The sequence below is a fragment of the Trichosurus vulpecula genome, chromosome 5 (assembly GCF_011100635.1).
Source record: "Trichosurus vulpecula isolate mTriVul1 chromosome 5, mTriVul1.pri, whole genome shotgun sequence".
NCBI classification, from domain to species: domain Eukaryota; kingdom Metazoa; phylum Chordata; class Mammalia; order Diprotodontia; family Phalangeridae; genus Trichosurus; species Trichosurus vulpecula.
Window position 1 is genome coordinate 196,264,926 of NC_050577.1, and position 72,089 is coordinate 196,337,014.

Here is a 72,089-nt window from a genome sequence, read left to right on the forward strand (position 1 = left end):
GAGAGAGAATATTTGCTTCATCATTATTCTTTCCTTGTCTTGTGCCTGAGTCCCCAGAGCACAGCTGCATTTTACTCACACGTTGACTGGTTAACAAGTTCAGAGAAATAGCTAGTATGAAATGGACTGGATCTCAGACTATCAGGGCAGAGACGGCAAGATGCTGGGAAAAACAAGGATGGCATTCCACCTATGCACAGTACACACATGTGTGCATATAAGCATGTGTACATCCATGTGTACCCCTGATTTGCCCCCATGAGGCAAGTGTATAAAACGGCCTGAATTCATTGTGATTATGCACTTAGAAGGCTGGTTATGAAATGACTCATGCTTATGCATCTGGTTAGATTTCCTAATTTCCTGACAATGGGCTGGAGGTTGAGCTTCCAACCCTCTCTCTTCTGTGACTCCCAATGTGCCTTCATGCCTCAAACAAAAGGACACCTGGGACCATAAAGACAGGGCTGACTACAGGTGTTCTGATGAATAATATTAAATCTAGCAAATGTATTCTTTGGGCAGCTAGATGGTGCAGCGGATAGAGCACTGGGCCTGGAATCAGGAAGACCTGAGTTCAAATCTGATCTCAGGAACTTAGTAGATGTGTGACCTTGGGCAAGTCACTCAACCCTGTTTGCCTCAGTTTCCTCATCTGTAAAATGAGCTGGAGAAGAAAATGGCAAACCACTCCAGTATCTTTGCAAAGAAAACTCCATATGGGCTCTTGAAGCAATCATTGTCCATGACTGGAAACAATTCAACAAATGTATTCTTTAACAGAATAAATTTAAGGAAAACACCAATAGAACTAAAGCTGGAACAGCAAACAACCAATCTAGCTGGCTCGTTTCTCAGGTTAGCACCAGGATAAAACACATAATCACATAGATCTCCCAGCTGTTCCTTTAGATAGATGTCATCTCTCCTAGTCTTAAAGAGATGTAGCAGACACTGTCTCCTGCTGCTTTAGTCTTATTGCTGTTATGAGATGATCGCCCCCTCTCCCTTCTCTCCTCATTCTCCTTGAGAGTCTCCCAACTTCTAGCCATAGCCAGCCAATCAGTGGGCCAGTAAACATTTATTAAGCAGGAACTATGTGCCAGGTACTGTGTTAAATGCTTTGGATACAAAGAAAGGCAAAAGACAGTCCTTGTTCTCAAGGAGATCATGGTCTCGCGGTGGAGATGACATTCAAATAACTATATATAAACAGGATACTGATAGGATAAATAAGAAAAAAAATCACCAGGGGAGAAGGGAATAGAATTAAGGGGGATTCAGAAAAACTTTCTGGATTTTATCTGGAACCTAAAGGAAGCTAGAGACTTCAGAAGAAATAGATGAGGAAGGAGGGAATTCTAGGCAAGTGGAATAGCCAATGAGTATGCTCAGAGACAGGAGAGGGAGTGTCTTATGAAAGGAACAGCATGGAGGACAGTGGCACTAGATAATGGAGTATATGGGAGAGAGTAAGGTGTAGAAAGACTGAAAAGGTAGAAGATGGGGCATGTTACAAAGGGCTTACAAAGGATTTTATATTTAATATTAGAGGTGATAGGGAATCACTGGAGCTAATTGGAATGGAAGAGGGAGTGACATGGTCAAAACCATGCTTTAGGAAGATCAGTTTGACAGATGAGTGGTGGTTGGACTGGAGTGGGAAGAAAATCTAGTCAAGGAAACCAACCAAAAAGCTATTGCAATAGACATGAGGTGATAGAAGCCTGTACCAGAGTGGTAGCATCAGAAGGTAGGAGAGGGTGAATAAAAGAAATAATATGAAGGTAGAATTGATAGAACTCAGAAACTGGATGAATAGGGAGGGAGGTAAGGATGAGGGAGAAGCTGAGGTGGACACCAATGTTGTGAGCCTTGGTATCTCGAGGATAGAGGGACTCTCCTTCAACACTAACAGGGAAGTTAGAAAAAGGGGAAAAGATAGTGATTTCTGTTTCAGACATGTTGAGGTGTTTTATGTCCAATATCTGTTTTGTATATTGAATACTATTTCTAGAAAGCACAATGAAAAGTGAAAAAAAAATATGCAGAAGAATAAGTGTTTTTCCTCCATGGTTCACTATCATATTTTTGATCCACCCAAATAACAGCTCTGTACTGTCAGTGATCTTGCTATCTGTCAAGGACAAGTTGATTTTCCCACCAGCACAGTTGATGAAATCAGAAAGACCACATAGTATTAATGTATCTAATGAAGTAAAAAAGAAGTATTTTTACTTTTGTGCCCCTTTATGAGGCGTTAAGAAATTCTCTTTGATATAATTAGAGGAACAACTAGATGGTAATGGGTTACAGGATAGACTTGAAGTCAGGAAGACCCAAGTTGAAATTCTGCCTCAGATATTTACTAGTAACATGACCCTGGGTAAGTTACTTAATCTCTGTCTGCCTCAGTTTCCAAAACTATAAAATGGGGAACAGCTTCACAGGGCTGTTGTGAAGACCCAGTGAGATAACTGAGGTATAGCACTTTGAAAACATCACAGCACTGTTGCTAGTTGTCATCACCAATGTCATTTCATCACTGTTGCTGCTGCTTTGTTATCATTGTTGGTGTTATTCAGCATGCCATTGGTTGACTGAAGATCAACCACGAAGTCTTGCCAGTTCTGGGATGCAGTCAGTGAATGGAAACAACTCCAAGAAGTATTGACCCCTTGGAGAAGGGTGAAGAGAGGTAGCTATAAACCCAGGAGCAAATTGACCCTGGCAATTAGCAGTCGAGCTGTGGAATGTAGGAGGCCAGGGAGCCCAGGGGAGTGATCTACCCAGCAGATACTTTGGATCAAGAGAAAACAAGCAATGTGGCAACATTCCAACCAGAGGACCCTGAAGTATTAGAGGCATGAACTACTTAGCCACATATATTCCCTCCATATACTCCACGACCAATGTACTCTGTATTGGCCCACTTCTCCCACTGACATTATATGTATTTGTGGAACAGTGTGCCCCAGATTTATGGAGTGAATGTTTTTTGGCCACTGTTCTCAATATGCCATTTTAATAAATGCCTTTGCTTTTAGCTAATGTCTAACTATTAAACGTAAGCACGATGATTGGAACATGTGAGCTATAGTTTTAGGAATGAGAACACAGAATTCCTTGAACTTAAAATCCCTCCGGGGATCAAATCTTCCTGCCAATGCTGAGTTGGGGATGTGTAAGAATGATTCAGAGATGGTGCTACACAGCTAAAACCTTTGTTGTTCTTTGCCAGCCTCAGACCATTCTGACATTATTCTTTTTCATTCCTGAGATTGTTCTTACAGGAATTATGATTTTTAAAATCAATATGTAATAAAGGCAATAGTATATTCCCTTCATTCTCTGTCCCCAAAGATGAGGTCCAGTTTGTCTCCAAATATCTGCCTATTTTATGTTCATATTTTCATCCATACAATCCCAATCCCACATCTAATCATAATAGTCTATACCATATAGTATTTTATGGTTTACATCGTCATCACAGCATTCCTGTGCCTCCTCAGATAAGGAAATTTAGGTTCCCAAAAAGTTGGCAGACTCATAGAGTTAGAGCCAAGTCTTCGTACTCAAAGACCTGCCCTGTGCTCTTTCCTCTACATCTCATTCCTTTTTCTGGGTCTCACCAGGGTCAACTTCAGTAGCATCCTACTTTGTGTCTTAGGTCAGGATGGCTGTCATACCCCGAACCTAGATTTTGTAGCAATTAGAATTTGATAATTTACCTTGATTTTTTTTGTGAAGGGGGAAGATTTCATATCAGAATCACAATGGGAGACAAAATATGCCTTTGTTCTTCCTTTCACCATTATTAATGATTTAGGAGACACTAAAACTCAATAAAAATTACATCAAAGGCCCATAAGAATACTTCAAATCCCTTTTATCTTCATTTTGTAAGAACTGGCATTTCTGTTTAAATAATAGTAATTCGACAAATAGATTCAACAAATAGTTGTTAAGCACCCACTGTGTGTTAGGTACTGGGATACCAAAACACAAATTAAACAATCCCTACATCAAAGCTCTTACATTCAATTATATGTTAATGGAATTTGGTCAGATTATATTAGAGGAGAAGTAAACTATATTTATTAACTCATTTTTTCTATAGTCAGCCAGTCCCCACATTTTGTTCTCCAAATCCTTTGGTTCTTCTCTATCTGGTGAAGCAACAACTCTTTTTTTTAAACCTCTACTCTTAGGTTTTTCAGTTCAGCGCTTCCCCATTTCAGTCCTTATTGGCTCTCCATTTTCCTCCCCTTCCACTGTACCTCTGGAAGCAACCAACTTCTCTTTATCCTAGATTTCTTCCTCTCACATTTTCCCCATAGCCTTGCATTCATGGAAACCAGGCTTTCTCTCAAATATTTCCTGTTTCTTGCCCTCCTCACTGACTCTAGGAGAAAAGAGAGTTAACTCTGGAATCCTCAGGCCTCCTTTAAGCCCCACCTCCTAAACAAGACCATCAGAGACCATGTGTGAGAGGAACTAGGCCACTCAGCCCTGTACTTTTGGGATCAACAGGCTCATCTGCACTCAGGTCATTTTCTTCCCTGTTATCATCCTTGTGTCTTCTCCCCTTGCTCTGAAAACTGTAATCAAATCAAAACTATCAGTGCCTCTGGAGAGGGCATATGAGTTGACTGTCCTGTTGTTCCAATCATTATCTTTGTCACTTTGGAGACCAAAACTCCCTTCCATGACCATCATTTTCTAATGTGAATTTTCTATGCATACTGAAATGTTAGCTCCATGAAAGCAAGGGCTTTCTAGCTTTTAAAATTTGTGTTCCCAGAGCTTAGCCCAGTGATCAGTGATTTATAGTATAAGTCAAGATCTGATAATCCTACATCTCCTTTCCACCTTTTTTCATTACTGCCCTTGAGATTCTTGACCTTTTGTCCTTACAGATAAATTTGTTATTTTTTCTAGCTCTGTAAAGTAACCCTTTGCTCAATCGATTGATATGTCATTGAATAAGTAAGTTAACTTACGGAGTATTGCCATTTTTATTATGTTGTCATGTCCTAACTGTGAGCACATATAATCTTTCCAATTATTTAGGTCTGCCTTCATTTCTATAAAGAGCATTTTATTCCTGTGTTTATATAGTTCCTGTGGGTCTCTTGGTAGGTGGACTTACTAATATTTTATGCATTCCATAATTTTATTGAATAGAATTTCTCTTTTTTTCTCCTGTTGCCTTTTGTTGTTATTTAGAATGACTGATGATATGAGTGAATTTATTATATATCCTGATACTTTGCTCAAGTACTTATTTAAATTAATTTTAATTGAATATCTAAGAACACTAAGCAATCATATAATCTTGAAAAAGTGATAATTTTATTTCCTTCTTGCCTGTTGCTTCCAATTTCTTTTTATTTACTTTCTGCTTTGTCTAGTATTTTATCAAATAACAATGATGATAGCTGACATCCTCATTTTTCCCTTTTCCCTTTAGGAGTTCTTTTATGGATCATTTACTTTCTTTTTCTGCAACTGGCTTATTTCAGTTCTCTGTGTCTTATTCAGTTAATATTGGTATTTTACATTTTTGTAAATATTCATTCATTTTATCTGTTAGAAATTTTATTGGCATATAAATGGGCAAAATTTCCAATAATTTCCTTTACTTTCTTTTTATTTATTGCTAATTCTCCTTTTGTATTTTGATATTGTTTGGTTTTCCTCTGTCTCCTAAATCAGATTAGATTATGTTTTCTTCTATTTTATTGGGTTCTCTCTGTCTCTGTCTCTTTGTCTGTCTCTGTCCTTCTGTCTTTCTCTCTATCTCTGTCTCTTTCTAGCTTGTAGTTTCAGGCCTTCTTTCTCCCTCCCTTCCTTCCTTCCCTCCCCTTTCCCCTGCTGAAGCTTCTGGCCTATTCACCCAAGCTCCTGCTGACTTTCCTTTTCCTAATAGGAAAAGGAAAGCATTCTCAGATTTTGACTTTCTTTTTGCTTCGTCCTGGGCTAGATGAAAAGGTTTACTGATGTTTCTCTTTAGATTTCTTGATCATTATTTCATCTGGTACCATTTTTTAGATCATTGCTAGAATGAGTGTGGGAGAGCAGGGCTCCTCTGTGACCTTTCATGTGACCATCTTAGCTGATATCCAGGATTCTTCCAATTTAAGCGTGTATCACAAGGTATTTCAGCAACTCATAGAGAAAGACAATATTAACTACTTAGAGGTGTTAGAGGTCATCCATTACTGGATGACTTCATTCTGTTTGTCAGACCTTAAAAGACCAAGAGGCAGACTACTGAAGGTGTTAAATGATCCAGAGGCTGCTGTGCTAAGGTTATTGATTGACAAAGTGAACATCTGTTGAATATATGCTTCACATAGTATCTTAGGAGGAATTGAGTGCTGACCCTGAAAAAAAATAGAACCCTCATTAGTTATCCACACCTCAAGAATTACCATAAGCAGAGCTGGTAGTTATTACCGGGGATTTGTGTGAAAATCATGACATTACTTCAAAATTCATTAATGAACTCACTTGTGGATTTCTTGTTGTAAGGAACCACAAGCGGAAGGACAGAATTGATGTTCAGAAGGTGCCCCTATCGGGAGGGAGGGCATGGACGTTAGGACCTTTTGATACCAAGTATGTTCATTCCTCTCCAGACTGCACCCCTATTTCTTCATAGGATTTTTTCTACAATGCCACAGAAACTGCTTCACACTAGAAGCTCCTTCTACCTCTAGGCTCACACTGAAGTTCTCTTCTCCTTCTGATTGGATGGTTCCTCTTAAAAATGAAATTTAGGCTCTGAGAAGTTGGCTGACTTGTAGAGTTAGCGTTCAGTCTTTATGCTCAAAGACCTGCCCTATGCTCTCTCTATTACATCTCACTGCCATTTCTGGGTCTCTCACCCAGGTCAGCTCCAGCAGCATGCTATTTTGAGTGCTAGGTCAGAGTGACTGTCATTTTTGGAATGTTATTTCATTCTAAGGAGGGTGCCCAGGACAGTTATATCTTTATTCCTGTCCAGTATTCACAGCTAAGTCTCTGTGGGATTTTCTCTACCAATCCCCCACGTGGGCACCTTCCTATTTGCAGCTTTCTTTTGTAAAATGTTTTCTTGTATTAGAATGTAAGATCCTTGAGGGCAGGGACCGCCTTCTGTCTCCTTATATTTATATTCTCAGCGCCTAACACAGTGCCTGGCATATAGTAAGTATTTAACGAATAATTGTTTACTTGGCTTTGAAAAAAGCTCAGATGAGAAAAGTGACCAAACCTTAGAGGACCTACTCAATTGAGTCATACAGGAATCAGGACTGGCTTTCACCAATCCAAATTAACCCTTTGTTTTACAAACTGATACTAACTTGGATGATTTTTAAGGCAGTCTTGCACTTGGGGAACAGAAGCTGCCAGAAACCTATTGTGTTTAGCGGCTAGGAATTCACTGGTAGTGAACTCCATTATCCCAACTTCATTCTGTAGTGCTTATTTAAAGTGAGATCTCACAGAAAAGTTTTCAGTCTATGTATGGAAAACTCAGTTTCAGTAAGGGGTGGAAAATAGATCGTGAGCCAAGACACAAAATATATGTGTATGTACAAAAGTATATGTATGTGCATGTATATATATATGCATGTATATATATGTATGTGTGTATGTATATGCATATACACACACACATATATACATATGTATACACTTATGTATTTTTAAAATATACAAAAGTAGAAATACTGGAATAAAAAAAGAGAGAATTAAACTAATATACAAATCACATTAAAACCCAACAAATAAGAGTCAAAACAAGTTGAAAACAGCAAATTTTGAAAACTCCAGTGAAATTTCCCAAGAATCTGTGCTCGATCCATTCCTAGCAAACATTTTCATTAAAGAAAATATAGGACATCTTTATCAAATTAATAGATGAGGCAAGTAGATTGTGTAGGAGACCTGGAATCAGGAAGATTTGAGTTAGAATTTAGCTTCCGTCACTAACTAACTGGGTGACCCTGGGTAAGTGCTTTAATCTTTTCTGCCTCAGTTTTCCTCTCTGTAAAATGGGGTTAACAATAGCTGCTACCACTCAAGGTTGTTGTGAGGATTAAATGAGATAATATTTCTAAAGTTCTTTGCAAACCTCAAACCACTATATAAATTCTAGTTATTATTATTAATTATTATATGACATAGAGCTTAAAGAAATAGCTAGTACATTGGAAGACAGAATTAGGATCCAAAAAAAATCTTTACAGTTTAGAACGTTGTGCCAAATTGATATAAATGAAATTTAATAGAGATAAATGTATAGTTTCATACTTGGGTTTAAAAAATTGCACTTCACAAGTATAATACAGGAAAGTATGGCTAGGTGGCGGTTTACTTGAAAGAGACCTTAGATTTTGAGTTTACGTCAAGTTCAGCATTCATCAGTTATGTGAAATGACTGACAATCAAGCTCAAGAAATCTTAGTAGAAGATGGGCCTTGGACTCAGAAAGATTTAGTTTAAAGTCGTCCCTCCATGTAACCTGTGTGACTGTGGGCAATTCTCTTAAATTCTCAGCATCCCTAAATTTCTCCATAGCAATTCTACAAGTCACTAACCTTCACTTGTAGGGTGAGCTGTCTCTCTACACCAATGAAATCAAAGGTCAAATCAGACAAAAATGTAAATGTCTAAACAAGGGAAATGATAGTTCTTCCATTTGCATTATTCTTTGGTGCAACTGCTCTGTAGTATGGTGTTCAATTCTAGACACCACATTTTAGGAAGTACACTGATAAGCTGGTGAGAATTTAGATAAGTCTATAAAGAGAGAAAAGAGCCTTGAGATTAGGCCATATGACGCTTGGTTGAAGGAACTGCAAAGGCTTAGACCAGAGAACAAAAAAATTATAGCCATCTCTAAGCAAATTAAGGTCTTTCATGTGAAAGAGGAATTATATCAGTTGTATTAGCAGAACTAGGCAGAGTTAGGAGCAGAGGCAGAGTAACAAAGAAATATTTAGGCTTGATGTAAAGAAAAAATTTCCTAAGGGTGAAAGCTATTCAAAATTAGAATGGGCTACCTTGGGAAATAGTAGGTTCTCTCTTGCTGTAAGTCTTTGAGCAAAGGCCAGATGACCATTTGTTGGATATATCATAGAGAAGATTCTTATTAATTTATGACTTTGGCTAGATAACCTCTGAGGTCTCTTCCAACTCTGACATCCTGCAATTCTTGACCCAGTCAGCACAATTTTGTGCTGTGTGCAGCAGCTCAGAAGTAGAAGCAGTGAAAATGGCAGGGAGGATGATAGTGGTCCAGCAAAGAAACCCAACACAAGGTTAAAGATTACCGCTTTTTGGGGACAGCTAGGTGGTGCAGTGAGTAGAGCACCAGCCCTGGAGTCAGGAGGACCTGAATTCAAACCCGGCCTCAGACACTTGACACATTTACCAGCTGTGTGACCTTGGGCAAGTCACTTAACCCCAATTGCCCTGCCTTCCCCCCACTTTTTGAAAGGTGGAAAATCAAGTGAGCAAGGGGTTCAAGGGTGGAGGGTGTTAAACTGGCCAGTTACTATAACAAGTTGATGATGAGAGAAAAATGAGGCCAGAGCAGGATTGCTGCACTGGGAAAATAGGGATAGATGATGTGATGGAGGTCATTGTGAGGACAAATAATAGATTTGGGAGGGTTAATCTATTGGAAATTAAATGTTCTCTCCATTCACATACACTTCTCAATTTTCATTCACACCTCAAGTTCTAGGGATAAGCTTGTGGATCTGCAATTCAACATTATAGCTTATGATGGGTCCCCACCAGTGTACTTCCCATTAACAGTCAGCCAGTAGAAACAAAGAGGGCATCTTAAAACTGGTAGCCACAAAATGCTCCTCATATGAATGGTGAGAGGGGAACACTATTTTACAAATACACGCAGAGTCCACAGGAGGAATAGACTCAAACTTAGAGTACAATTATAGTGACATACATATAGGATGAATGTGTGACAGAAGTCAGTCACTACTGCTGATATCTCCAAGGCTTAGAAGTTCTTTCTCTTTGTAGAGTCCTCATGTCACTCTCTTAGGTATCTTTGGTGGACAGGCTTCTCAACTGGTTTCTCATAATTGATTTTAATCTTTTCTACCACTAATCTGAATTCTTGAAGCTGTTTCCTCCCCTAAGTGACTGGCTTTCTTGTATCTGTGTCAGCCTGGGAGAAGGGGTATCTCTGCTTCCTCATCTGTGCCTCAAACTCTTTCTGACCAAGTTTTCAACTGCTGTTTAGAGTTCCCTATAGGAAGGATGCTTCTAGACTCCATGACTGGTGGGTGAAAGAGATATAGGTCCCCTCCTCCATGCCCTCAGACTCAAAAAGCTCCCATGTCCGAACTTAATTGAACTCCTCAGAGCCTAGTTATTTAAAGCTCCTAGAGTACAGTAATTTATTTGCTTAACCAATGAGGTTGCTCCCTTTAATTCATTCAAGTGTTCTGTTTGTATCTCATAAAGTTTGTAACTTGTAAAGAAATTACTGAGAATTAACATCTTGATAACACATTAATACCATTACTTCTGTTCTTACAGCAACTGTGTTACAATGACATAGAAGATCGGGGGTAATCAAATCCTCTTCTCCTTATGTCTGAAAGTATAGAAGATTTCTGTCACAGAGGACAATTTCACGGTTGAAGATCATGGAGGAAAAAATATTTTGAATAATAGTGACATATAAGCAATGACAAGCCCTATGGATGGTAAAAATTGAGTAGAAATGGAGGTCATGAGTATTGTGCAGTGAGAGACTAGAAGGTGAGAGTGTTCAAAGGGCCATCAATGTGAATACCAGGGCTACCAGGGCTGATGACAGAAGATGGGGTAAAGACATAGTCTGTGATCCAGGTATTAAATTTATTCAGAAAAAGATCTGGACAGGATGATAAAGATAGCTAGAGTGAACATCAAAGGAAGAAAAATTACCGAGTGACAGTGTCAAAGGAAAGGTCTGGATGTAGCAGTAAGGGAAAGAAGTATACTTATTCTTCCTCTTGTACAATATGTAAAGGGGCTTGAGAAGTGAACAAGACTGGAGAGGGTGGCAAGAAGCTATGTGTCTTCAGGAGAAAGCAGTTTTTGCGAGTGCTGAAACCTGGAAAGAATGAAACGGGGAAAAGTCCAGGATGAAAAGGAGTTTGTTGATAACAGAGAGTGAGTTCCAGAGGCACAGTGGAAAGAGAAGGCAGAGGGAGGGCACAACTGCTAGAGATGAGAATGAGAGGAGAATATCAAGGAAAGTAGTTTTTGCTTCACCAGATAGGGATGATTCACAGGGATTTGGGGAGTAGAAGGTGCGAATATACAAGCCATAGGAGAAGTGAATTATGAAGTATAGTTTACTTTTCCTGGAATATAATTTAAATAATAATTTAAATACAATATAAATATTAGTTCTTTGGGGGTAGTAAATTTGTGTCTTAGGTGCTTAACAAATGACTGTTGAATTAAATTTAACTAATGTTATTTAAGCAAATATCTTTTTTTTTACAAAAACTAAAGCAAAGATTTAAATCATATTTATGAACCTTCTATATAATTTTTGTTGAGTTTTAAGGACTCATAATTCATTAATATAAGAGAAAGGAAGAACAAGATAGAATTTTGTAATTTACCTCAAGAGAAAAAAAAAACAGGGAGGGGAAATTCATTGAATCATATTTTAAATAACAATGGGAGGTACAATATGCCTTTGTTCTTCATATCACACCCTTTCCATGTCTTGGACTACCAGAAATCTGGCTCTCTACAAAAGGCATTACACATATCCCTTTCTACCCTCTTCAGTCTTGGGAATTCCTTCTACCATTCTTCCTATCACAATTGCATAGGAGAAAGAGGAAATGCATTCCTTGCTCTTCACTCTCACTTCCAAACTATTCCTTAGAATTACATTTGGTAATGGAAGATTTCAATGATTTCAGAATAATAGAATTTTAGAGTTGTAATGGACATTGGCAGCCATATAGTACAAATCAGAAGCAAAAAGAAATGCTCACTACATCAGTTTCTCCTTAAGGAGAAGTGTTCTGTTGGGAAGTGTTTCCTTATATTAAACCTAAATTCACATCTTTGCACTTCACTCCTTACTCTCTGACCACATCCTCAAACCCATATTGAAAAGCTTGCTATTTATGTCTTTATTCTAGGCATTGATAAAAAATGTTTACTAGCCAGTGCCAAGAACAGATCTCTAAGGAATTCCACTACAGACTTCCTGCCAAGTTGACCCTGAGTCATTAAAAATTACTCTTTGACTCCTACCATTTAACCAGGTCAAATCCATTTAAATGTACTATCATCCTGGGGCTGTGGGGAAACTGGCACCACTATTGGGAGATGAGATTGGCCCAAACACTTTAGAAATGTGACAATATGAGACGAGCCACGAACCAATCCTATCTTTCAACCCAGCAGTTCCATTGCTAGAATACTATCCCCAAAAATATCATGAAAAGGAAAAAGGAACCCATATGTACAAAAATTTTTGTAGTCTCCCTTTCTGTTATGATGAAAGTTCAGAAATATCTTATATGTCAAACAGTTGGAAAAAGGCTTAGCCTTTCCATCTTCCCAATGCTGTCCCAGCAGTGTCCCCAGAACAGCTGCCTTTACTTAGAGCAAGGGAAAAACTGAACATAGACAAACAGCTCTACAATGAAGCAAGCAGAAAGAGGAACCTCTTAAGGGCTCCAACAGAAGGACTTCTAGGAGTTATGAGCTCACATGTGCTAAAAGATTGAGCCCACTCTTGGCTGGACTCTATGTATTGATGAAAGGAGTCATAGATTTTTGTGGGAATGATTTGCTTCATGTTCATACTCTAATACCTTAGTAAGGTACTCTTTTCTAAAAGCTAATTACATCAGGCTGAATAATTGACAGAGATGCATAATCATGGCAGAAAGTGCACCAACCAGGGCATTCAAAAGATAGACTCAACCTCTCCTGGCTTCCCCGGGAGCTGTGAAAGAATAAGTAATTCCATTTCAATGGGGACCTAACCTGCCAGTAGAATTGGGATTGGGATAGAAGCTCCAGAGCCCTCACCAATAAGTAGACAGATAGATCGATAGATAGATAGATAGATAGATAGATAGATAGATAGATAGATAGATAGATAGATAGATAGATAGATGGATGGATGGATAGATGGATGGATAGATAAACAAACAAATAAATGAATGAATAAATGAATGAATGAATAGATAGATAAGCAGATAAGTAATAAATAAATGAATAAATGAACAGATGGATAAATAAATAACTAGATAGATAAATAAAAAACTAAATCTTACTCTTAAAATAAAATTATACCTAATACAAGTAGAGGATGGGAGAGAAATAGCCAGAAGTTTTGGTTTTGTTTAGTTCTGGTTTTTTAAGAGACAGGATTTTAGCAGTGAGATGGCTTAGTGGATAGAATGATGGGCCTAGAATCATGAAGATTTGAGTTCAAACATGGCTTCAAACATGGGCAAGTCACTTAACTTCTGTTTGCCTCAGTTTTCTCACCTGTAAAATGAGGATAATAATAACACTTTCCTCCCAGGATGGTTGTAAGGATCAGATGAGATAATAATTGTAAATTACTTAGCACAGTGCCTGACACATAGAAGGCACTATATAAATCTTAGCTATTATCATCATAACTATCATTACCTCCCAGGGTTGTTATGAATATCAGATGAGATAATATTTATAAAGAGCTTAGCACAGTGCCTGGTATATGGCAGCCACTATATAAATGCTATCATCATCATCATTATTATTATTCATTATCAATTGTAATAATAATGAGTTAACACATTTTAATGTTAATGCAACAGGAAGATCTTTCTCACCCATTATGTGACCTGCTTTGAGCCTGAGTCACCTGGAAGCCTGAGTCACATAAGCCCGAGTCACATGGTGCCTGTAATGAGAGGAGCTTGCTGAAGGGGTGGAGCAGGAAGAGAGAGTGAGGCAGAGCTGGGAGAGAGAGCAGGCAGAACAGCTATGGTGAATGAGAGAGAGGGGCATTTTGTCTAAGGGAGCTTCTTTGTGGAGAAGCCTGACAGAGGAAAGGCTTGGAGATGGCAGTACTCCCTGCATTGGTAATGTGTGCAAACTTCTTTGTTACCATGGTGAATTTGGCTTTCTGGTATATGAATAAATATCCTGGTTTCCTCCTTGAGGAAGAGAATCTGTTATATTTTGCAATTCAAACCTGGAAATACGCCTGCATATACATAGCAGCCTCTGTAGGTATCGCATTGGCAATATACACATCAGTCAAAGCATATAATGGAATCTTAGGCTTCTGCCATCAGTATATAGTATACAAAATGATGCTAGTAATAGAGCTATTCTGCTCTGGTCAGACCACATCTAAAGTAAAGCTTCCATTTCTGGAGACCATATTTTAGGGAGGACAGTCAAAAATTGGAGCTTATCCAGAGGAGAATGACTAAGTTAGTGATGAGATTCATATGAAGATTAGACGAAGAAGCTGGAAATATTTTATCTAAAGGAGAAAAAATATGTAGGGGGAAGATGTCATATGGAAACAAAATTAGATTCATTCTGGCTTGGTTCTAGAGGGCAGAATTATGAGCAGTCATTAGAAGTTAGCAAGAATTAGACTTCAGGTTTATATTAAGGAAACTAATTATTATTTACCTACCAAAACGGGAATAGACTGCCTCAGGAGTAATTTCCTTATCACTAGAGGTCTTTAAGAAGGGACTAGGTAACCAATTGTAAAGGACGCTTTAGAAGGAATTTCTTTTCAGATGTGGGTTGAACTAGATGCCCTCTGGGGTCTCTTCCAGGTTCAGAGATTTAATGATTTTATCTACTGCTTTGAAGAGATTTCCCAAAATACTGGGCCAATGTAATAAAAATTAGAAGTCCATAAGAAAAAAAAAGTTGCTTTAGTTGATTCTGTACTTTCCTACTTCGAAGAGTTGGTACTTTTTCCTGACCACAAAGCTAAATAATGGAAAGAGAACTTTCTTACTGTTTGTGGAGGTTGGAGGGAGGGAGGAGTGCCCTATGACACCAATACTAACTGCCTTAAAAGTCCCCAAATAGGGGACTTTTGATTGCCTTAATCAGATCCTACTCTTATGACTAACATTCTTTGAGTCATTGGTTTCTCTTTGCCCTACCCCAACATGAGAAGATGGTATTTTCTTGTCAATAATTGAAAGTAACCACATTTCCTACCCAGTGAAGGTCCCCTTGCTACCATTTTGCTCTTCCTGACACCTTCATTATTTTTACCCCTAGTCTGGAATAGGTGCTACTGAAATGTCATATGATCCCTTTTGTGGCAATTTGACCAGCAAGAATTCTCCCATCCATTAGAGGACCCAATGAAAGAAATGAATTAATGCCATACCCTGGAAGATGAAATTCAACATTACAATGTGGAGGCGCCTGCTGAACCTTTCCTTTTTGTTTTGTCCTGGAAGAGTGCTAAGTTCTGCAGCAAAACCATGACTGTGCTAAATACTATGTCACAAAACAGAGGTATCAGCCACACAACCCACAGGCTGTATGTGGCCCTCAACATTCCCCAGTATGGCCCAAATAAGATTAAAATGTAATTGAGAAATAGTTAACAAATTAAATGAAAATACAATAAAAGTAGGTAACATTACATTATAAAGCCATCAATATATGGCCTGCAGGGATCTTTATGTATTGCTTAGTGGCCCCCATTCTATTTGAATTTGACACCACTGTTACAAAAGACTAACTTTAATTCTTGAAAGACTTTACTTCTCATTTCTAATTCTTAGGAGGCAATAGAAAAAGGAGAGGGGATGGGGTGGCTACCCACATCAGAAATTGGATCAACACAAACTACATGGATACAACATACACGGAGGGTGTGCTGTCAATATTTCAAAAGAAAAAAGATTTGTATTAAATTTAATTGTGCATTCACTCTTTTTATTTTTATGTTTGGATTTAAAAGCACTTAACAGCATGATATAAATATTGTAGAAATATATAGAAATCCCAAGTTGTCACAGTAGGTATCCCTATTCTTGTTGTGTCACATTCTCTCTTCTCCTCCTCTTTCCCTTTGACTACTATTCTAGAAAATTCTTTGACATAAACAGGTAGTCACTTCAGTTGTACCCATCATGGTATAGTGTTTCTAATCTTTCTTGCTGAGACTATAGTGAAATAGTATAATAAGTCCATGGTGTTTTGCACTTTAATTAGATCATATGATGCTCCTCTTTTAAAATTAAAATATGGATTCTCTTTTGTTGCTAAGATAAGAAAGAGTCAGCAAACTGAATTCTAATGAATGTGCTGATAGCAATGCAAATTCCTTGGTCTTCTCATCTAAGAACTTATGTGAAATAATGCTGTCACCATTTACAGTGTCTGCAATAAACTGAGTAATGACCAACACCAATAAACTTGGTCTCCTTAGTTCAGGTCAAGGTAGTTTCTGTTCAAAGCTATTAAATATTCTATCTGATAGCCTGATCTGTAATATTCCCACAAATAGACCACAGTGCTAGTTTTGATTATCCAAAGGTACTTATCAAGATGGATGGATCTTGTTTCCCAGGAGTAGAGTAGGGGGAAAAAATCACTGAAAGGTTTAGTCAAATTGATATAAAAATTATATGTCATTAGAATATAGCCCATTAAAAGGATGTAGCTTTTTGTTTTACTGTCATTTTTTCCTCTAATATTGAAGTAAACAAAGGTCCCATGAATACAGCTTTTATTGTTAAGCTATTGAGAAAGTAACATAGCTAATTAATGTTTTATTTTTAATTTAATTTAATTTTTATATTATTTTATTTTTCCCCCAGTTACATGGGAAGAAAATTTTTGGCATTCAATTTTACAAGATTTTGAATTCCAAATTTTTCTTCCTTCCTCCCTCTCCTCCCCTCTTCTGAAAATAGTGGGCAGTCTGATATAGTTTATACATGTGCTATTATGTAAAAAATATTTCTATATTAGTCATAGTTGTGAAAGAAGAAACAGAAAAAAAAACATGAGAAAGACTAAAGTAAGTGAAAAAAATATGCTTTGATCTGCATACAGAATCCATCAGTTCTTTATCTGGATATGGATAGCATTTTTCTTCTGGAGTCCTTTGTACTTGTGTTGCTGAGAAAAGCTGAGTCATTTGTGGCTGATCATCACACAATGTTGTTCATACAATATACAATGTTTTCCTGTTTCTGCTCATTTCACTTTGCATGAGTTTGTAAAAATGTTTCCAGGATTTTCTGAAATCTGCCTGTTCATCATTTCTTATTGCACAATAGTATTCCATTATATTCATATACCAGAACTTGTTCAGCCATCCCCCAAGTCATGGATATCCCCTCAATTTCCAATATTTTGCCACCATGAAAAGGGATGCTATGAATATTGTTGCCCATGTAGGTCTTTTTCCTTTTTTTAATCACCTCTGTGGGATATAGACCTAGTAGTGGTATTGCTGGATGAAAGGGTATGCACAGTTCGGTTTCCCTTTGGGCATAGTCACAAATTGCTCTCCAGATTGGTTGGATCAGTTCACAACTCCACCAACAGTATATCAGTGTCTCAATTTTCCCACATCCTCTCCAATGTTTATCATTTTCCCTTTTTTGTCATATTAACCAATCTGATAGGTATAAGGTGGTACCTCAGAGTTGATTTAATTTGCATTTCTCTAATCAAAAATTATTTAGAGTATGTCTTCTTATGCCTATAGATAGTTTTGATTTTTTTCATCTAAAAATTGCCTATTTATATCCTTTGATCATTTATCTATTGGAGAATAGCTTGTATTCTTATAAATTTGACTCAGTTCTCTATATATTTGAGAAATGAGGCCTTTATCTGAGACATTTACTGTAAAGATTGTTTTCCATCTTTCTGTTTTCCTTTTAATCTTGGTTGCATTGGTTCAGTTTGTACAAAAGCTTTTTATTTTAATATAATCAAAATTATCTATTTTACATTTTGTAATGTTCTCTGTCTCTTGTTTGGTTGTGAATTCTTTCCCTCCTCTTAGAACGGACAGGTAGACTATTCTTCACTCTTCTAATTTGCTTATGGTATCACCCTTTATAGCTAAATCATGCACCGATTTTCACCTTGTCTTGGTATATGGCATGATATGTTGATCTATCCCTAATTTGGTACCTATTGCTTTCCAGTTTTCCCACCAGTTTTAGAAGCAGAAGGACTTCAGAGGGAGAGATGAATATCCCAGGGTGGGAGGATTTATCTTATTCCTCCCTAGCAAAGGAATGGGCTAAAAGAGCTAGACTCTGTAAAACCTGGGAACCAAGGTTACAGAGGGGACACCCCAGGTATTTGGAAAAATGTTTGCAAGAGATTAAAATTGAGCCAGGGGAAGAATAGTCAACAGCACAATCTGGGCAAAGCTGGATAGTGTTATCAGCCTACTGGCTGAAATATAAAAGACCGAAACTAAGAGAAAGGAATGGAGATACTCCTATGATACAGCAAGATGGGGAACCTCAGGTGGCAGGAGAACAAGTTATTGCTCAGGAATCTACTGACTCAAATGAAATTTTTGCCATTAATGTGGCTAGGAGAAACAGGAGGCCAAAGAGGTCAAGAGTGCATTTCAACTCAGCCCAGCTTGAGTCTGACTACCAGTTTCGTCCTTGCCATGGTGTCAGGGGAAGGAAATTGGGATGCTAGCTTGCTAAAGAGCTGACCTCTAGAATAGGACTCTTGACCTCTTGAGGCAGGAACAGCTCTATGTCCAATTTCATCAAGAAGAAGCTATGGAGGATGAGACCTTGGCCCTTTACCCCAAGATTTTGAGCCCCATTTGTTCAAGGGGAGGAATGATGATATTGTTCTGTGTACTTATTTTGTATTGTCCTTGTTGTATTATATTGTTACAGTATTATTGACACCAGTTTTCCATTGACCTATGTAATGGATACAAAGATTTAGGGGCCGCTGAGCGAGCCATGTGGCCACTCTGATGATGAGATATTATGTTAAGTATTTTGCAAATGTGATGTATTCATTTTGAGGGGATTCTGTTGTACTTGAAAAAACCATTTGTACCTATTCAGAGGCAAGTTGCCTATGTAATGGATGTGAAAGATCTTGGGGATGAATTTAAAGCCAACTACTAAGTGAAAGGTCTTTCCTGCTCACTGAACAGGCTTCAGGTGGGGCCAACAAAGGGAGGCTTGATTAGAGACAGGCCCACATCCTTTCCCTAATTTGATGTGAAGCCCCGGGCTAGTTAACAAACTAGTTTGCCAGTTTTCAAGAGGCCTGAAGTCCTCAGGGCCTTAAGGGGAGTTGCTAAGACCAGAGCCAATGGTACGTGCACTGAGTTCTAGCCAATCAGATGATGGCTAGGACTGTACAAAACTGGTAGCAACAGAGCAGAGATGAGCAGGATTCGGAAGCAAAGAGCCAGGATCAAGACAGAAAGGCCCTAGCAGTGGGGGGAAGTTAAAAGTGTGGCTTGGTTCCTTGCTATAATATTTTGTTATAATTTCCTTGTTACTACAGTGAGGTGCATTTACTGGCTTTGGAATATTATTGCTATTATATCAAACTGGGGGTATTGGTCCTTGGATTTGATTCTCTGGAGTCTAATGAAGTGTTATACTTCCTCTGCCTTCTACCTAGAGAGTTCTTATCCAAAAAGCTGGGGCTTTGGGATTTATCAAACATGAGGTTACTATGGTCATTGACTACTGTGTCTTGTGTACCTTACATATTCCACTGATCCATCATTCTATTTCTTAGTCAGTACCAAATAGTTTTGGTCATTACTGTTTTATAATATAGTTTGAGACCTGACATTGCTAGACCACTGTCCTTTGTATTTTTTTCTTTAACTCCCTTGATAATCTTGACCTTTTGTTATTCCAGATGAATTTTGTTATTATTTTTTCTAGCTTTATAAAAATAATTTTGGTAGTTTGATTGGTATGGCACTGACCAGGCACATCAGTTTAGTCAGAATTGTCATTTTAATTGTAATGGCTCAGTCTACCGATGAGCAATTGATATTCTTTTCCAATTGTTTAGATCTGACTTGTGTTAAAAGTGTTTTATAATTATGTTCATATAGTTCCTGCGTTTGTCTTGGTGGGTACACTCCTAAGTATTTTATTTTTTTACAGTTATTTTAAGTGGAATTTCTTTTTCTATCTCTTGCTCCTGGGCTTTATTGGTCATATAAAGAAATGCTGGGAATTTATGTGGATTTATCATATATCCTGAAACTTTGTTAAAGAAGTTAAATATTTCAAGTAAATTTTTAGTTGATGTTCTAGGGTTCTTTAAGTACATAATCACAACATTTACAACGAGTGATAGTTTGGTTTCCTCATTGCCTATTCCAATTCCTTCAATTTCTTTTTCTTCTCTATTGCTATAGCTAACATTGCTAGTACTATATTGAATACTAGTGGTGATAATGGTCAACCTTGCTTCACCCCTGATCTTATTGGGAAGGCTTCCAACTTATCTCCATTACAGATAGTGATTGCTGATGATTTTGGATAGATTAAGGAATGCTCCCTTCACTCCTATGCTCTCTAGTGTTTTTAATAGGAATGGATACTGTATTTTGTTAAAAAGATTTTTCAGCATCTATGGAGATAATCATGATTTCTCTTGGTTTTGTTATGATTTGGTGAATTATATTGATAGTTTTCCTAATATCCAACCAACCTTGCATTCCTGGTATAAATCCCACCTGGTCATAATGTATGATCTTTGTAATATATTGCTGTAATTGCCTTGCTAATATTTTGTTCAAATTTTTGTATCAATATTCATTAGGGAAATTGGTCTATACTATTATTTGTTTCAGGTCTTCCTAGATAAGCTATCAACACGATATTTGCATCATAAAATGTATTTGTCAGGACTCCTTGGTTTTTTTTTTTCAAATGGCTTACATAATGGTGGAATTAGTTGTTATTTAAATGTTTAGTAGAATTCATTTGTGGAACTATCTGATCCTGGTAATTTTTTCCTAAGGAGTTCATTACTGGCTTGTTTAATTTAGTTTTCTAAGATGGGGTTATTTAGGCATTATAACTCCTGATCTGTTAATGTAGATAATGTATATTTTTGTAAATATTCATCCATTTTACTCAAATTGTCAAATTTATGGGTATATAATTGGTCAAAAATTTGTATAGATTGCTTTGATTTCTTCATCAATGGTGGTGATTTCACCCTTTCCATTTTCGATACTGGATTTTTTTTCAATCAAATTAACCAATGGCTTATTTATCTTACTGCTTTTTTATAAAACCTGCTCCTAGATTTATTTATTGGCTCAATAGTTTTCTTACTTTAAATCTTATTAATCTCAACTTTCATTTTCAGAATTTCCAAATTTATGCTCAAATGAAGATTTTTAATTTGTTCTTTTCCTAGTTTGTTTAGCTACATACTCAATTCATTGATCAGTTCTTTGTCCATTTTCTTGATATAAGAATTTAGAGGAAAAAATTTTTCCCCTAAGCCTGCTTTGGCAGCATCCCATGAACTTTGGAATGTTATCACACTGTTGTAATTCTCTTTAATGAACTTATTGACTGTTTCTATGATTTTTTCTTTGACCTACTTATTCTTTAAGATATTATTTAGTTCCCAATTAATTTTTAATCTATATTCCTACTGTTCTTTGTTAAATGTAATTATTATTGCATTATGATCCAAAAAGAAAACATTCATTGTTTCTACCTTTTTTACATTCGAATTTAGGTTTTTATGCCCTAATACATGGTCAATTTTCATGTAGGTGCCATGTGCTGCTGAGAAAAAGGCATATTTCTTTCTGTTCCCACATTCAGTTTTCTCCAAAAGTCTGTTATATCTAACTTTTCTAATATTCTATTTACCTCTTCAGTTTCTTACTTGTTTATTTTTTGGTTAGAATTATCAAGTTCTGAGAGGTGAGTGTTGAGGTTCCCCGCCTCTATAGTTTTGCTATCTATTTCTTCCTAAAAGTCACTTAACTACTCCTTTAAGAATTTGAATGGGGGGAGGGAAGCAGAGCAGAGCCAAGATAGCAGCTGGAAAGCTCTCCCCCAGGTCCCTCCAAACACCTGTAAAAAATGGCTCTGAACAAATTGTAGAGTTACAGAACCCACGAAATAGCAGAGAGAAGCAAGGCTCCAGTGCAGGAAAGCATGGATGGTCACAGGGAAGGGTCTATTGCACAGAGCTGGGAGCAGAGCAGAGCACAGCCCAGCATGGGCTGTGACAGGACCAACCAGACAGGGAGCTAGGCAGAACAGGCCATAGGGCCCTGAATCATTGAGCTGTGGCAGTTACCAGACTTCTCAACCCACAAATGCCAAAGACAACAGAGCAGGTTAGTGGGAAAAACTGCTGGATCTGCTGGATCAGAGTGAAAGGAGTGCATGCTCAGCCCCAGCCTGGGGGGCATGGAAGTGGTGCAGCTCTGGGGCTGCTTCCAGAGCTCCACTTGCAGTTGCTTCAGGCCCCAGGCCCACCTGGTGGGAGGAATTAAGCAGTGTATCAGAGTGGGAGTGCAGAGCCTGCTTGGATCTGAGTTGCGGTCCAGGTTGGAGGTTCTTAGGGGAGGAAGAGCACTGGTGTGGCAGAGCATACTGTGTAGAAGTAGCTCTGAAAATAGCAGTGCAGCCCCTAAAGCTTGGGACAAAGTACTCTATAATCTATAAGCAGTCATACAGTGACAAAAAGCTCAAGGGTCAGGTAGTTGGCTGGGAACATGAACAGGCAGTGAAAACAGACTCAGATTCAGACTCAGACTTTGGAATCTTTTTTTGGTGACAAAGAAGACCAAAACATACAGCCAGAAGAAGTCAACAAAGTCAAAGAGCCTACATCAAAAGCCTCCAAGAAAAATATGAATTGGTCTCAGGCCATGGAAGAGCTCAAAAAGATTTGGAAAAGCAAATAAGAGAAGCAAAGGAAAAATTGGGAAGAGGAGTGAGAGTGATGCAAGAAAATCATGAAAAAAGTCAATGACTTGCTAAGGGAGACCCAAAAAAATACTGAAGAAAATAACACCTTAAAAACAGACTAACTCAAATGGCAAAAGAAATCCAAAAAGCCAGTGAGGAGAAGAATGCTTTGAAAGGCAGAATAAGCCAAATGGAAAAGGAAGTCCAAAAGACCACTGAAGAAAATACTACCTTAAAAATTAGATTGGAGCAAGTGGGATCTAGTAATTTTATTAGAAATCAAGATATTATAAAACAGAACCAAAGGAATGAAAAAATGGAAGACAATGTGAAATATCTCATTGGAAAAACCACTGACCTGGACAGTAGATCCAGGAGAGAGAATTTAAAAATTATTGGACTACCTGAAAGCCATGATCAAAAAAGAGCATAGACATCATCTTTAAAGAAATTATCAAGGAAAATTGCCCTGATATTCTAGAACCAGAGGGTAAAATAGAAATTGAAAGAATCCACCAATTGCCTCTTGAAAAAGATCCCAAAAAGAAAACTCCGAGGAATCTTGTCACCAAATTCCAGAGCAACCAGATCAAGGAGAATATACTGCAAGCAGCCAGAAAGAAACAATTTGAGTATTGTGGAAACACAACTAGGATAACAGAAGATCTAGCAGTTTCCACATTAAGGGATAGAAGGGCTTGTAATATGATATTCCAGAGGTCCAAGGAGCTAGGATTAAAACCAAGAATCACCTACCCAGCAAAACTGAGTATCATTCTCCAAGGCAAAACATGGATTTTCAATAAAATAGAGGAATTTCAACCTTTCTCAGTGAAAAGACTAGAGATGAATAGAAAATTTGACTTTCAAACATAAGAATCAAAAGAAGCATGAAAATGTAAACAAGAAAGAGAAATCATAAGGGACTTATTAAATTGAACTGTTTTGCTTACATTCCTACATGGAAAGATGATGTGTGTAATTCATGAGACCTTCCTCAGTAGTAGGGGAGGTGAAGGGAATATACATATATATAGGCAGAGGGCACAGGGTGAGTTGAAAATGAAGGGATGATATCTAAAAAAAATAAAATAAAATTAAGGGATGAGAGAGGAATATATGGAAAGAGGGATAAAGGGAGAGATAGAATGGTGTAAATTATGTTACATGAAAGTGGCAAGAAAAAGCAGTCCATTGGAAGGGAAGCGGGGCAGGTGAGGGGAAATGAGTGAATCTTGCTCTCATGGGATTTGATTTGAGGAGGGAATAACATACACCCTCAGTTGGGTATCTTACCCCACGTGAAAGTAGGGGGAAGGGGATTAAAAAAGGGGGGACAATAGAAGGGAGGACAGATGGGGGAAGAAGTAATCAAAAGAAAACACTTTTGAAAAGGGACAGGGTCAAGGGAGAAAATTGAATAAAGGGGGACAGGATAGGAAGGAAGGAAATATAGTCAGTCTTTCACAACATGACTATTTATGGGAGTTTTTTGCATAATGATACATGTGTGGCCTATGTTGAATTGCTTGCCTTCTTAGAGAGAGTGGGTGGGGAGGGAAGAGGGGAGAGAATTTGGAACTCAAAGTTTTGAAAGCAGATGCTCAAAAAAAAGTTGTTTTTTCATGCAACTGGGAAATAAGATATACAGGCAATGGGGCATAGAAATCTATCTTGCCCTACAATAAAGTAAGAGGGAAAGGGATGGGGGGAGGGGGTGTGGGGTGACAAAAGGGAGGACTGACTGGGGAATGGGGCAATCAGAATACATGCCATCTTGGAGTGGGGGGAGGGTAGAAATGGGGAGAAAATTTGTAACTCAAAATCTTGTGGAAATCAATGCTGAAAACTAAAAAATATTAAATAATAAAGTATGGAATTCAAAAAAAGAACATGGATGTTATGCCAATTTCTGCATATATGTTTAATATTGATATTGCTTCATTGTCTATGGTACCTTTAAATAAGATGTAGTTTCCTTCCTTATCTCTTTTAATTAGGTCTATTTTGCTTTTACTTTGTCTGAGATCAGGATTGCTGCCCCTGCTATCTTTTTAACTTCAGCTGAAGCATAACAGATTCTCCTTCAACCCCTTACCTTTACTCTGTGTGTGTCTCTCTGCTTTGAGTGTGTTTCTTGTAGACAGCATATTGTAGGATTCTAGTTTTTGATCCACTCTGCTATCTGCTGAAGTATGCTCATTACTCTGGCTATGCTGAGGCATATAGGGAGGCCCTGGTGTTGGCTTTTGCCTGCTCCACTGCACTGGGGCTCAAGATCTCCCACTGATTTGTTGAGGTGGGGTTTGCTGCTGGCTTGCTGGGACACTTTCTGTCCTGGACTGAGTTCCCCTTTTACCTGAGTGAGACAGACTTTTCTTGCCAATCTTCCAAGTTTCTTGGGCTAAAACATTGTTTCACTCCATCTTTTTCCTGGTTTTGCTGTTCCAGGATTTGTTTTCAGGTGCTATTCCATCGTTATTTGGAAGTGAACATGGGGGAGTTACAACAATTTATTGCTTATTATGCCATCTTGGCTTTCAGAAACCATGTGTCTGAACTTTGAATTTTCTTTTCAGCTCTGGTATTTTCATCAGGAAAGTTTAAAAATCCCGTTTCATATGTTTTGATCTTCCCTGTCACAATAGCTTTCTACGGTCAGGGCTCTTTTCTCTCTCTTTTTTTTTCATTTTTAAGCCTATTTTGTGACCTCTAAAGTTGAGCTCTGCTCCTAGGGCACAGGGGGCACTGTTCCAAGTTTCTTGCATTGGGGGCCAGAAACCTGGTCAATGCCTTTCTGTACTGGGGCCTCAGGTGCAGGTGGCTTCCTCATTGCACTAGGGTAGCCTCCACCCATCCTAATCATGCCTGCTGTAGCAGGGTTCCTTGGCTGGCAGTTTTATTTTTGTGCTGGGACTAGAGGCTTCACATCTGTCTTGCTGCACTACTAGCCTGCTGAGCCGGGAATGAAGGGCCTTAGTTCCTCATCTGTGCTGTGGCTAAAAGCCTCCTGCTGACTAGCCCCAACATTGTTTGTGCTGGGCTGCACTCCTCTTTTACTCAAGTGAAACAGAACTTTCCTGAAGGCCTTCTAAGTTATCTTAAGCTGGAAAATTGTTTCACTACATCTTTTTGTGGGTTTTGTCACTCTAGAATCTGTTTAGAGGCTTGATTTAATGTTTTTTTCTGAGGGAAACTGGGGACAGCTCATGCAACTTCTTGGCTTCTCTCTGCCATCTTGGCTCTGCCTACAAGAAGTTTTTGATACACTTAATCAGTAATTCAAAGAAAAATTTAAAAATTTAAGGTGAAGAAATGAAAGAAAAGACAAGACCATACAAAGAACAAAATAGCTTTATAATGAGAAAAAAACCAACAACTATGGCACTGAGTCTTGAGAAGCAAAAAAAATAAAAGTGATAGAAAACCTCTAAAGGAGAAAGATGTAGAAAATTTGTAATTATTTATATGGTCAAGAGGAGTCAAACACAAGAAAAGTGCATCTTGTATCAAATGTCAAGTAGAAAGCTCATAAGGAAATGTGAGAGATCTCATAGGAAAAATAACTGACCTGGAAAATAGATCAAGGAAAGACAATATAAAAATTGTTAGACTACCTAAAAGCCATTATCAAAAAAAGATATTTCAAGACACTATGAAGAAAAACTACCTAGATGTCTTAGAATCAGAGGACAAAGTAGAAAATGAAGGAATTCATCAATCATCTCCTGAAATAATTCTGAAAATAAAAACTCTCAGGAAAAATTATAGCCAAAATCCAGAGCTCCTAAATCAAGAAGAAAATATTTCAAGCATCCAAATAGAAAGAATTCAAATATCATGGAACAACAGTCAGGACAACATAAAATTTAGTTGCTACCACTATAAAGGAACAGAGGGCTTCTAATTTGATGTTCCAGATGACAAAGAAACTAGGATTACAACCAAGAATAATCTACCCAGCAAAACTCAATAAAATCCTATGGGTGTGAAATGAATATTTAATGAAATCAAGGAGTTCAAATAATCCTGATTGGAGCTGAATAGAAACTTTGACATTCAAACACAAGATTCAAGAGAAGCATAAAAAGGTAAACATGAATGAGAAGTCATAAGGGACTAAATAAGATAAAACTGTTTACATTCTTACATGGGAAGATGCTACATGTAACCCCTAAAAACTTTATTAGTATTAGGGCAATTACAAGAAGTCTACTCAGACAGATGGCATGGATATGGAGCTATTATGTTGGGATGATTGCAAAAGAAGTATGGAAGAATGAGGAACAGGAATTCACTGGGAGAGAAAAGGAGAGGAAAATGGGAAAAATAATCTCACATAAAAGAGACATGCAATGAAGAATTTATACAATGAAGAAAAAAGTGGGTGAGAGGGGTGGGCAATGCTTGAATCCCACTCGCATCTGGATTATTTCAAGGAAGAAAGAATACACACACACACAAACATACACACACATACAAACATACACAGACACATTTGGGTACAGAAAGTCATCCTATTCAACAGGAAAGTGGAAGGGGCAGGGGCTAAGAGAAAAAGAGGATAAGAGGGAGATTAGATTAAGGGAGGCAGTGGTCAGAAGCAAAATAGATTCTTGAGTAAAGCACAAAAAAGAAAAAGATAAATTGAAGATAATAGGAGTGAGTGAAATATACTTAGTAATCATAATTAAGAATGTGAATGGGATAAATTCACTCATAAAATGGAAGAGAATAGCAAAACAGATTAGAAACAAGAATCAAAATATGTTGTTTACAAAAGACACATTTGAAACAGCAAGGGATAAACAGAGTTAAAACAAGGAACTAGAGCAAAATCTATTATGATTTAGCTGCAGTAAAAAAAGGCAGGTGTACAACAGCAATCATGATTTCAGACAAAGCAGAAGTGAAACTAGACCTAATTTAAAAAAATTAATCAGGAAACCTACATTTTGCTCAAAGGGCCACAATGTATTAATATCAATACTGAACATGTATGAACCAAATGGAATAACATCCAAATTCTTGAAGGAAAAGTTAACGAGTTACAAGAAGATCCAAAGAAAAAAAAATTATACTATTTGGGGACCTCAATTTACTCCTCCTGGACCTAGATAAATGTAGTGATGAAGTAAATAAGAAATAAATTAAGGAGATAAATCCGTATTTATAACAGTTAGATATGATAGACCTCTATAGAATATTGAATGGGAATAGACAGGAGTATACCCATTCCTCAGCACATAGCATATTCACAAAAATCAACTATGTATAAAAGTTTAAAAGCCTCACAAATTCAGAAAAGCAAAAATGCTAAATTCACCCTTTTGCAGACCACAATTCAATAAAATTATATTAAATAAAAGGGTCGTTGAACCATAGATTAAAATTTAATTGGAAATTAAATAATCTAATTCTAAAGAATGAGTAGGTCAAAGAACAAATCGCAAAAACAATCTATACTGTTATTGAAGATAATGACAATGAGACAACATAACAAAGCTTGTGGGATGCAGCCAAAGCATTATTTAAGGGCAAAATTATATCTCCAAATGCTTATATCAACAAAAGAGAGAAAGTAGATCAAGAAATTGGACAAAAAATCTAGGAAAAAAAACCAAATTTAAAATCTCCAATTAAACACTAACAATAGACATCATGAAGATCAAAGGAGAGATTATTAAAATCTAAAGTTAAAAAAATGAACTAATAGATAAAACTAGAAAGTAGTTTTATAAAAAAACAGATGAACCATTGGATAATTTGATTTAGAAAAATGAAAGGAGAAAACAAAATTACTATCATGAAAAAGCATTATTGTGCAACCAATGAAGATCAAATTAAAGCAATTATTAGGAGATGTTTTGCCTAATTATATGCCAGTAAAACTGGAAATCTGGAATACATGAATATGTATAAAAATGTAAATTGTGCAGATTAACAGAAGATGAAATAAAGTACTTAAATAACCATTACTTAGGGGAAAAATTGAGCAAGTTATAACTGATCTGCCAAAGAAAAAACCATAGAACCAGATGGATTTACAAATGAAATCTACCAAATATTTAAAGAACAATTAATTCAAATACTGTATAAGAAATTTTTTTTAAAAAAGTCAAGGAGTCCACTAGATTTTTCCTGTGACACCAAAATGATTTTTTATATTTAAACCAGGGAGACCAGAAACAGAGAAAGAAAACCATGGACCAATTTCCCTAAAGTATATTGATGCAAAATTTTTAACTGAAATACTAGCAAGATTAAAGCAATTTATCACAAAGATCACACAAAATAACCAAGTGGGATTTATACCAGTAATGAAAGACTGGTTCAATATTCGAAAAAGTACAAGGATAATTGATCATATCAATATAAAAACAATAAAAATAATAAGATTATATAAATAGACACAGAAAAAGCTTTTGACAAAATACAACACTCATTCCTATTAAGAACAGTAGAAAACATAGGAATAAATGACACTTTTCTTAAAATGATAAGTAGTATTAATCTAAAACCAAGGGCAAAAATTCTTCGTAATTGCGATTAACTAGAAACTTTTCTAACAAGATCAGGAATGAATCAAAGATGTCATCATCACCATCATTATTCAACCTTGTAAAAAAAATATTGGTGATAGTGATAATACAAGAAAAAGCAATCAAAATAACAAGTATTATCAATGAGGAAATAAAACTATTACTTTTTTCAGATGATCTGATGTACACTTAGAGAACTTTATAGACAACTAAGAAAACTAGTCAAAACAATTAACTTTAGTGAAGTTTCATGATATAAAATAAACCCAATCACCCCTGCAAAGTTGTAGTATATGAAATAAACTCAATTAACCAAATCATAAAATAAAAAAATCATCAACATTTCTACACATTACCAACAAAACACAAGAAGAAAAGATAGAGATAGAAAGAGAAATTCCATTTAAAATGACTGCAGACCTTATAAAATACTTGGAAATCTACCTGCCAAGAAACACACAGGAATTACATAAACACAATTACAAAGCACTCTTAATAAAAAAACAAATCTGAAAAATTTGAGAAATATGAATTGTTCATGGGTAGGCCAAGACAATATAATAAAAATGACAGTACTACCTCAACTAATTCATTTATTCAGTGTTATATGAATTAAACTACCAATGATTTACTTTATAGTAATAAAATAGTATATTTTATAGTAGCAAAATTCATCTGGAGGAAGAAAAGGTCAAGAATATCAAGGGAATTAAGGAAAGAACACTAGCAGTACCAGATCTCAAACTGTATTACAAGTGGTAATTATTAAAAACTTTTTTGCACTGGGTAAGAAATAGAGTGGTTGATCAGTGGTCAATGTACCAAGATACACTAGGTACATAATATACAGAAACAAATATGTACATAATACTAGTGTTTGATGAACCCCAAAATCCCAGTTATTGGGCAAGAACTCACTACTTGACAAAAAAAACTGGTGGGAAAACTGGAAAAGAAGTCTGACAGAAACTAGGCATAGACCAATATCTCACAATGCATACCAAGATAAGATCAAAATGGATACATAATTTAGAAATAAAGGGTGATGTCATAAGCAAACTAGAGGAGGATGGAAAAATTGTCATATCTATGGACATGGAAACAATTCATGTTATTTATTACCAAAAAATTGTAAAAATAACCACTTCAAATTATGTATATGTATACACACACACACACACACACACACACACACATATAGTTGTTGTTCAGTCATTTCAGTCATGTCCAACTCTTTGTGACCCCATTGGGGGTTTTCTTGGCAAAGATACTAAAGTGGTTTTCCATTTCCTTCTCCAGCTCATTTTACAGATGAGGAAATTGAGGCAGAGTTAAGTGATTTGCCCAGGGTCACATAACTAGTGTCTGAGGCTGGATTTGAACTCAGGTCTTCCTGACTCTAGGTCCTGCATTCTAACCACTGCGCCACCAAGCTGCCATATATAGATATAAAAATACATGTATATGTATATATGCATGTCTATGTATCTATTATATGTATATATACACACATATATAACACACAGATATATATGAACAAAAAGATGTGTTAACATCTCTCCAGAGTATATAGAGAAACTAATTATCATTTTGATGATTATTGAACAAGCCTCCTGAAAACACCATAACATTTATACTACCTTTGATTACTGCTAAGCTGTTAACTCAGTTCAGCACTCATGACTATCATACACTAAAGATATTTAAAAAGGATCCAAGCATAGTGAGAATATATTAGAATTTAATTGAATATACTATTTGACATTAATGTGAAAATCTCTTCTCTGCTTAAAACAGATCACCAACATAATAATGTCAGGAGCAGTTGATATAAAACATAGCTCTTCCGAGAATAAGATTTTATATCAACTATGGTTTTGCCTAACCTTAATCTCATTATTGTCACTCCTGGATACGAATGAGTACAGCACTAACATCAAAGAAGAAGTCATATCAAAGCATGGAATTGGTACAAAGTTTATATCAAAATACATAACTCCACTGAAAATCACATTAAATAGCCACTTTATCTCATAGAGACCTTCTCCAATGCTGTCAAAATGGTATTTAGTATTGATTAGTGTAAAATTATTAAACCATGCCACAGAAAAATAGACTTAGCATTTAGCTCAGTGCCTAACATAATAGGCACTATATAAATGCTAATTTTAAGTAGGGGGCATAACCCCACTTCTACCCAAATGTAGGATTGTTCTGCATGTTGCTGTATATGTTATGGGAAATGCGACTCCTGATGATCTGTGAGAATGCTGAGTGTAATGCTTAATGATTGCATGAAGGACTTCCTTCTATTAGTTTCAGAGACTCTTGGGAGAGAAGCGAGATAAAAATACTTCCTAGGAATGGGGGTGGAGAAAGACTTTGAACTGTGGACTACAGCCCTCCAATCTGTAGACTTGTATGGTAATGGCCCTGACCTCTCCACCATTTCCCAGGAAGCTCATTATTGAAATAACCTCCTCAGCCTGTAAAATCTTTAGCCTTGGTACCCTTCCTCATCACTACTATTTGCCTCTCTGATTGGAGAGTGGTGCCATGTACTCCAAACCTCCATTTAAGGATGGGGTTCAGCTCAGACATCTCTTCATTTCTCACCTTGCCTTACTACTTTGTGATGTCTCTGCCTGACTTCTCTATCATACCCTTAAGTAAGGTACCTCCCCCCTCTATCTTTTTAGCTTCCTTTTGTGTATTTTCTTCCCCTGCTATATCTTAAGGGCTTTAAGGACAATGACTATCTTTCTTTTCTCATATTTGTATCCCCAGAACTTAGCAGAGTGCCTAGAATTTAATAAAAGTTTATTGGCTATTAATTTCAGAGTCAATGATTCCAGTTATTGCTGAGAGAGGACTTCCCTTGAGAGAGATTATTTTTCTCTTCTGCTTGTTTAAGTTGAATTCTTATCTCTTAGTTGAAGAGAAAATTTATTCTGGTGTGTTTCCTAATATATTCTAATCTGTAGTTTCTGTTTGCTCATTGCTTAGACAAATGGATTTATTCACTATTTGCTACTTGTGATAGTCTTCTGTGTAACTAATGTTTGGTGGTGGTGGTGGTATTCAGTCATGTCTGACTCTTCATGACCCCATTTGGGGTTTTCTTGGCAAATATATTGGAGTGGTTTTCCATTTCCTTCATGATGAGGAAACTGAAGTAAACAGGGTTAAGTGACTTGCCCAGGGCCACACAGCTAGTAAGTATCAAATTTGAACTCAGATCTTTTGCCTCCAGATCTAGCACTCTATCCACTGCACCACTTTGCTGTCCATAACGTTTATTAAGGAGGTACCAATTTGTCGAGTGAAAGCTAAAGCCTATCTATTCCCTTAAGAGAACATAGAGAAGCAGCTTTTCTCCTGAACCCAGACTCATACCCTTATACCAAAGATATTCAAGGAGTTGGGCAGAGGCATAATTCTTGCTCAATACCACTCCTGAGACTTAGAAGAAAAGTTGCCCAGCCTTGGCTGGTCAAGATCTTGCCTGCCTATTTCCTAACCATTGTGCTGGTGATAACAGGCATGGTCTTTCTCTTACATTTTGCAAATGTGGGCCAGACCTCAGATCATATCTACCCATGCCACCTGTGAGCTGTGTCTATGTATTTAGACAGCCCACACACATAGATCTTATAGGGGATAATAACAGTACTTACGGTACCTCACAGAGCAGCTATGAAGATCAAGTGAGATAATGTATGTAAAGTGCTTTGCAAACCTTAAGGCCCCATATACAGTAAATGATAGTTATCATTAGCCCTTGCTTCTCACTGCCTTTAACCTCTCAGGAATCTAATGAATTTCCATTCCACCTGCTCTGAAGCTGAGCCAGAACTTTTGCTAACAAATGCTGAATATCATTAATATTTCAGGTTTAAATAGGGGCAGAGGGTGTGGGGAAGGAGGTATAAAAATAGATATGTGCAGTGTAAAAATTATTACCCTCAATCATAAAAAAGAGTGGGCAGAATAGAAGAAATTATTCTTTTAATTCTTTTTACCTTTCAGAGGTCAATTCAAAATATTCAAGTTGGGAAAAATCTATGCAATATAGCGAAATCCATGTGCAATTATACTGAGCTCTGGCAGTTTTTGTCTTGTGAAAGCAGTTTCAACTATGAGATTGGGAGAGGCAATGGACTGGAACAAAGAGAGAACATATCATCAACAGAGGATAAGATGGAGACCCTGAAAACACAGACTGAAGAAGATTTCAATTCAGGCCCCTATGCTGCTTAGTCAGCATAACATGTTTAGTGTTAATGAATGTTTAACATTCTAGTCTAGTTAGGCCACTCTAATGAATCTTTAAACTCTCTAAATCACTTTCAATAAAAGTATGATAACAAAGCAAGGTTATAAATTCTTATCCTCTGAACCAATAATCTCACTCTTGGGCATGTACCCAAAGGAGGTCAAAGATTGGAAATAAAATTCCCTTAAATGTCTCCAAAATATTTTTTAAATTCACTTACCAGTAATTATCAACTAACACAAACACTACAATATATGTATATAAAGAACAACAAAAAAGAGGAGTCCATAGGAAACCATAATAAGCCCATTGGCTACAACAGAAGATATATCTGATTATGATCCTCTGGCCCACCACCTTTCTACCAAAACACCAGAGCTATGCTTCATCACCAATCTTCCGAAGTCGTGACTGTTCATTTTATTGATAAGAATTCTAAAATCTTTTAGAATTATTTCCATTTGTATTATTTTAGGCATCATGTCAATTTTTCTAGTTCTGCTCATTTTACTCTAAATCAGTTCAAACACACTTGTCCAAGTTCATCTGAATTCTTCATATTTACTTTTTCTTATGGTAAAGTAATATTCCACTATATTCATGTATCACAACATGTTCAGCTCTTCCCAATTGATAGGCACCCACTTATTTCCAGTTCTTTGCCCCTATCAATTCCTCCACCATGTTTCAGTTCTCTCCTCCCTCTATTCCTAGGGCCCCTTCTCCCACTGGTGAATTCTTCCTGAACCCAACATTTTGAGAAAGGGCCATGACTGGCCATCTTTCTGTACTTCAACACTGTACCCCTAAGTGGTTACCTCCTCTCTTCCTTCCATTTCCCTCCCTGACTTTTTAGTTCCCTTTTTATTGTTTTGCCTTCCCCCATTAGAATATAAGTTCCTTAGCAAGGATTAACTCTATTTTCACTTATATTTATATCCCCAGTGCTTAGTATAATGCCTGACTCAGAATCAGCACTTTAAAAATTATTATTGATTGACTGACTGGTATGATAAAAAAAAAGTTGCTATAAATATTTTTTTTTTTACACAAGAGTCCTTTCCCTCTATTTTTGGTCTTTTTAGTGCCTAGTATCACATCACTAGATCAGATAATATGTGCAGTTTATTGACTTTGGTGTTTAGTTCTAAGTTGCTTTCCAGAATGGTTATTCCAAATCACAGCACTTTCTATTCCCATGTGACTAACTGTGTGAGTTTGATAAAAGATGATCAGTTTTTCAGATTTTCAATGTCCTTATTTGTAAAATGGGATATTTGGATTTTCTAATCTTTGAGTGCTCTTCGAGCTCTAAAATTGTATGATTCTATCATATATTCTCCACTGAAACCAAGCATATGGCTCAACTGGTCTGAGAATTTTTTTTTGCCAAGAAGTAGCTAAATTTTCTAATCCTTAATTTCATCATCTATTAAATAGAAACATTGATTTTTGTTCTAATTCAGATGGTTTTGTGAGTAATGTACTTTGAAAACTATAACATATTACTGGCTTCAAGAAGCTAATTCATAGATTTAGAAAAAAATAACAGATTTTTTTTACTCATTTATCAATATTTAGGAGCAAATGTACTCTAAGTAGGTAGATATTTAGATACCTAAGTAGATAGGTAGATGATACTTGTATGACAATAAAAAAAAATAGAAGCAAAACCCAAATGCACCACCTTCCTTCACATCACCTAAAAGGGCTGGTATTTGGAGGTTTAGAACTAAGGGTGAAAAAAGCATTATCACCAATACTGTTGGTAGGAATTTATAGCCAATATGGCTGCCAGAACCACTATTTCCATGTCAGCAAACATTCCAGGTCTTAACAGACCAAATAATGATCAAGAAATCAAATGAGAACCTACAGTAAGTGACCTCATCCATCCTAGAACTGCATAAGAGGTCAGCCAGAAGCCTGAGGACAATAGGAAAGGGGGATGCTAGCAAAGTTGGCCCCAGCACAAGGTAGCCTACCAGCACAACCAAAACCTGACACATTGTAGCAGGCAAAGATCTGTGTCCAGAGATAGCAAGACTGAGGTTCATCTAAAAAAAGTCTTAAGGTGGTCAGAAAGCCATAGAATGGTGACCTAGGAAGTGCCAAGGAAAAACATTAAGCAGAACAGTGCTCAGACCAGAACACTCAAGATTCAGGGGTTCAGGAAGCCCTAAAACTCTTCTGAGATGCCACAGAGGATCCTGAAGATCTGGCCTCAATGTTTCAGTGTAGGAACCCACAAAACATAGAGTAAGACTAAGCAGAATAGACAACTGTACCCCAAAGTGCTGTAGGGAGCAGGGCCTCATCCTGAAACAAGCCCCAATCCAAGAACTAAAACTTGAGAGGTGACTAAATCAAAGAAAACACTAACAAGAATAAACATCATTTCAATTATGGAGATCTCCCAAAAGAAAGATTGAGTATAACTGCAAGGCAAGATGCAGAAGGAGAAAAAGTTAATCATCACAAGGATCACATAAATACCTAGAGGAAATGAACTAAGAGATTTTTTAATAAAATAAACCTCTTGAAGAAAGAATGAAAATGAGACAAATAGTTCAAATAGAAAAGAGGCAAATCTTATCCCAGTAACAGACTCACTGAAAACTAGAATAGAACAAATAGAAATCAATGATATCATGAGATAAAAATCTTAGAACAAAAGCAAAATTGAAAGAAGTGGACAAACATGTAAGATATCTGACACAAAAAGACAATTGCCCTGGAAAACAGCTCAGGGAAAATTTAAGTATCATTGGATTCTCTGAAAACCATGATTTAAAAAAAGATCTGAATGCTATATTTCAAGAAATTGTAAATGCAAGCAACCTAGATCTATTAGAACTAGAATACAGAAGAGGATTCTGGGAAGATAGCGGAGTAGGTCAGAAAATTCCAAGCTCTCAAGATTTTCCCCCACAAAATAGTTGAAATAGCACCTTAGGGTGAACAAAGTGGGGTGAAGACACAATCAGGATCTTCCAGGGACAGTCTGAGGATATCTGAAGAACCCCAGGACTGGGTAAACACCTCCAGGCTAGGTTCTGTTTCAACAACAAGCAGCAAGCCCTGGGGTTAGTTGGTTTGAGAGGCTGTCTCAGCCCCAGCCACTGGAACTTCTTACCCCAGGGTAGTGAGGAGAGTCCTGTGTTTGAGCCCAGGAAGATTGAGGGAATCTCTCCTGATGAGGAATGCCAGACCCAACTGTGCTGTGAAGAGCAGCAGGGGTGAGAAGGAACCAACACATGCCGGGTGAGTGCAGAAGAGTGGGGCAGAAAACCCCTGGCTGTGGGCACTTACAGGAGGTTGGAGGTTTGGCATTGGTTCCAGGTTATAGGGAACTGAAGATCTGGGGCAAGAGGCACCATTTCCCATACCCCAGGGCTAGAGGTGATTATAAAAATCAAGTTATTACCACAAAAAAATTCATAGGCAAAGGAGAAAGAATATAACCATAGAAACCTATTATAGGAATAGAGATGACTGGGGTTCATCTTCAGAGGAGGACGTTGAAGTAAAGAAATCCCCAAAGAGCAATTTTAAATAGCCACTTGCCCAAAAAAGAATTTATAGAAGATCTTAAAAAAGACTTTAAAAATCAAATGACAGAGATGGAGGAAAAATTAAAAAAAATGAAAACGATCCAAGAAGGTTATTAAAGGAAAGTCAGCCAATTAGAAAAGGAGATCCAGAATCTCAAGGAGGAATGATACCTTGAAAATTAGAATTGGGAAAAGTGAAGCCACTGAAATTATAAGAGATCAAGAAATAATCAAACAAAACATGAATAATGAAAAAATACAAGAGAAAGTAAAACATCTCATAAGAAAAACAACAGATTTGGAGAATAGATAAAGAAGAGAAAATATAAAAAATTATTGGAGTAACTGAAAGTTATGATCAAAAAGGAATCTAGATACAATAATACAAGAAATAATTAAAGAAAATTGTCCTGAAGCATTAGAACAAGGCAGGGAAGTAGAAATAGAAAAAATCCGTGGAACACCACTTAAAAGAGATCCTATGAGAAAAACTCATAGGAATATCATAGTCAAATTCCAAAATCCCCAGATCAATGATAAAATATTAAAGGCATCAAGATTAAAACAATTCAAATATGATGATGCCACAATTAGAATTACACAAGACCTAGCAGCAGAGACATTAAACAACCACAGGTCTTGGAACGCAATATATCAAAGAGCAAAAGACTTGGGGCTCCGACCAAAAATATCATACCCTTCAAATTTCAGTATTATCTTAAATGAAAAAAATGGATATTTGACAAACCCCCAGACTTTCAAGAGTTTGTTTAAAAAAATCTTCAACTTAATAGAAGATTCGACATACAAGAACTAAGAGACACATAAGGTACATATCAAAGACTGACTATAAGGGATTTACAAGAACAGACTGCTTACCTTTTATATAACATAAAATGTAAAAGGTATGTCTAACATTCTTGTTAATAATTGTCGAGCTTATAAGAAAGAAGGGGATAAACCTGACTATGATATGAATTTAAAAGTAAAACCATTTAGAAACAGCTAAAAAGAGTAACCATTTTATACGAGAGAGGTGCAAGAAGAAGAAAAGATACAGAGGATTTAGATGGGGCAGGAGAGCTGGTACTTCTGGTGACCTACTTTCATTGGGAATGGGTTCAAGAGGGAACAATACATATATATTTAGAAGAGTATAGAAGTCTTCTAAATTTAGAAGAAATAAAATGCTAGGGGTTTAGTGAGGGGGGAGAGGACAAGAGAAGGATTAGGACAAGGGAGGAATTTTAGAGGGGAGAATGAGGGAATAGGTAAAGGGAGTTTAGATTAATGGAAATGGGGGGATAGGAAAGGGATCCTTAGGGGGGGAAGGCAAGTAATAGGAGGGCAGCGTGGTTGGTGGAGGAGGGGGATAGGCAAGTAATAGGAAGGCGATGTAGTGGGTAGAAGTAAAGTAGAGGAGGCAGGAAGGATAGTAAATGAAAGATATGTACAAACATAAAAAAAAGGTCAGGAGTAGATTATGTTTGGGAAAGTATATGTCTATATATGCATATGCATGTATAAGTGTATCTGTATGTATATGTATATATTAAGAAATATCTAAATTATATTGTAGCCTTCTGGAGGGTGGGGGGAGGGGAACAAAAGAACAAAGTTAAAAAGTGCCCAGCAGAGAACAAAAGAAAACACAAGGAAGCAAAGAAAAGATGGACAATTCTCAACACAAGGTGTATTATTTATCATAGAGGTTTTCTTGAAATGAAAATTTATTGTTACACATTTTGAATCCTCTCCTATGTTTTGTTATGCACATGACATGCTTTTTCTCTTTCTTACTTTATATTTGTTTCAATATTTAAGTTTATGATATGTTTTTGTTTCTTTTCTTTATTTTTTATTTGTGTTCTGGTAAAATAAAATTTAAAAAAAAGAACTATAATACAAAGTCAATATAGAAAAAAAAATGACTCATCACATCCTGAAAGAAATCTTAAAAGGATAAGTTCCAGGAATATCATAGTCAAAATTCAGAGCTCCCCCAACAGAGAAAAAATACCATAATCATCCAGAAAAAAATAGTTCTAGGATCAAAGATCCACAGTCAGTACCACAAAAGACCTGCAATCTTCTACTAAAAATGAGAATTCTTGGAATATGATATTCCAAGAGATACCAGGTATAGGCTTACAATTAATAATAATGCACTCCGCAAAGTTGAGTATAATCCAGAAGGGAGGAAAATAGGCTTTAACAAAAGAGAACTTTCAAAATTTTCTGATTAAAAGACTAGGGCTAAGTAGGAGTTTGAAATACAAATTCAAGGGTCAAGAGATACCTAGGAAAAAATTATTTAAGCAATTGAAAGGAGCTCTATGATGGAATAGCACTAACATTCTAATGAAAGAGAAGAAACAAGAGTCTTACTGTCTTCAAAAGGTATTGGAGGAAGGTGAATAAGAAAGATGGATTTCCTGTTGGTGTGTGGATTTTGTTCTGAGGGACTCAAAAGGGGCAAGAGAAGGGAAGACAAAAGGAAGACTATGCTGGTGTAGAAACAAAGTAGAAGGGATGGAACTTGTTGGTTTATGTAATTGAGATTTTTTTTGCTTGTAACAGTATACAAACATGGAGGAAAGGGTGGAAGGAATGAAAATCAGATAAACCTCTCTTTGAAACAGACAAAGGAGGGTTGAGCACATATGTACAAACACACATACATGCAAAACCTTAGCTTTCTGCCCCATCAACTTTTTTCCTTCCAATTTTCTCTGGAACATTTCAGTTATCCCTTGCCTCCACCTCTGTTTCTGTTACTGACTTTATTCTTAAGCTTTGTAATTAATTACCATTTGATGTCTTTTAATATTGTCCCTTAAATTGTAATATTTTGTTGAAATTCCATAATGAGAAAGGCCAATAGTGAGAATTTCAGTCACAGTGGCAGGTAGATGAGCAATATGGGATTGGGGCAGGGGGAGATTTTGATCTCCCTTTAAATCACTAACTACTAACCACTGACCTCATCATTCAACTGAGACTGTTCTTTTCAGCTACTAATGATCTCTTAATTGCCATATCTAGTTACTTTCTCTCAATAGTCATTCTTCTAGACCTTTCTACAGCCTTTGACATTGTCAATCATCCTGTTCTCCTTGATACGGTCTTCTTTCATGACATTGCTCTCTCCTGGTTCTACTTGTTTGACTGTTATTTGTAAATCTTCTTTCCTGGATCTTCATCCAGGTCACACTTACAAGCAATGGGTGAGTCCCCCCAACCCATCCCAGGCTTTGATCTAGGCCCTCTTCTACTTCTTTGTTATTTTTCTTGGTAATCTCAACTCTCATGAATTCATTTGGTCATGTCTATGCAGATCATTCTCAGACCTACTTGTCCAGGCTTAATCTCTCTTGAGCTTGGGGGCAGCTAGGTGGCACAGTAAGTGGAGCACCAGTCCTGGAGTCAGGAGGATCTGACTTCAAATCCAGCCTCAGATGCTTGACACACTTACTAGCTGTGTGACCTTGGGCAAGTCACTTGACTTCCCCCTGCAACCAAATAAAAATTTTTTTAAAAAATCTCTCTTGAGCTCTAATCTTACATATCCATCTGCCTACTGGACACCTTGAACTGTATATCCTGTAAATCTTAAACTCAACATATTCAAAACTGAACTCGTTATCTCTACTGGTCCCTCCAAAAAAACCCCACCATTTTTCTTCTTCCTAATTTCCCTATTACCATGGAAGGTACCATCATACTCTTAATCACCTAAGTTTGGAACAGAGGGTTCATTGTTGACTATTAATTCCCTATCACCTCTCGTATGACTTCTCAAATCCTGTCGTTCCTACCTTTATAACATTTCTCACATATGCCCCTTTGTTTCTTCTGACACTGTTACCACCCTAGTGGCACAGGATCTTATGACTTCATGTTTGAACTATTGTAGCAGTCTTCTGATTGGTTTCCCTGATTCATCTCTCCTCATTCCAGGCTATTCTCCAGGCAGCTGTCAAATTGATCTCCCTAAAATTCAGGTCTGACCATATAACCCCTTCCCATTCAATGTAAACTCCAATGGCATCCTGTTGCCTCCAGGATCAAATGCAAAATCCTGTATTTGGTTTATAAAGCCCTTCATAATCTATCCCTCTCCTGCCTCTACAGAAATCTTACACCTCATTCTTTCCCATATATAGTGACACCAGCCTCCTTGCTATTATATTCACAGGACACTCCGTCTCCAGTTATTGAGTATTTTCTCTGGCTATTTCTCATGCTTGGAATTCTTTCCACCTTATTTCTACCCCCTGACTCAGGTAAAGTCTCACTTTCTGGAAAGAAAAAAAAAAGCCTTTCCCAGGTCTCATTAGTCTTAGTGCCTTTTCTCTGAGACTATCCCTAATTTTGTCATGTAATTCACACAAACACACACACACACACACACACACACACACACACATACACACATCTTTTTTTGTCTATAGTTATTTTCATGCTGTGTTCCCCTTTAAAACTGAACTCTTTGAGAGTAGGTTATGTCTTTTATCTTTTCTTTTTTCTGTATCCCCAGTGTATTGTATATAGTAGGCACTTAATAAATACTTACTGACTGACTGAGCAAAGGATGGCCCTATGCTATGGTCATCTAATCACAGAAAGAAGACAGTCTTCTCTCTCTGAGCTCTTCATTATTTTTCTCTTGATTTCCTTCCCCCATTAAGGCTTAATTAGAGGTAACAAAGCACAAATCTACAGAGAATAATTCTGTCAGATAACATTCAATTGATTTTCTCCCAGTTTACACAAAAGACAATGGAAGTACAGAAGGGCAAAAATCCCCCCACTTCTACTCCAACTAGATGGGATCAGGAGGTTAGGAAAAGAGAGAGGGCAAGAAACTACTTGGGATGTAGGAGATGAATTTGGTTGAGTATAACACCATTCTTCCAGTTACCCAGGTTCGTAGCCTTGAGATCACTGTTGACTTTTTATTCTCTTACCTGTACCCCATATCCAATCAATTTGCTAAACATTGTTGATTCCACATCTTCAACATCTCAGAAATACCCCTTTTGTTCTATTTATATTATTCCCATCAAAATTCAGGCCCTTCATTACCTCTTGCCCGAATTCTTACAATAGCCTCTTTCTACTGGAGTGGACTACTCCCTGCCTGGAGGATTTAGATTGTCCAACTCATACTTTGGGTCATCAAAGGAAAATCTAAATTTAAACCAAAGGACTTAGAGCTGGCATGAATTTCAGAGATAATCTAGTCAAAATTTTTACAGATGATGAAACTGGGACCCAGATAGGCAGATTAGAATTTACTTACCTAATGTCACAAATTTAGTAAATGACAGTCTTGGAATTTGAACTCAGGCTATGTGACTTTAAATCCATTTCCAAAAGCCGAGCAGATGGAGGGACTTCAGGAGAGTGGTAAGGATTGTAGAAAGACTTTTTTCTGAAAGTTTCTTTGCAAAATTTAGTGTAAATTGGTTTAGATAAAAACACAGACTAATTGATTGAATAATGGCTGGAAGACCAATGGGGTAATGATAAATTGCCAGCCATCCCAAGGGAAGGGGTACTCCTAATGGCTTGAGGTAAGAGCCTGTTTTCTTTCTTAACTTTATTAATGATCTGAGGGAAGGAAAAAACATTATGTTCACATTATACTGTGAGTTAGTATAAACAGTAGGACAGTAGAATAATGATACAAATAGATGAAACAATAGAAAATGGGCCCAGGAAATTCAGTTAAAAAAAACAAAAACACTTCACATTTCTTTGTTTAGTTGTAGTCAGAAGGGTGGGAAGGAATTGAGAAGAAACTTGATGAGTATGACATGCAAATACATGCAGACACCACTGGGATGGTAGTAAACATATACTTTTTAGTAACAAATCCACTTATATTTATTTTTAAAAACAATTGTATTGAAGGCAGAGCCAAAAGGGCAAAGAAAAGGCAAGAACTTGTCTGAGCTCTCCCTATAACCTCTCCAAAAATTTTTAAACAATTCCTCAAAACAAATTCTGGAGCAGTGGAACCCATATAAGGATGGAGTGAAACAATTTTTCCAGGACAAGACAACTTAGAAAGTCAGCAAGAAAGTCAACTGTACTAGGGTGATAGTGTGGTATAGTCCAGTACAGGCCATGTCCCAGCAAACAAGTAGTAAGCCTTCAACTGAATCAGTGCCAGCAGTGGTAGTTTCAGGACCTCTCAGCCCACAGAAGGTAAGGAGGTCAGACAACTGATCAGAAGAGATTTCAGGGGTCCCTTTGTTGGCACCAGGGGCAGGACTCTGTTGCATTGCCCACACATGGATCTGGATCTCAGTCCTGGGTCTCAGTCCCAGGGTAAAAAGGAGTACTAGCACAATAGAGTTTGCAGCCACATGGGAGTAGGGACCCTACTCATAGTTCCAGGGCAGATCTCTCTAGATCATGCCACCTCAGAAGAACTAAAATCTTACAGACTCCCAGAACTAGCTCTGAAACCAGCTGCACAAAAACCTTGAAGCTTGGGGAAGTGTGCTATCCACACTGGAAATAAAGGCTCACATTAGCATAGAATTAAATGTCAAAAAACAGGCTGAAAAATGAGCAAACAACAGAAAAAGATCCTGACTATAGAAAGTTAATATGGTGGTAGGAAAAATCTATACACAAACTCAGAAGAAGAAAAGAAAGTAAAAACTGCTACATCCAAAGGTTCAAAGAAAAAAAATATGAATTCATTGTGGAAGGGCTCATGAAGAATTTTAGAAATCAAGTAAGAGAAGTGAAGAAAAAATTGGAAAGAGAATTGCAAGAAAATCATGAGAAAAGACTGAACAGTTGGGTAAAGGAGGCCCCCAAAATACTAAAGGAAATAATACCTTAAAAACCAGAATAGGCCAAATTGATTAAAAAAAGGCACAAAAATTCAATGAAGAGAACTCCTTAAAAAAAGCAGAATTAGTCAAACAGAAAAAATTAACTGAGGAAAAGAACTCCTTAGAAAGTAGAATTGGCCAAAAGGAAAAGGAGCCCCACTGAAGAAAATAATTCCTTAAAAATTATAATTGGGCAAGTGGAAGCTAATCACTTTATGAGACATCAAGAAACAATAAAACAAAATCACAAGAATGAGAAAAAGAGAAGAAAATGTGAAATATCTCATAGGAAAAAACAATTGACCTTCCAAACATTCCTGATGAAAAGAACAGAGCAAAATTGAAAATTTGATGTTAAAATACAAAACTCAAAGGTAAACAGGAAAGAGAACACAAGGCATCCAATAAGGTTAAACAGTTTACATTCCTACATGGGACAATGATACTTGTAACTCCTAAGAACTTTCTCATTATTAGGGCAGTTAGAAGGAGCACATGTAGAAGGAAGGCACAAGTGTTAATTGAATATAAAGGGATAATTATCTTAAAAAATACAATTAAAGAGTGAATGCATGGGGAGAAGGAGAAAAGAAGAGGTAGAATGGGGCAAATTATCTGACATAAAAGAAGTGCAAAATGCTTCTACAGAGGAGGGGAAAATGGAGAAGTGGGGGAGGGAAGCTTACTCTCATCAGAATTGGATTAAAGAGTGAATAGCATACACACATATTTGGGTATAGAAACCTAACTCAAAAATACAGAAAGGGATAACAGAAAAGAGGAAGGAGCTGATAGAAGGGAGGGCAGAAGCAAAACACTTTTGAGAATGGATAGGGTAAAAGGAGAGAGAGAAACAGAGGGAAAATAGGATGGAGGGAAATACATAGTTATCATAACTGAAAAAAATTTACAGCAAGTTTCTCTGTTTAAAAGCCTCATTTCTTAACTATGTAGATAACTGAGTCAAATCTGTAGAAATAAGAGCAATTCCTCAATTGATAAATGGTCAAAGGATATGAAAAGGCAGTTTTCAGATGAAGTAATTAAAACTATCTATAATCACATGAAAAAATGCTGTAAATCACCATTGATTAAAGAAATGCCAATTAAAACCAGCCCAAATCTTTAGATTGGCTAATATGACAGAAAAGGAAAATGACAAATGTTGGAGAGTATATGGGAAAATTGAGACACTGATGTACAGTGGGTGGAGTTATATGTTGATTCAACCATTCTGTGAGGAATTTGGAATTATGTCCAAAAGGCTAAAAAACCATGCACACCCTTTGACCAAGCAATACCACTACTAGGTATGTAACCTGAAGAGATAAAAAAAAATGAAAAGGAAAAGAACTTAAATGTGCAAAAATATTAATAGCAACTCTTTTAGTGGTGGCAAAGAATTGGAAATTGAGGGGATGCCCATCAATTGGGGAATTGTTGAACCAAGTTATTATATATAATTGTAATGAAATACTATTATACTATAACAAATGACAAGTAGAATGCTCTCAGCTAAACCTGGGAAGACTTACATGAATTGATGTAGAGTGGAATAAGCAGAACCAGGAGAACATTGTATACGATAACAGCAATATTGTAGGATGATCACCTGTGAATGACTTAGCTATTCTCAGCAATACATTGATCCAAAATAATTCTGAAGGATTCATGATGAAAATGCTATTCATCTCAAGGGAAAGAATGAATGGAGTTTGAATGAAGATTGAAGCACACTTTTTTCTTTACTTTCTTCTTTTTTATTATTTTCTGTGTTTTCTCATACAACATGACTGTAAGAAATGGGGGAGTAGTTTTGTTTCCAAAGAGTTGAAAGTATCCCTCTTCCCCTACCCCCAGCTTTAGCAGAATGTAAGCCAGGTAACTGATTAGAATTAGTTCAAATCAGAGCTGTGATCTAGCAGAGACCAGGCTTCTGGTCCAGTGAAAGGTTAGAGGTTGGAAGCATGCTTAAACAAGTAATTTGAAGAGGGCATGACAAAGGCTGTGAGAGGGTTGCATCTGGCCAATGAAGAGACTGTCAGGAGACTCAAAGTGAGAGTCAATAAAAGGACTGGTGTCCATCTGAGTCCTTGTACTCTTCTGTACGCTGTTCAGGGGACGTACCCATTTGTTCAGACTGAATAAAAGTAAAATATAATTAGAATGTTCCTGGCTTCCCAACCAGTATTGCTTATTCCTAGACAACATGAGTATTTTTATAACATGACCAATGTGGAAATATGTTTTGCATGACTGTACATGTATAACCTACATGAAATTGCTTGCCTTCTCAATGGGGTGGGGAGGGGAGGGATGGAAGGAAAGAATTTGGACAAAAAAATTTAAGGTAAAAAATTGTTTTTACATGTAATTAGGGTAAAATTAAATAAAAAAAGGTACAAGCAAAAAGGTGGCAAAGTAGATAGAGCACAGATCCTGCAGTCAAGAAGATCTGAGTTTAAATATAGCCTCAGACACTTACTAGTTATGTGATCTTGGGGCAAATCACTTAACCACTGTCTTAATTTTCTCAAATATAAAATGGAATAATAATAGCACTTAGCTCCCAAGAGTTCTTATGAGGAACAACTGAAATAATGTTTGTAAAGCACTTAGTAAAGTGCCTGGCATATAGAATTCATTCAATAAATGCCTTTTTCCTCCCCTTTTTCTTTTTTTCTTTCCTTTCCTTTCCTTTCCTTCCTTCCTTCCTTCCTTCCTTCCTTCCTTCCTTCCTTCCTTCCTTCCTTCCTTCCTTCCTTCTTCCTTCCTCTTCCCTTCCATCTCCCAGTGAGCTATCCCTTATTACAGAAAACAAAAAAGACTGAAAAAAGAGTAAGCAAAACTAACCAACATGTCAAAAGAGTCTGACATTATATGCAGTGTTCAATGTCAGTCCTTCATTTCTGCAAAGAATCAGGGGAACAGGCTTTCTCATATCTCTTTTTTGGGGGATGAAGCTTGATTATCATAATTGCAACATCCAATTTTGATTGTTTAGTTTTGTCTTTCACATCATTGTAATCATTATGTATATTGTTTTCCTCACTCTACTTACTTCAGATTGAATCAGTTCATAAATCTTCCCATGCTTCCTTATATTTATCATATTCAACATTTTTACAGCATTGTTCATGGCCAAATAAAAGGGAAAGAATATCCTTCTATTATTCTTCTGTTAGAGAGAGAATTAATTGGTTCAATCAACTCTTACACAAACAACTTTACTTATTGGGTAAAGCTTCTAGTATTTCCTCATTTCAGATAATGCTAATTTTTCATTTTAGATATACTTTTTTCATAATAAAGCAAGATCATTCTATGGTGATGCTATGTAGTTTCTTTAATGTAAGTGAGTGTTGTTCTTTCTCAAAGTTCTTTATTCATCTTTTGAAACTATGGATTTCTTTAAAATTTTATTTTTAATTTATGGAATAAAACAAGCATTTCCATAACATAGCCCAATAAAAAAGATGATGAAACTGCAAATCTACTATGCATAACTTGCTATTTCTTTCAAGTTTGCAACAAAATTATCATGTAAATTTCTTTTTTTGTTTTCTTTTCCCCTCAGCCCTAAAGATGGCTACAATTAGACACAAATAGATGTGTGTGCATGCACACACACACACACTCACACACATGCACACACATGCATGTACTCACATGCATGCACACACTGCATATATACACAGTGTGTGTGTGTGTGTGTGTGTAAAATTATTCTACACATACTTTTATTTATCAACACTTTCTCTAATGCAGATAGTATCTTTCTTCATATGTCCTTTATAGCTAATTTGGGGATTTATAATAGCTAAAATAACATATTCTTTCAAAGTCATTCTTAAAACAATATTGCTGTTACTGTATACATTGTTATCTTGGTTCTACTCATTTTGTTTTTCATTATTTCATACAAGCTTTTCCATCTTTTTCTAAAATCACTGGGCTCATCACTTCTTTTTAGCACGTTAGTATTTCATCACAATCATATACCAAAGCTTGTTCAGCCATTCCCTAATTGATGGGCATCCCTGCAATGTCCAGTTCTTTGCCACCACAAAGAGAACTGCTATAAACATTTTAGAGCATATAGGTTCTTCTCCTTTTTCCCTAATCATCTTTGGAAATAGACCAAGTAGTGGTATTTCTGGGTCAAAGGGTAAAGGTAGTTTAATAACTTTTGGGGCATAATTCCAGATCTCCAAAATGGTTGGATCAGTTCACAATTCCACCAACAATGTATTGGTGTCCCAACTTTTCCACATCCTCTCCAATATTTGTCACTTTCCCCTTCTATCATTTTAGCCAAACTTGTAGGTGGAAAATGGCATTTCAAGGTTGTTTTAATCTGCATTTCTCTAATCAATAATGCTTTAGAACATTTTATACGATTATAAATTGTTCTGATTTCGTCATTGGAAAACTGCCTGTTCACATCCTTTGCCCATTTATCAGTAAGAGGATGACTCATATTCTTATAGATTTGACAAGTTCTTTATATATTTTAGATACGAGAGCTTTATCCGATGAACTGTCCATAAATTTTTCCCGCAATTTTCTACTTTCCTGCTTACATTGCATATATTTGTTTTATTTGTACAAAATTTTTTATTTCTTTTAAATTTAATTTTTATTTGTATGAAATATTTTAAATGTGAATGGATGAAACAATATAATAAAAAGGAAAAGAGTTGCATAATAGGTAAAAAACAAAATCCCACAATCTTTGGTTTACAAGAAAAAATCTAGCAAAGACATATAAAGAATCAAAATGAGATCCGTTGTTTTTAAAGATTATTTTAATGGTTTTTCCAATACTGAACCTTATTTGAACCTTAATGACTATAGTGACCTTTTTTAAAAAAAATTGCTATAGTCCTTTTGCCAGAGCTTAAAAATAATCTTTGAATTGATCATGCATATGTACATGTATATATGCATATGTATATGTGTATGTATACAAATGATATTGGTTTTTAATTCTCTTTTTTCTTGTTTTATCTTTCACTGGTTTATTATTATTAAAAATCATATTTGTCTTTCAAAAAGAGTGTGATGGGATGCTTTTCTTCTCAGCTTTTGAGAATAATTTATGTAGTATGGCTGTAAAGAGAGATAATGTGATTCTTTCCAATGTTCTCCAGAAGAAGCAAGAAAATTTGATTCACAGATGGTTGGTAACATTTTCAGTTTTTCATTGGTCACCGTGTTTTCTGGAAGAGAGTTTATAAAACTAGTACTTTTATAAAGTAGAGTATAGAAATATATAGTTGATGTAATTGCAGAATTTAGTAACAGATGATGGGGTTTTAATATGGTAACAACCACATTAAAGTTGTTGCCATACATTTATGAGGTACAAACAAGTATTTTGAATGACTCAGAAGAGGTAACTCAATTGGGCAAGCAGAAATCCAACCATAGCTCTAAAGGTGTCAACTCTGTAGGCAGTTTCAAGGTGGGAGCCAGAAGTGAGGGAAGATTCAGTCCCTGGGAGAAAATTACTGTGCATGCATGTGGGTTAGTGTAACAACAATGTTACTTGCCACCACTGTGGCTGTGTAAGACCAATAACACCAGCACATAGAAGGGCTGCTAGCACAGATTCTATGATCTGCTTTTCTAAGGAAAGCAACTTTAAGGGGTTAACAATCTTACTTTAATCGAGCATACAAATATCATTCACTTAGTTCAGGGGAAAAAGCCAGCACCCTTAACTTCAGAGAAAACACAAGCAGAAATTACAAGTAGAAATTATATAAGCAGAGCAAAATAACATATATCAGCAGACAGGCTTCTAGAGAAAGAAGCACAAACATCTGGATTTTCAAAGCCAGAGGGGCTCTTGATGGCTATCCAGAGTCTCATCTGGCCAAATCACCAACACTCTTCCAATGGATGAAACCCCCAAAAGCAAAATGCTAACCTCCAAGTATATATATGCTTCTTCAGGGTCAGAGGGCATTGCAACCATGCAACTCAAACCCATGTGAACTAGGATTTCTTGTGACTTAAACTTTCTTCAGGGTCAGAGCGCAACACAACCATACAACTCAAACCCATGTGAACTAGGCTTTCTTGTTTCTTAAGCGGGTCATCAAAGATTCTTCATTCAATCAAAGACTCCCAATTGAAACCAAGGCAAAACTCATCAAAGGCACTTGATTACCTCACTGCTGAAAAGCACTCAGCTTCAAACAAAAAACAGCAAAAAGTCCCACTTGGTCTGCCATTATATTTGAAAGGCAAGATTCAGTAAAGGCACTTGATTGCCTTAGCATTCCAAAAGAGAAAACAGTAAAAAAAAAAGTCCCACCCTAATTACCATTACAGTTAGGGGTGCAGTGAGGGAGAAACAATGTTACTTTCTCCTCCCCCCCTCCCCATATATTGGCCATGTTGCTTTGGAGTGGAGCTATTCCTCTGGTAGATGTTGCATTCAATAGGAATACTTGAGAGAGAAAGTAACTTTAGAGAATAGGACCTATGGCAACAGAAAAGAGATAGCTATTGAGAGGAGCAGATCCAAAAAACAGCTGAGCAACCCACCCACCACAGATGCTACTCCCAATGCGAGCTGCATGAGAACTCTAAAAAGGGAAAAAGGATTTCCCAGAACTTCAGTACCAGTAGTTGTGAGTTATCACTAAGATTATACTATGTATAGCTTAGGAGTGCACAGTTACTTTCATGTTGTCTCCACAATTAGAATGTTAGATCCTGGAGCAGAGCCAAAATGGAGGAGTAAAGGCAGGGATGCAGCAGAGTTCTCTCGAATTCCCCACCAAGCGATTTTTTAAAAACACCTTACCACAACTTCTGGAATGGTAGACCCAACAAAAAATGTGTAAGAAAAAAAGAAAGAAGAATGTGATATCCTTGAAGGTAAGGTCTATGTTTTTGCCTTTTTTCCTATCTCTGTCACTTGTCAAAGTGCCTGGCTCATGGTAAGTGGTATTAAGTTCTTTGCAACTGACTATTAGATCTGTCCAGCTCTTAGAGAGGAACACTAAAGTAAACAACTATTACTACATGACTTTTTATGCCTTTTCACCATTCAGTTAATTTTTCTTTTGTGAACTTAAGACATTATACCGTTTAGGTAATGTATCTTTAACATTGAACTTTGTTCACTGTCTATGGTTCCTTTAAGCATAATGTAATTTCCATGTTGTTTATCCTTATTTATATTATGAATTTTTATTTTTGCTTTATCTGACAGCATGACTGCAAATCCAGCTATTTTTAGATTCACTTAACGCATACTAATTTTTGTGGCAGCCTCTCATTTTGATTCTCTATGTATCTTTGCAAGATATGTTTCTTGTGAATAAAAGATTATGGGATTTTGTTTTCTTCTCTATTATGCAACTCTTTTCATTTTATTGGATTGTTTCATCCATTCACAAATTATGTTAGATGTGCTTTTGGTCATAAGTTTCTTTAAATTTGCTTCAAATTTTTTTATCATTTTTTTAAGATAATACTTTATCCTTGCAATTAGTTTTCCTTAAACTACTTTGATGCATCTCTCTTTCCACAAGCTCTCTTCTCCTTCAATCCCATCCTTCAATTTACTCACACTTTCCCTAACCTGGGAATTTTACTTAAATTGTTTATTTCTTAACTCTTCCTTTCATGTAATTGGTCAGCTAATTTCCCCTCTTTTGTCCTTTCCCTTTTCCCTCTCAGTTAAATGATTAATTCATAATCTTACCCACTTATGCTCTCCAATTTAAGGTGTTTGTGTTAATTTTCTTCTTACATACAGACTTTTCTAATGAGTCTCCTTTACTTTACTCTCTTCATTAATTCTCTTCCTTTCCAATGTACTTTGAAATTTTATTCTCTAATTCATTATCTGTAACCTTATTTATTTCTGTTTTGACCTCTCTGTGTTCCTCATTGGGTTAATTTTTTTATTCAATATTATCTTATTTTAGGGTCAAATTTTCTGAAGTACGAGGTTAGAGTTCTTTCTTCTAACCAATATCCAAAACTAAATACATTATTTTCACTTTTTACCCTGTGAGTTCTCCCCATGTTCTAATTTTCTTTTTTAATTAATTATTTTTAGTTTTTAACATTCACTTCCACAAGATTTTGAGCTTGAAATTTTCTCCTCATTTCTCCCCTTCCCCCACCCAAAGATGGCATGCATCCTGATTACCCTTTCCCCCAAACTGCCCTCACTTTTATCACCCAGCCCCCCTTCTCTTATACCCTTCCCTTCTATTTTCCTGTAGGGAAAGATACATTTCTATACCCCATTTCCTGTATATCTTATTTCCCAGTTGCATGTAAAAACAATTTAACATTCTGTTTTAAAACTTTGAATTCCACATTCTTTCCCTTCCTCCCTCCTTACCCACCCTCATTGAAAAGGCAAGCAATTTGATGTAGGTTGTAATGTGTAGTTGTGCAAAACACTTCCATAATAGTCATGTTGTGAAAGACTAACTATATGTCCCTCCATTCTATCCCACACCCATTTATTCTATTCTTTCCTTTGACCTTGTCCCTCCTCAAAAGTGTTTCCTTTGGTAATGGGGGGGGCGGAGCCAAGATGGTAGCTGGAAAGCAGGGACTAGCGTGAACTCCCCACCAAGTCCCTCCAAAAACCTATAAAAAATGACTCTGAACCAATTCTAGAACTGCAGAACCCACAGAGTAGCAGAGGGAGGCAGGGCTCCAGCCCAGGACAGCCTGGATGGTCTCTGGGTGAGGTCTATTCCACACAGAGCTGGGAACAGAGTGGAGCTGAGCAGAGCCCAGCATGGGCGGCGCAGACCAACCAGACCAGGAGCTGGGCAGAGCATGCCCTAGCGCCCTGAATCAGTGAGCTGCAGCAATTACCAGACTTCTCAACCCACAAACACCAAAGACAACAGAGAAAGTTAGTGGGAAAAGCTGCAGGAGTGGAAGGACTTCACAGTTTGGCTACTGCCCCCAGGGCAGTGGAGGTGGGGCAGCTACAGAAGTACAGCTGCAGTTGCTTCTGGCCCCAGGCCCACCTGGTGGGAGGAATTAAGTGGTGGATCAGAGCAGGAGTGAAGAGCCTGCTGAAGATCTAAGTCCAGTCCGGGTTGGGGATTCTTGGGGAAGGAGAAGTGCTGGTGTGGCAGAGCTGGCGCATCCCCCCAAGCTTGGAACAGAACCAAAGGAATGAAAAAATGGAAGACAATGTAAAATATCTCATTGGAAAAACCACTGACCTGGAAAATAGATCCAGGAGAGACAATTTAAAAATTATTGGACTACCTGAAAGCCATGATCAAAAAAAGAGCCCAGATATCACCTTTCTAGAAATTATCAAGGAGAACTGCCCTGATATTCTAGAGCCACAGGGCAAAATAGAAATTGAAAGAATCCACCGATCACCTCCTCAAATAGATCCCAAAAAGAAATCTGCTAGGAATATTGTCACCAAATTCCAGAGTCCACAGATCAAGGAGAAACTACTGCAAGCCGTCAGAAAGAAACAATTTGAGTATTGTGGAGACACAGTCAGAATAGCCTAAGATCTAGCAGCTTCTACATTAAGAGATCGAAGCGCTTGGAATATGATATTCCAGAGGTCAATGGAGCTAGGATTAAAACCAAGAATCGCCTACCCAGCAAAAGTGAGTATCATGCTCCAAGACAAAATATTGATTTTCAATAAAATAGAGGACTTTCAAGCTTTCTCAGTGAAAAGACCAGAGCTGAATAGAAAATTTGACTTTCAAACACAAGAATCAAGAGAAGCATGAAATGGTAATCAAGAAAAAGAACAAAAGAAGAAATCACAAGGGATTTACTAAAGTTGAACTGCTTTGTTTACATTCCTACGAAAATATAGTGAGTCTTTCGCAACATGAGTATTGTGGAAGGGTTATACATAACGATACGCATGTGGCCTATGTTGAATTGCTTGACTTCTTAGGGAGGGTGGGTGGGAAAGGAAGAGGGGAGAGAATTTGGAACTCAAAGTTTTAAAAACAGATGTTCAAAAACAAAAAACAAAAAAAAAGTTTTTGCATGCAACTAGAAAATAAGATACGCAGGCAACGAGGCATAGAAATTTATCTTGCCCTACAAGAAAGGAAGGGAAAAGGGGATGGGAGGGGAGTGGGGTGACAGAAGGGAGGGCTGACTGGGGAACAGGGCAACCAGAATATATGCCATCTTGGAGTGGGGGGAGGGCAGAAATGGGGAGAAAATTTGTAATTCAAACTCTTGTGAAAATCAATGCTGAAAACTAAATACATTAAATTTTAAAAAGTGTTTCCTTCTTATTACCCACTCCCCTCATTTCCCTCCCTTCTACCATCCTCCTCTCTCTTATCTCCTCCCCCCTTACTTTCCTATAGGATAATATAGATTTCCATAACCAGTTGAGTGTGTATGTAACACCAAATCTAATGAGGATAAGGTTCACTCATTCCCTCTCACCTCCCCCCTCTTCCCCTCCACTGTAAAAGTTTTTTTCTCGCCTCTTTTATGTGAGATAATTTACTTCATTCTACCTCTCCCTTTCACCTTCTCCCAATACATTTCTCTGTCACCCATTAATTTTATTTTTTAGATATCATCCCTTTATATTCGACTCACCCTGTGTCATCTATCTATCTATCTACCTATCTATGTATCTATCTATTTATCTATATCTGTATGTGTATATATATATATATACATATATATGTGTACATATGCACACACACACACATATATATTCCCTCCAACTATGTTAATACTGAGAAAGGTCTCATAAGTTACAAATATCATCTTTCCATGTAGGAATGTGAACAGTTCAACTTTAATAAGTCCCTTATGATTTCTCTTTCCTGTTTACCTTTTCATGCTTATCTTGAATCTTGTATGCAAAAGTCAAATTTTCTATTCAGCTCTGGTCTTTTCATCAAGAATGCTTGAAAGTCCTCTATTTCATTGAATATTCATTTTTCCCCCTGAAGTATTATACTAAGTTTTGCTGGGTAGGTGATTCTTGGTTTTAATCCCAGCTCCTTTGATCTCTAACCTTTTAAAGTAGATCCCTTAAAGTAGAAGCTGCTAGGTCTTGTATTATCCTGATTGTGTTTCCACAATACTTGAATTTTTTCTTTCTGGCTGCTTGTCATATTTTCTCCTTGACCTAGGAACTCTGGAATTTGGATACAATATTACTAGGAATTTTTTTCAGATCTCTTTCAGGAGGTGATTGGTGGATTCTTTCCATTTCTATTTTACCCTCTGGCTCTAGAATATTAGGGCAGTTTTCTTTGGTAAGTTCTTGAAAGATGATGTATAGGCTCTTTTTCTGATCTTGGCTTTCAGGTAGTCCAACAATTTTTAAATTCTCTTTTGGATCTAGTTTTCAGAGTAGTTGTTTTTCCAACAAGATAGTTTACATTGTCTTCTATTTTTTCTGGTTTTGTTTTCTAATTTCTGATTTCTCATAGAGTTCATAACTTCCATTTGCTCCATTCAAATTTTTAAGGAATTATTTTCTTCAGTGAGCTTTTGGACCTTTTTTGTTCCATTTGGCCAATTCTGCTTTTTAAGGCATTCTTCTCCTCATTGGCTTTTTGGACCTCTTTTGCCATTTAGGTTAGTCCAGTTTTTCTAAGGTATCATTTTCTTCAGTATTTTTGGGTCTCCTTTAGCAAGCTATTGACTCATTTTTCATTATTTTCTTGCACCATTCTCACTTCTCTACCCAATTTTTCCTCCACTTCTCTTATTTGATTTGAGCTCTTCCATGGCCTGCATCCAATTCATATTTTTATTGGAGGCTTTTGATGTAGGAACTTTGATTTTGTTGTCTTCTTCTTGTTGTATGTTTTGATCTTGCCTGTCACCAAAGTAAGATTTTATAGTCTGATTTTTTTCCCACTTTTTGCTCATTTTCCCAGCCAATTACTTGACTTTTTAATCTTTGTTAAGGTAGGACTCTGCTTCCAGTGTGGAGGGTGTACTATCCCAAGCTTCAGGGGTTTCATGCAGCTGTTTTCAGAGATATTTTTAGGGACCTGTAAATTTTCAGTTCTTACAGGGTTGTACGATCAAAGGAAGGGTGTTTACTCCTCTCCTGTTTTGTGCTCTGGTCTGTGAGTACTCAAGCACTCTTTTCTGCCTTGGGACCGTGAGGAGGATTCCTTCTTCATGCTGTCACAAGCTCTGCCACACCAGCACTCCTCCTTACCCCAGGACTGCCACCTGGACTGCAACCCACATCCAGGCACCAGCAAAGCAAGAGAATCCCTACAATCCCCTCTGATCAGCCACTTGATCTCCCCACTGTTTGTGGGCCAAGGGATCCAGAAGCAGCCTCTGCCTCTGCTGCCACCACCCTGGGGCTGGACCAAACTCTTCTCTCTCCCAGGTCCAACAGACCTTTCCTACTGACCTTCTAAGTTGTCTTTGGTGTTTGTGGGTTCAGAAGCCTGGAAATCACCACAGCTGCCAGTGATTCAGTCCCCCGAGGCCTGCTCCAGGTTTGTTAGGGCCCAATCTGTGACAGCACAGCCCACATTGGACCAAGCTCTTCTCTCAGACTGGTGCAACAGACCTTTCCTGTCGACTTTCCAGGTTGTCTTGGGCTGGAAATTTGTTTCACTCTGTCATTTTGTGGGTTCTCCTGCTCTAGAATGTATAGAGTCTTTTTTTACAGGTATTTGGAAGGGTTTGGGGGAGAGCTCAAGGAAGTCCCTCCTTTTACTCTGCCATCTTGGCTCCACGCCCTAACTTTTTATTGCTGTCAGGGGTACCATCAAACTCCCAGTCATCAAAGCTTGTAACTGAAGTGCAATACTTGACTGCTCACTCTCTCTCACACCCCCTCCATATCCAATCAATTTTCAAGTACTCTTATTTCTACTTTCATAATATGTCTTACAATGTAGCTCTCTTTCCTCTGACACTGATACCATTGGTACAGACCCTCATCATCTCACATCTGAGCTACTGCAATAACTTTTGATTGTACTCCTTGCCTCAAGTCTCACCCCTATTCTAGTCCATCATCTGCTTAGCTGTCAAATTGATGCCCAAAATTGTATAATATTGGTTCATCTCCTTCCCAATGGCCATGACATCTTATCTCTGTCCCCCTAACTCTTCAGGGTAGTAACTGCTCTTAAGATCTCACACATTCTTTCTCCTAGGCCAGGAAGTTTTCATTGAGGCACAACATCTTCTCAGATAATATGACCTAACAACATACCAGTTCCTCCAGATTAAATTGTTTGTGAGGTCCCTATATCCCATTGTTGGAGTATACATCTTCCTCCATGGAGTACTTTTCATTGAGATTCCCTCCTCCCATTGGTTTGAGAATACCAATCCCTTTTAATCACACAAATGCAAACTCCCCTTTCCTCTGCCTTTCCTGTTCTCCTATTTTGTATCTTCCACTTCTTTCTTAGATATTATAGGAATTATTATTATTCCTTCATTGCATATGGACTTGGTAGCATGCATCACTAATTACCCTCTTGACCCCTTCTTGCCTTTCCTTATTTCTGTACCTTCCTCACTCCAGTTCCAACTGACAAAATTCAGTAATGGTGTCAGAGTGTTAAGTCCATTGTATTTTGGTGTTCAGCTCCTTTACCTTCACTTCTCATTTTCTCAAGTTCTGTTCATAGCTTTATCCCGTTGTTCAGGAGGGTAAATTATGGGTAGGTTAAAAAGCCTCTGTATAATATCAGAGCAGATATTAACAAATTCTCCTTTATAAGTAAATCTAACCTAGATAACATCTATGGTTCATGCTCTAGTTTGCTGATTGTGCCTTTTGGATGGGATTGCACTTCCTGGTCAGCTACTTGGACTGGAAGTTTAGAGGTGGGATGCAGAAGCTCAGTGATTGGCATGTGGCTACCATTGTCAAATGTCATAGTAGAATGAACAGTAAATTTGAAGTCAGACAATCTTTGTTCAAATCTTAGATCAGTTTACTTACTTTGCAATCTCAGGAATACATTCAACTTCTCTGGGTTTCAGTTTCCTTATCTCTAAAAGGAGAATGTTGTGCTGAATGATTGTGAAGACTCCTTTCAGCTCTAAAACCTAGGACACTTTTCTTCTGGGACATTACTATGTTCGTTGGCTTTCTGATACAAATCACAGCTTTAGAAATGTTACAGACAGGTGAGATTTCAGCTTCCCTGCTGCCAGAGTGACCCTAGTTGGCTTAAAAGTTGACAGCTTCTTCTATGATGGGATCATAATAATAATGGACCACATTTTCATTTTTATGGTATAAGTGGAAAGAATGGATTTGCAGTCTGAGGAATTGGTTTATTGACTTTATATTACCAGTGTGAACTTGGTCAAATCATTCTTTGAGCCTCAATTTCCTCATCTGCAAAATGGGAGGCTGGATATATAATCTCTGGTATCCCTCCAATTTAAATTAATGATGTGATGGACTCTGAGTTTGGTGGTACATTTCACAAAGGAGGAAAACGAGGTTCAGAGAATTACAGTAACTTGCCCAAGTTCACACAAGAAGTAAGTGTAGGACTTGAATCCAGCTCTCCTGATTCCTGGTCCAGCACCCTTTCTACCACACCACCCAACTACCAATAGGCTAAACATTAAAGTTTTGGGCTCAATTAGAAATACATAAATAGAATGGAGTCATAGGAAGGTAGGGAGTTGCAGAAAGATTAAGAGAGGGATAAAATTGGCTTCTAAAGGGAAATCTAATGGTGCATATAACTTGGAAATTAAAGATTAAAATGTCTAGAGGAACAATAAATTCCATGTATAATATAAGACATTGAAATTGAAGGGGATAAAATATGTTTAGCTCAGTATAGGAAGCTGCAGGGAGAAGTCATGGGAAGAAATTCAAGTAGAAAACTTGGGACTGCAGCTCAAAGCATCACTGTTGGTGTTATGATTTCCTAGAGAGAAGTGGTAGGAATTCCCACTACAAATGTTTGTTTCTTTTATTTTTTTTAAATTGATACATTTTATTTTGGCACAATAGGCACTTGTCAACATTAATTTGAATAACGCTTGTCCTCCCATCCACTAAGTATAATTCCTGAAAATAGTTAAAGAAAACTTTGAAATTCTAATAATATACCTTCCTCCTTTTTGCAGTTGACTATTTATTAACAGAAGGGAAGAATATGTGCTTTAACTTCAATAGCTTTGGTACTAACATTGTCTAACTTGATTTTTGTTATCTTTAAATTAATCTGCAAGCATTTCTCAAGCATCTTCTATGTTCCAGGCACTGTGCTAAGTTCCTCAGGAACAAAGACAAAAATAAACCGGTCCCTGTCTTTGAGGAGTAAAGAGTCTAAATAAGTTTGCAAATTTAATATCGGCTTTCACAAAAATACACTGTTTTATTGAATACATTGTTGTCATTGTGTAGAATGATTTTTGTCCTGCCTTTTTCATTTCACATTTCATCATACATCTTCTCATTTCTTATGGTATGATAATATTTTGTTACTTTCATATACCATAGCTATTCTTCAGTCGTTAAGTGCTTTTTTTGCTTCCGACTTTTTTATTAGAGATAACGCTTCTATGAATGAAGTATTATCTGTAATAACAAAAAAAGTCCATATTACAAAACTTGTCTTGCTATTATTAACTTCATTGTGGTAGAAATTTCTGGGTCAGAAGATATCAACAATTGGATGCATTGATAATTGCAAATCATTTTCAAGAATGATTAGGCAAATACGTAGCTCTTGCAGAAGTAGTTTAGGATGCCTTTCTTCCCACAGTCTTCATATATTACATTTTCTTAACCAAAGCAAACTGTCATGGAAGGAAAATGATAGGATATCTTTTTTTTTCCTCTATTTTGCTGAACTGTTTATGTAGCACAGGAATTATTTATTCTTTAATTATTTGATGAAATTCTCTTACAAGTATATCTGGTCCAAGATATTTCTTTTGGGAGTTTATTTGTGGCTTATTCATTTTCCTTTTCTGACTTTGTATCATTTAGGTTCTCTATTTCCTATTTTTGTTGGATTTTCATGTAGATATTCATACATTTATTGCACATTAGTTTTCAGCTCTGTGGGCATATAAATGAGTGCAGTGGATTCTGATAATTTTCTTTATTTCTTCTCCATTCATTATAAACCCTTCTCCTTCTCATTTTTGATCTGGGTAACAGTTTTAAAAATCAAAGTATATTTTAATTAATATTTATCTTTAAAAACAGCCTCTTATTTTGTTCATACTCCATTTGTTTTCACTTTAGCTTATCCTTTGATTTTCAACATTTCTACCTTATGCTAGTTTGGGGATTGCTAACTTGATGATTTTCTAGCTTTTTTTTTACTACATTCAAATGCTCTGTTATGGACTGCTTTATCTGTATTCCATATATTTTTGTGTATTGTCTCACTTCTATTCTTCTTAATATAACTTCTTACTATTTCTGTGATTTGTTCTTTGACTCTCTTTTGCTTAGGATATATTTGTTTAGTCTCTAATTATATCTACACTTGTTGCTTATATTCTCTTTGCGATTATAATTTTGTTATATCGTGGTCTATTAAGTACTTGTTTAATATTTTTAACCTTTCTGCATTAATTAGTTATTTAAGGCCTATGTTATGAAAAAAAACTTTTAAAAGTACTGTGTAAAATTAATAAGGGTGATATTTAAAATTCACATTCAGCAATAACCATAGGTCCATCAGTTCCAACATTTTATTCAGACAGTTAATTTCCTTCTTGTTTATCTTTCAATTACTATTAAAGATTTTTGGAATTGGAACTTACCTCAGCAATCATATAAGGCAAATTATATCTAAAAAACCCTCTAGCATACAACTGAGAAATTATTTTTGCTTGAAGATCCCAAATGAAGGTAAATCCATGGCTTCTTTAAGTACCCCATACCACTTTTGCATAGCTATATCAGGAAATTTTTCTTTCCTTTAAGCCTAAATTTAGTGTCCACAGTAGAGGATTAAAATGTTTTAAAGTTCACAATATAGTTTCGTGTGGTGAAACACTGATTTAATCAAATTGTCTATATTTCTGAAAAGCAGAGAGGGAAAAGTGCCCAAAGTGATGAAGCAAATTAGTAGCAAAGCTGAGATGATATTATGCAGTACTTTAACTAGAATCTTACTCTAGACCAGGAGTTAGCAAACTGTATCTATCACTGAAATATATTGTTTCATTATCTGTGATTTTTTCATTATTTATAATACCTCTAACTGGAATCAGGGAGAATCCCAGGAGCCCCTAACAAATGTGATGGACTAGGGCATTTCAGGTTGCACCCCAAGGGTGAATGCCCCCCTCAAAGAAAACCCCACAATACATCTGGAACAACAAAAGATGAAGAATATAAAGGGAACTAATGAAAAAAAATAGAAAGGAAAGTGGCCTAGCAATAGTAGATCTTAAACTATATTACAAAGCAGCAATCATCAAAACTATCTGTTCCTGGCTAAGAAATAAAGTGATGGATCAGCGGAATAGATAAAGCACATAAGACAGAGTAGTCAATGACCATAGTAACTTAGTGTTTGGTAAACCCAAAGACCCCAGCTTTGGGGATGAGAACTCACTATTTAACAAAAACTGCTGGGAGAGCTGAAAAACAATAAGACACAAACTAGGTATAGACCGATATCTTACACCATATACCAAGAAAAGGTCAAAATGGGTACATGATTTAGACATAAAGGGTGACACTATAAGCAAATTAGAAGAGCAAGGAATAGTTTACCTGTCAGATTTATAGGGAGAGGAAATAGTCATGATCAAACAAGAGATAGAGAACATTAAAAATGTAAAATAGATAATTTTCATTATATTAAATTAAAAAGCTTTTGTACAAACAAAACCAAAGCAACCAAAATTAGAAGGAAAGCAGAAAGCTGGGAAACAAACTTCACAGCAAGTATCTCTTATAAAGGCCTTATTTCTCAAATATATAGAGAACTGAGTCAAATGTACAAGAATACAAGCCATTCTCCAATTGATAAATGGTCAAAGGATATGAACAGGCAGTTTTCAGATGAAGAAATCAAAGCTATCTATAGGCATATGAAGTAGTGCTCTAAGTCACTTTTAATCAGAGAAATTTTTATTAAAACAACTTTGAGATACCACCTCACACCTATCAGATTGCCTAATATGACAAAAAAAGGAAAATGATAAATGTTGGTGAAGATGTAGGATAATTGGGACACTGATGCACTGTTGGTGGAGTTGTGAACTGATCCAACCATTCTGGAGAACAATTTGGAATTATGCCCAAAGGACAACCAAATTGTGCATACCCTTTGATCCACCAATACCACTAGTAGGTCTATATCCCAAAGAGATCATAAAAAAGGGAAAAGGACCTGCATGTGCAAAAAATATTTATAGCAGTCAATTTCATGGTGGCAAAATGTTGAAAATTGAGGGGGTGCCCATCAATTGAGGAATGGCTGAACAAACTGTAGTATAAAAATATGATGGAGTACTATTGTGCAATAAGGAATTCCAAACAGGTGGATTTCAGAAAATCCTGGAAAGAATTGTATAAACTGATGCAGATGAGCAGAACCAGGAAAACATTGTACACAGTATCAGCAACATTGTGTGATTATCAACTATGAATGACTCAGGTCTTCTCAGCAACACAGTGATTCAAGACAAATACAAAGGACTCAAGAAGAAAAATTATATATATATATATATATATATATATATATACATATATATATATATACATATGCAGATAGATAGATAGATAGATAGATAGATAGATAGATAGATAGATAGATAGATAAAGAACTGGTGGATTCTGAATGCAGATTGAAGTATAATTTTTCGCTTATTTTATTCTTTCTTGTGTTTTTTATCTGTTTCATCTTTCAGAACTGTGACTAATATGGAAATATTTTTCACATGATAGCACATGTATAAACTATATCAAGCTGACTACCATTTTCAGTAGAGGGGAGGGAGGGAGAAAAATTTGGAACTCAAAATCTTGCCAAAATGAATGCTAAAAATTTTCTTGATGTAACTGGGGGAAATACTATTTAAGAAAACCCCACAAAACTGAGTTTATGTCAAAAAGGAGACACCAATGAGCCAGGAATAATAGACCACTCAGCAGACTTGAGTTGACTTTGCCCTTTCAAGCTCTCTCTTCCTATCTGTCCAAAGTATTGGTACTTTTTGAATTTCTCCTCCTTCTTTCTTTCCCATCAGACTACTTCGCCTCCCATTCACCTCAGGGGAAGAGATCTCTCCACCTTCCCCAACCTTCACAGTTATGGAGGATAATATTATATGACAGAGATCGCATATACTGATCTAGACAAAACTGTAAATGATTCTCAATTCTCTGGCTGCCTCTTCTATTTTGTTTCTCTTTCTCAGACAAAGAAATGATCCTGAAATGGATGGTTCCAGACTTCGAGATGAATGAGCTTTTAGGTGCTCTTTGGATTTCTTGATCATTATTCCATCTGTTATCCTTTTCAGATCCTGTATAACCTTTCATGTTGTCATATTAGCTGGAAGTTCTTCACTAGCCTGTTGAGGTTTCCTCACATACCCAAACCTCCCAGCTCATCGACCTCTGAATTTCTATGGCTTCTTCTCAATGTCAACACTGTCACCCACAAGAATAGTCACATCTTAAATTTCAACGTAATTCATAAATGCATTACCTTCATGATGCCTGAAATTCATCTTTCTGGTTATAGCCTATCCTTCTATATTTCTACTTAATTCATTCTAAATACATTTTTTCATTCTCATTTTGACTTCTAGTTCAACCTGTCACATTTCTCCCAATCTACCAACCATAATCTGGCCTTATTTTCCTTCCTCCACAATCTTGATCTTACATATGACCAGTTCTTCTATATGCTATTTTCTGCTGTCAAATTCCTTGCCCCTTTGTTCTTTCATAACTCAGACATTGCCAAACCCCACCCCAGGGTTACCGCCACATCTGTTTTCTCCATTCACATTTGTGTGCTGTCGAATTCTGCTAGAGGAAGTTCTATAAACATGCTGATTAAGTTCACTGTAAATATGTATCATCTGATCTCAACTGGATTCTTACTACTCCATAGCACTCCTTTTAATCTCCCCTGATTACCTTTCTATAAAACTCTAACTTTTCAAGATGAGGCATGAATCAAAGAGAAAGTTGTGTGGTATAGTACCCCTAGTTACAGACTTGCATGTACTGAGTCCAATCTTGGACATACCTCAATAATCTCTCTCTTTCTGTCTCTGTCTGTCTCTATCTCTGTCTCTCTGTGTGTCTCTGTGCATGTGTGTGTCTGTCTCTTTGTGCATCTCTTTGTGTGTCTCTGTGTGTCTGTGTCTGTGTGTCTGTGTGTATCTCTGTGTGTGTCTCTATCTCTGTTTCTCTGCCTCTCTGTCTCTGTCTCTGTCTGTCTGTCTCTCTCTCTCTCTGTCTCTCTCTCTGTCTCTCTCTCTGTCTCTCTCTCTCTGTCTCTCTCTCTCTCTCTATCTCTCCCTCTCTCCCCCCCCGTCTCTCCCCCCGCCTCTCTCTCTCTCCCCCCGCCTCTCTCTCTGTCTCTCTCTCTTTCTGACTCATGCCCTCATGCAGGGTTTTCCCTGAGAACCTCAGTAGGTTCTTCTTGTACCTGCTCAGGCAGGGTAATATCAGAAACACATTTTGTATCTAGATCTCCAGAAATTTGTTAAATAGTCATAGGACATGCCTAGTACAATTAGTTCATGGACAAGATCCAGGTTTGTTCCTTCTCTTCTCAGCTCTGTCTTTTAGCATGTCTTTATCTCCATGGCTACATCATTGCTCCTCTTTTCTCAAGGATCCTGGGTACAGGAATCTTATGCTGTTCACTCTTCCCTCCTAGGGACACATGGTTCTCTCTCTGGGATGGCTGCCACCATCACTTAGGTTTCATGATTTTGTCCAAAGGAATATAAAGTTTGATGGTTTGGGGTTTGGGGACTAGATTTTTTTCTTCTCTACTTATTTATTCTATCATTGTGTTGTGTTTTTTTTAAATGGTACAATTAACTCTTTGGTCTCATGTATTTTTTTATTTATGATTTCTTGAAATATAGCGCTGGAAAACCTGGCTTTGATAAAGCCCATTGGGATTCAAATGGAGCAACTTGACTACACCTTTAAACTGAAGTCACTCTAGCTCCCACTCATTGGCCAATAATAGGTCCCAGACCAAGCCTCACTTGCTCATTGTTTGGGTTCTGATGGCTCAGATTGAGTCTAAATAGCAACTGGTTCTACTCTAGCCAGAAATTCTAAGGAACTTCTCCTCCCAGGTTGTTTCTTTTGTGAAGGCAAACTAGACCACCTTTTGCCTCAGTTCTTACCTAGCCTTTAACTACTGAATGGATGTCAAACAAACTGACACCTGGGAAAGACCTTAGCTTAAAAAGGCCAAGGTCTCCCACTGCATCCAGGGCCTTCACTAGTCATTCTGATCTATATCTTGCCAGTGGACCCCTGATGACCCTGGAGGAGAGAGTGGGGCTGATGACTTTGTATAGCTCTGCCTCACTTAAATCCAAATCCCTTAGAAGCAAAGATACCATCTTCATTCTGTCATTGGTCCTCTCTGAGAATGAAAGATGAACAACAACTCACTTGGAACCACTGGGTTAAGAGTCACAGCTATTATTAGTGCAAATGTATAGACTTCATTGTGATTCCTTCTTTCCCAGAGAACCAAGAAAGACTACTCTCAAGTGTCTTAGGTTTGTTTTGTCAGTATCCAACTCTCTCAAGTTCTCTCTCTCAGCTCCTTTCATCCTTTTTAAATTGTGTTGATATCCTTTTGCATTTAAATCACCTTCATTTCCATATATGACCCTCCCTCTTCCTCTTATCCAGTTGTAACAAAGAATTAAAAAAAGGAGGAAAAAAAGCAGTTTAACAAAACTAACCCATCACCAGTGTCTGTTAATATACACAATATCATACACTAATAGTTCTCCACCTCTACAAAGGGAGGAGGGTAAATTTTCTCAGCTATTCTCTTGGGCCAAGCTTGGTTATTATATCTGTTACCTTTTAGTAAACCATTTTCAAAGGATACATCTATGTTATCCCTGATCAGATTAGATCAGTCTTGAATTCTGAGATGAAATCCCAGCAGAGGGAGTGTCCTCCCCCACAAAGGTGTCCTGGATTTGGGCTCAGGCATAACAGGTTCAGATATGGGGGAGCTTGATTCCCAAAGAGAGGGACAGAGGCTTTTCAGATACTCTCTAGTTTACTATGCCTCCATTCCCCATTTTCCAGGGAAAATCTTAAATAAAGCTTATGTTTGGCTCATGTCTAAGATATCCCCAAAAGTGGTTAATAGGGTCCCTTTTAAAAAAAGAGTATTTGATGTATAAAGTAGTAGAAATCAAGTATAGGAGAGCTATTTATTTCTTCTACCACAAAATAAATGCTTAAAATATAAAAGACTCATAAGTGTGTATTTTTGAATACTCAAAACATGGAAGAGTAACCCATTTTTCATGTTGTCCTTTCCTAAGAAGAAGGAAAGACTAGAAATCAAAAATGTAAAGGCCTCATAGTAACCTATAAAGCAGGCCAAAAACACATGAAGCATTTAAAGGTCTCAAAGAATCCCATACATAAATAAAGAAGCACTTGTTACCTGCCACCTCTATTATACTCTTCTGGGAGGTAAAAATTTCTGGGAGACTGTGAAATTGCTAAATAGATTTCACTTTCACCTGTCTGTATTGTCTGTGCAGTGACTCAAGGTCTGGACTTTCTGGCTAGTGAGGTGTGTAGGCATGGCTCATCCTCCTGACAGTAGTGATCCTTCCCCTATGAGAAGGACTGAGATGCAGAAAGCACCTTCTGTTGTCAGTAAGCACCTAGGAACTCCTGACCACTCAAACGTATGAGGTAGCCACCAAAACCAGAAACAATCATTTCAGGATTAATCTTTTGTTATCTGACCTCAAGATGGGGGGCAGGGGGAGAAAAAATCACCAAACAGAAGAGATAGCCAGAAACTCGAGATCCAGCCTCAGTCTAACCTAAGCATGCACAGGCATATACTATCATGTGAATCCAGCCACCATAGCTGCTGTTGAGAAGGAAAGAAGGGAGGGGAAATTCTGCCCCCACCCCATAAAGTCCAAGAGAGAACTCTCAGAGTTCCAAATCACACACTCAAGAGTGGAAAGAAGGGGTGACAGTAGAAGTTGTTTCTCTTTTAAAGCCTTCCTGCTCAGTTGTCAATCAGCTTAAAATTCCCTCTACTCCCCTGGGTGAGGGACCATGGAGAACCATCTGGAGCCTCTGGTCATGAATGTCCTATAACAAGGGGTCAGGGCATGAGTCCACTGCCAAATACATTCCCTGGCTTCCAAAAATGCAAATCCATGGGGACCAATAAAGGATTGCTGAATTATACTAAAACATAAGTCCTTCAGCACTGAGGCAGAGCACATGTCTCTCTCCATGAAGCCGAAGCACACATGTTTGGCTCCATGGGAGGTGTCCCAGTTCAGTAGATAGCTGATTATCCTTGTTAAACACTCATCTCAAGGAGGTGTGTGTGTGTGTGTGTGTGTGTGTGTGTGTGTGTGTGTATGATCCAATAAATATATAGACCAAAGTTACTTCCTAACCATTAAGGAAATTTCATCCCTTATCTCCATGCAATGTTGATGGATAAGTCCATACCTTCCACTTAAAGATGTGACCAAATTCCCCAGCAAAAGTCTCATTCTTTCAATTTGCTAAGTAGCCTAGACTGACATCTGGTCATACCCTCAATATTTACAGCATGAAGCTATATATATATAGTTGTCCTGCTTCTGATTGTTGGAGGGCAGCAAGAAGGAACCCAGCTTAGTTTAGAAGGGCAGGAGCAGGGTGAGGTTAGGTCTTGATAAACTGTCTCAAGTCAGGCTTTCAGACTCTGGTAGAACACACAGAGAAAAAGAAGAGTTTGGCTTAAAGGGGAGGTAATAGAGTGCCCCAGATAAATGCTTCCCATTCCATAATTCTACCCAGAGCTGACCTTGCCACCTGGCCTCTTGGACACCTCAGGAACACAGCCGAAACTAGTTTCATGTTTTAGAACAAGACGTCCATCTTCTCTTGGTTCACTTAGTAAGCTGCTTGATTTAGCTACACCAGTCACCATAGCATTGCAAAGCATATTTATATACTGAGTTCAGAAAACGATTTTTATTGTAGTTGTTGCTGTTTTCTCCCTTCTACTTTCAATATGTTGTTCTCTCGTCTTTTTTCTTGGAGAAACAACATTGTTCTAGTCCATTTATTGCTGGCTGCCTTGGTGGTTGCCTATTTTCCCAGCTCAGTTGAGACCCTAATGCATGCTATTTGACAGTGAGTAGCTTAATACTATTTCTGTTGCTGAGCCAGGAACCAATGTGGAACCTGATTTGTTTGGGCCCAGAGAGCAGACACTAAGAAATGCTCCCTTGGCTGTCCAGATGGGGAAGAGGAACCAGCATATTTTTGCTAACATTAACACCCTGACTGAGATTTGGCAGGCCTTTGGAACTCAATGAACTCAGATGGGGCTACAGAGGTTAAAAGCCTCTAGGAGAAAAGTTTTAAATCTACACTAATTGTCAGGATAAAAAACCCTTGAAAGCAAAAGGCAAAGCTATTTACCATCTCTGTTATTTAACCTTCAAAATGCTTTAGGACAGTCACTAAAAGGGACGCTACTTTAGCATCCCTCCTCGACCTACCTTCTTTTCACCCACCTCCTCTTTGACATGACTAATGGGGCTGGAACACACCCAGGGCCAGCAAACAGAAGGAGGGTTGAGGAGGAGGGTATGAGCAAGCTGAAGAGAAAGCTGAAGGTGGGTGTGACCACCAAGCTTCAGCTGCTGAGGGAATACATGAGCCAAACAGGGTGGAAATTATGTAGGATGTGGCTGGAGCAGGGCAGGGATTTGAATTTTTTATTCTTTAAAATATTTGTTATAAGGACCTTAACAAAAATCAACAAACATGAACACATCCACATATGAAGAACCTAAAATGAGGAAGATATATGAAACTGTTAATCCCTATCATGTCTGCTTTTTGTTTGCTTCTTTTTAAGATCTCATAATGAGTCACGTTCACTTATCTTCCCACTCCACTCTCCACTAAGTGGCCCCTCTGCTCTGGACCTACGCAGGCATGTAATCAGGTCAGGTTTAGTTCTGAGGGGTAGGGGCTCTAATGAGAGGGGTGGCTCTGGCTGTTTTTCCTTTGTGTCCAACTCTTCATGACCTCATTTGGGATTTCCTTGACAAAGATACTGAAGTGGTTTGTCATTTCCTCCTCTAGCTCATTTTACAGATGAGGAACTGAGGCAAACAGGGTTAAGTGACTTGCCCAGGGTCACATAACTACTAAGTGTCTGAGGCCAGATTTGAACTCCTGAAGAGTCTTCCTGACTCTAGGCCCAGCACTCTGTGCACTATGCCACCACCTAGTGGCCCTGAGAGGTGAGGCTAGGCTTCATTTTCTCATACTCTTCAACTTGTCAAATTCCCACTCTGGTACTCTGGGAACAAATTATTTAGAACTTTGGTTTGGGTCACATCTAGGTTTCACCAAAAGGAGAGTCTAAAAGTCCTCAGTATAAATCAGCTGCGAGAGATTTTTATTTCCTATACATAAAAAGAAACATTAACCAATTCGAAAGATTCAGTGTACAATTTAAAACAGGATTCAGTAACTACTATCTATATCTATATATAACCACTATTATGCTATTTCAGGAGGATGATATTTATTTACTCATTTTAATAAAACTATTCTTTTCATAAAACATTAATTATTTATTTATTTTTACGTGCTTTTCTTTTTAAATTTTGAATCCCAGCTTCTCTCCCTCCCTCCCACCCCTCCACCACCCACTGAGAATGCAAACAATATATTAATTATACATGTGAAAATCGTGCAAAACATATCTCCATATTAGCTATATCACAAAAAGCAGAAAAAAATAAAGCAATAAAATGGTTCTTCAATTCACACTCAGAGTTCATCAGTTCTCTTTCTGAAGGTAGATAGCATTTTTTTCATCATGAGTCCTTTGGAATTGTCTTAGATCATTCTATCGATCAGAGAAACCAAGACTTTCACAGTTGATTATCATTACACTGTTACTGTTACAGTGCACAATGATCTCCTGGTTCTGCTTGTTTCACTTTACATCAGTTCAGACACATCTTGCCATGCTTTTCTGAAACCACCCCCTTGTCATTTCTTATAGTACAATAATACTCCATCACAATCATGTCACAACTTGTTCACTCATTCCCCAATTGATGAGCGTTCTCTCCATTTCTAGTTATCACCACAAAAAGAGCTGCTATAAATATTTTTGTACATATGTCTTTTTCCTTTTTCTTTGATCTCTTCGGGGTACAGACCTAGTAGTAGTATTGCTGGGTCAAAGGGTATGTACAGTTTTATAACCCTTTGGGCAAAGTTCCAAATTGTTCTTCAAAATGATTAGATTAGTTCCATATGTGGCCTCTAGGTCCTCAAGTCGGGCCCTTTGACTGAATCTAAACTTCATAGAATAAATCCCCTTAATAAAAGAATTTGTTCTGTAAAACTTGGACTCAGTTAAAAAGCCACACCCAAGGACCTAGAAGGCCACATGTGACCTCAAGGACATATATAAGTTCCCCACCCCTGGACTTTTTCATAACTTCACCAACAGTTTATTAGGGTACCTATTTTCCCTCAATCCTGCTAGAATTTGTCATTTCTGATAAGTGTGAGGTGGTACCTCAGAGTTGTTTTAATTTGATTTTCTCTAACCAATAAGGATTTACAGCAATTTTTTCATATGACCATAGATTGCTTTGATTTCTTCTTTTGAAACTCCCTGTTCATAACCTTTGACTATTTGTCAATTTGGCAATGGCTCTTATTTTTATAAATTTGACTCAGTTTTCTATGTATTTGAGAAATGAGACCTTTATCAAATAAATTTGCCATAAAATTGTTGATATTACTTCATTGTCTGTGGTACTTTTTAGCAAAATGTAGTTTCCCTGATTATTTTTTTCAGTTAGGTCCATGTTTATTTTTTTGCTTTTGCTTTGTTTGAGATCATGATTGTTGTTTCTGCCCTCTTCACTTCAGCTGAAACCTGATAGACTCTGCTCTAGCCCTTCATTTCTATTCTCTCTGTGTCTTTCTATCCCAAGTGTGTCTCTTGTAGATATCATATTGCTGGATTCTGGTTTCCAATGCATTCTGCTCCACTTCCATTCTACAGGTTAATTCATCCCATTCACATTCACAGTTATGATTACTAATTGTACATTTTCCTCCATCCCATTTTCCTCTGTTCATACTTTCTCCTTTTATCCTGTCCCTCCTTAAAAGTTCATCTTGCTGCCTACTATTGCCTCCTTCTAATATTCCCCCATATACTTCATATACCTTATCCCTGTCCCCTCCTATCTCCCTATTGAGCAAGATAGATTTCTATGCCCAACTATATATATATATATATGCATGTGTATTCTGCATATATATTCTTCCCTCTTTGAACCAAATTCATGCATTGCTTCTCTCCTACCCTCCCCCCAGTTCTTCTCCACTATAAAAACTTTTCCTTGAGTGCCTCCTTTATGTCAGAAAATTTGCTCCATTCTGCTTCTCTCTTCATCTTCTCTTAGTCCATCTCTCTTTCTCATTCCCACATTCTTTTTTGTTTTGATTTTTTTTTGGAAATCATCCCAAATAGGAATGTAAACAGTTTAACTCCATTGAGTACCTCATGATTACTCTGTTATGTTTAGCTTTATATGCTTCTCTTGCCTTTTCTGTTTGAATGTCAGATTTTCTACTCAGCTCTGGTTTTTTCATCAGGAATGTTTGAAAGTCTTTTATT